At 39.7% G+C, this 72089-nt stretch overlaps 1 protein-coding gene and 1 pseudogene across 9 annotated transcripts; one reads left to right on the top strand and one right to left on the bottom strand.

The window, feature by feature from the left end:
* Positions 1-20956: 20956 nt before the first annotated feature.
* SSX2IP (SSX family member 2 interacting protein) lies at positions 20957-60062 on the bottom strand. Of its 9 annotated transcripts, XM_061186398.1 has the most exons (15): positions 59952-60062; positions 52900-52995; positions 42199-42330; positions 41437-41606; positions 40758-40970; positions 39735-39845; positions 37997-38132; positions 35584-35659; positions 35325-35514; positions 32106-32256; positions 30058-30194; positions 29534-29707; positions 25991-26105; positions 25348-25513; positions 20957-21577 (listed from the first exon to the last, which is right to left on the bottom strand). In XM_061186398.1, exons 3-15 carry the CDS (start codon positions 42239-42241, stop codon positions 21403-21405), a joined length of 1857 nt encoding a protein of 618 aa, XP_061042381.1. In that variant the 5' UTR covers positions 42242-42330; positions 52900-52995; positions 59952-60062; the 3' UTR covers positions 20957-21402. The 9 variants fall into 9 exon arrangements, with proteins under 9 accessions (XP_061042381.1, XP_061042380.1, XP_061042383.1 ...); XM_061186397.1 differs by lacking the exon at positions 52900-52995; XM_061186400.1 differs by lacking the exon at positions 52900-52995 and having other exon boundaries at positions 29534-29704.
* An 8996-nt stretch (positions 60063-69058) lies between these two features.
* Positions 69059-69631, top strand: LOC133088444 (large ribosomal subunit protein uL11-like; annotated as a pseudogene).
* Positions 69632-72089: the final 2458 nt, after the last annotated feature.

Here is a 72089-nt window from a genome sequence, read left to right as displayed (position 1 = left end):
TGGTTTAAATGTATTAATAGTAGCAGCCAAAAGGAGCTGGGTAGTGTGATTCCTGGAATGCTATATGTTTGAAGGTTTGGCTTAAACTATGCCCAACAGGAAGGGGTGTGCAGAAAAAAAGGCTGAAGATATTTGGAAGAGGATGAGTCCAGAGGAGATGGTGATGGGATGGAAGGCAGGAGCAGAAGCCCTAACCCTGGAGATGAGAGAAGCACCTCTTCCTCTGCTTCCACAGCTCACCTGGATTCTACTCCTCGCGAGTCTTCCCTTCTGAAGTCGTAGGCCCTTAACATCCACTCGGGCCACATAGATCTGATTGTGTACCCTTCTCTTTAAGTATTGTTGTCATTGTTTATAAAATCTAAACGCCTGAGCTAGCTAGTGAAGCCCAGCTCTCCTTTTCACTATTCCCTGCTCCCCACTCCCCCATCATGCTCTGGCCCCCGAGTGCTCTCAGAGTGTGGTCCTGGACCAGCAATGCGAATACCACCTGGGAACTTGTTAGACGTGCAAGACCTCAGGCCCAACCCCAGATTTAGTGAAGCAGAAACTCTGGGAGAGGAGCCCAGCAATCTGCCTATTATCCAGGCTTCCTGGGGATTCCGATGGAAGCTCAAGTGTGAGAACCATTGGTCTAGTTTTACTGGTAGTCCTCTAAGCCACACTGTGTGTTGGATATCTCCCTGCCTTTACACATGCTCTTCTCTCTGCCCAGAAGTCTCCTCTTCCTCCCACGCCTCTTTTAAAAGCCATCGCAAGAATCACCACCCCCCTCTGTAAATCATTTCCTGACCAGTCCTCCCCCCACCCCAAGCCCCTATCCACAGCGGCAACTGCCTCTCTCCCCTGCGCTTCCATGGAAACTGGTGAAAACTCCTATCATTCAAGTGCCATGCTTTGCTGGGGCTCATGGTTTGCGTCTGCCTCCCTAAAAGCCAGCAAGCTCTCCAAGGCTGTGTTTGTCCTGGCACAGTGCTGGGGCTCGGAAAGTGTTCATTGTGTCGAAATGTTACTCATAAGCAAAGTACAGAGAGAGGAGAAAAAAAGGGAAAGTGAAGAGCATGCAGGAGAGCGACACACACAGAATGACACCAGCTGATGTCTGAGTTCCATCTGTGCGCTGGGTGCTGTACCACATGCTGCCCAGGCGCCAGCGTTTAATCCTCCCAACCCTGCGGGTGTTATTGAACTCATGTCACAGAGAAGGAAACTAACGCACAGAGATGTCACATAGGATGCCCGGGATGCCCCAGCTGGGACCCAGCAGAGCCGAGATTCACACACAGCTGGTTCTACTCTAGAGTCCACTTTTTTTTTTTTTTAACTTTTTATTTTATATTGGAGTATAGCTGATTAACAATGCTGTGATAGTTTCAGGTGCACAGCAAAGCGACTCAGCCATACATATACATGTTCTGGAATCTACTCTGAACCCTGCAGTCTGAGGGAGGAGGTAGCTTAGTTTGGAGCCATTGTCAGTGTTCACTAGTTCAACAAACATTTCTTCAGTGCCCCTGCCAGACTGGGATAGAAGTAGGAGGCAGAAGAGGGCACAGATGCGACAGTCGCTTATCATTCGGTCCTTGAGAAGCTCACCTTTTAGTGGAGAAGAGGGATCTGTGAGCCAATAATATATTTCACTTCAGGACAGTGAGTGGATTATTCCCAGTGCTGCACAGATCCCACAGCAGGCAGGATGGATTTGCTCTGCCAGGGGTTGAGAGATAAGCATAAACTCACCAGCAGAGGAGTGAGGGAGGGGGAAAGGCAAGATTCAAGGCAGAAGGAATTGCAGAAATGATGTAAAGAAGGCAAGCATATCCTGGCAAGTCTGCTGAAGAAGAGCTGCCGCGCGGGGCTGGATTGAACAGCACGTGCGGAATGAACAGTCTGCACTGATGCACTGCACATGCCTTCCCAGTGTGCCGCCTGTTCTGCAGAACTGCAAATAAAGCCACATTTCCAGAATGCCTTGAAGGTATGGTTCTGGATGTGATTCTGCCAGTCAGATGCACTTGCAAAACCTACCAGTGTGCGGTATGCAGCGGCAGAACGGTTACGCAAATTATCACTGTGGTCACCTGGGGAAAAAAGTATCTATGGAAACCAGAATGTTGGAAGGCCAAGTGGCTATGGTAATAAACCTTTATGGTGAGAGTGAAGAATTTAAACATGGGGGGTTGGCTGGCTCCTTGAGTCCCTCTGGAGCATAAAGAAAGAAAAAGATAAGCATGGGGTTACCTGCAGCATCCCCTATCCGGTACCAAATTCTAGGTCAGCTAGGATTAGGTTCAGCAGCAAGGGACAGAGACTCAAAATGACAATGGCTTAACCACGTTAGAAGTTTATTTCTGGCAGAAAATTCCAGAGGTTTGTAGTCAGGGCTCTGGCAGTCCTGCTCCATGGCACCATCCAACTTGCTGCTCTTCCTCCCCTGGGGCGTGTCCCTCATCTTCATGGTTCAAGATGGAATCCATCACTTCTGAGTTCCAGGCTGTAGGGTGGAGAAGGGAGCGAAAGAAATGGAGCCAAGGATGCTCACCAGCGCCCCCTGAAAAAGTTTTTGGAAATTCTCTCATGATACTTTTGCTAACATTCCGCTATCCAGAACTTGTCACTCGGCCACATCAAACCTCACAAAAGACTTGAAAATATAATTAACAATTATTATTTTAATCAGGAAGGAGGGGAGAATGTAAATCAGCGGATTATCTATAGTCTCTCCCGCAGGATGCCTGGTGGAGAGGGTCCCAGGAGGACACTAGGGTGGATGGGAGTCAGATGGGAAGGACCTGATCTGACATGGCAAGTATTAACACTTTGGACTTTATCCTACTGACAATGAGGAACTACCAGGTAGGTTTAAGCAGGAGAGAGATGGAAACAGAACTGTGTTTTACAGAGATCTTCCTGACATCTATGTGGACAGGTTCTGGTGGGGTGATACTGTGACCCAGAAACCAGTTAGAAAGCAGTTGCCCTGGTCCCGGTGAGAGGGGCTGAGGGCCTGGACAGGGGAATGGAGCAAAGAGGATGGAAGAGCGAGGCGCGGTAGGGCAGGAGAGGACAGACCTCGGTGACCATGGGGAGACTGCAGTGAAGGAAGAAGATGGAGTTTAGGATGATGCCGAGGTTTTGGCTCGAGCAGTTTGGTAAATGACAGCGCAGCTGACCAAAGTAAAGAAAGGAGTAAAGCAAGTGAGGGAGGGTGCTGCTGGTGGGGAGAATGCGGTCCATTTGATTGGGGATCTGCTGAGTTTAAGACGCCTGTTGGATGGGAGACAAAAATATGTGTCTGGAGCTCTGGAGAGAAGTCAGGGGCTGTAGAGTGTGTGTCTAAGTGACAGCTGCAGACACAGATCTGGGAGAACTTGACCAGAAAAGAATCGGGGAACCAAGTCAAGGATGAAGCTTGGGGAAGTGCCAAGGTTGTATGAATTCTCTGCAAAGTCCATTCTGATGGAAGGTTCTTTGGGAATTGCAGCTCAAGAAATTCGAAGCTGCAAATGAATTCCTTTCCCAGACATCCAGACCTGGGTCAAATCTCTGGGTCTCAAGACAAGGTAAAAGCGCTAAAGGCTTTTCATTTCCCTGGCTGACATACTTTTAACTTTTCAGTTTGAAAAAAAAAAGTCATATTCAAGGTTGAGGCTTCCATTACTACTCTGTAATACAGTACAGCCTGTGCCCAGAAAACCTCCTGCCCCCTCATTATCCAGGGAGCTGCCTTGTAGTTATCCCACCAGGCCTGGGGCTGGACAATGTCAGCAGGTTGAGATATATGTCATAAACACTGACAGATCAGGGAATCTTCTCTGACAAACCGCTTCCAACTTCTGGGTGATTTAATGCCTTTCTGATTGCTTTCAAGAAATAGGAGGTTGATTCTTGGTCCCAGGATCTGCTGCAATTATAGGACAGTTTAAAAAAATCTGTTTGTATACAGCACCCCTTTCATCTCAATTGATTTTTGTTGTCCTTCCCCTTCTCCTCTGCCTCCATCCCTTTTTTCTTTCCTTGCCCTCCCCATCTCCCTCCCTCCCATCGTCTCCTCCTCCCCTATTTCATTTTAAGGCGTTGGCTAGTATAACCCATCTTTGGAGCATTGGTTTCTTGAAATTCAACAATTATAATTTGGAAAATACTTTAGGCCAAAGAATATGATATCAAAGTGCTCAGTTCTTTGGGTGGTCACTAGCAGAGAGTCTTCAACTGACAAGAATCCAAGTAAAAAGGACCTTCAATTATCTAGAAAGTATATAAATCCAAACTCAACACAAACAACAAAAACAATCTAAAATTAAAATAAATGGTGGTATGCTTACCCAAATTGCAAAGTTTGGGTGCAGGATTAGTATAGGATCCTATGATTAGTATAAATTCAGGATTAGTATAAATTTGGCCAAATAGCTAATATTTCTCACCTCAATGTACTGTATTGTTCACTAATAGTCATCATGATGGCCCTAAAACAGTGTAAGAACAACCCCCATCAAACAAAGGTTAAATTACCGTCCTTGTGCTCTTGGAACTAAGACAGGAAAATGGGCAAAAAATGAAAAGTTAAGGAAAATATGGTAAAATATTTTATTATGCAAAATTAATTTTTAAAAGACACTCCTTTATTCTGAGATCATGTCCTTTTTGTTGTTGTCAATGTGTCCTTTCTTTGATAAAAAACAGTAGTGCCAGTAGAAGACAGGTTCTTTTTGAATGACCTTACTTGGCAAAATTAAAAGTTGGCATGCTTCTCCATCCCTAAATTTATTTTGGAATTTTATTTGTCTGTGCGATGTAAAAGTCTAGGAATCCCTGGAGTAATGCATTTCCCACAAGCTTGGAAACACACTGGGATTTCTGTCAATTCCCTGAGGGTTGGGTGGGTCTGCTTTCCTATCCTTTATTTCCCTGCCCAGATCATATTGGCTGGTGGTGAAGCAGGTGCTTATTCAATAATAATTTATTGGAAATGGTTGATGCACAGGGAATCAAAGGCTTAAACAGGGCTCTTACTTGTTTCCTCCATTTATTACCAAAATGTTAAACATTTTGATTTACTTTTAAAATTGTGATTTTTAACACATGTATTTTTAATAAATCTATTACACATACAAAAGTCAAACTACCCCTGCGTGGCAACACTGCAGCGGACCCTCTCAGGCTTTGTATGTCTGCCCCTCACAAACATCCCAGAAATGGATGTTGGGTGCCATGTGTTCAGGTTAGAGCACCAAACCCCTTTGCTGCTTTTCAAACACTGGGAAGGAAAGGAGGAGCCTTGTAATGGCTAAGCTACATAACTCCCAAAGACAATAAAGACTCAGGATTGGTTAGAACAAGATTTTAAATAAGAACTTGGGTTCTCTGGCCTCCAAAAATCAAAGAAAATTTTCAAAATCACTTTTCAAGAATCACAAAGAAAAACATACCCGTTCGTATAAGTTCTTAATCCACAGATAACACTATCATCGTGATTCTATTGCTATTTCCCAGAAGCCAGCAGCGAACATTTTCCGATTAATCTGCTCTTGAAACTGGTAAAATCGTAGGCAGTAGCCAAGTCCATCATAGTCATTAATCACCGAGACACAAACCGTCAGGTCTGTTACTAGGAGACCAGAGCGCTGCTTGGTAAAGCTGGGAGATGGTGATGATGATGATCTCTCCAGTAAGATGGGGAGACTCAGAGATGCCCCTGAGAGTTAGTTCATTTATTGTAGAGGTGAGGACAACCTTAAGAGAGAAAATGGGTTTAAAAATAGTAACAACTCCCCCTGCACCCTTATTTTCATTGTAGAACATTCAGGAAATAAGAATCGTTTTAATTCTACCACCTAAAAATTACCACCGTTAACATTTTGATTAATATTCTTCCAGGGGTGGATGGATGCATGCATTAAAGTATGGATGGATGGACTGATGGTCGGATGGACAAACACACTAATATCCACAACAGTATACTTATTATATGTATATGAATGCATTTAAGAACCTATCGCTAGTAGCTCTTTACGGAGAAGGGAGTTGGTAAGACTGTGGTGAAGGGAGACTGATTTTTTAGGATACACACATGGGTTACTTGGATTTTTCACAACTACATATTACTATGTGTGTATTACTTCCCTTTTTGTTAAAGTTTGTTTTTGTTTTTGTTTTAGTGTGAAAAACAATGCAATCACTCTTGGGGGACGTGGCATCTTGTCATGCACTCCCCTGGGTGTGCCCTGGTGCGCAGAGGTGACCCAGGGTGGCCTCTGGGCGAGGCTCGAGCGCCCGGGAGGGGAATCGGGCGCAGGAGCCTGGCGGGGACGGGTAGGAGGCAGCCCGGGCCGGGATCTGCCCCGAGGGCCACCCACAGCTGTGGGCATCGCACCCAGGCCGGGCGAGGCTGCCCGCTGCGCTCTCTGCGTGGAGACGGCGGGGCCGTGCGCGCGCCGGGCTGGACGGCGTAGAGCCGCGGTGCTCGGCGGGTGAGGCGCGGGTGCGCTGTGCTGCATCCGGATCCCGCTTCACTGTGCACTGGCGCTTCCTGTTCGCCCGCGGCCCGGGAGCGCTCTCTCCTCACCCAGCGGGGAAGCACTCAGGGAAACGCGAAGGGCGAGGACGCGGCGGGCCGGCACCAGGGCGCCCTCTGGCGGGGGCGAGGGGCGGGGCGCGCGGGCGCGGGGCGAGGCGGCGGAGGGGCCTCAGACTCCTCAAGCGTGGAGCGAGTCAGAGCGGGCCCGCCCTGGTTTTCTGAGACCAGTGTTTGGTTTGGGTTTTGATTTTCATTTCCCACCTTCTTGTCTCTCCATCCATATTTCCCTCCACTTGTGTTGTTTTGTTTTTTGTGTTTTGCAATACCACTTATTTTTTTCTCCTCTCCAAAGTCATGCTTATTCATTGTAAACAATTTTGAAAAACATTTAAATATCGTAAAGATGAAAATAAATAAAACATCTTTAATCCCATCATTTTAGAAATAAGCACATGATTAAAGTACTTCTTTTCTTCTAGTGCCTTTTTCTATACACGATATTATGTATAAGATAAGCCAAGAGGCAGCCAGGCCTGGTTTCTGAGGGCTGGAGGCCCTTACTCTGCCGTTTGGCCTTTCTGTCTTCTCTTTCACGAGCCCGTTTCAACATTAGGGCTGACTCCTCAAATAGCATTGCCCAGTTTGTTGAAATTACCTGACCTCAGTTTGTTCATCTCCGGTAGGGAAGAGTAATATTTGCTTGGAGGTTAGGCTTCCGTGATTGCTGTGGGACTCAAATGAATCTCGAAGCTGCATTTGCAAATTTTCTAACCTTGGAAATGCTATACCTCCTTATGTTTGATCCCCCTCCATCGGTGTTGAAGCCGCCCCCGCTAGCAGGATGGGGAGCTTGATGGGGGACATGACTCGGCATTGAACTAGTGTGTGGCTGACCAGTTTGTCAGCTCCGTCTCAGGCCCCCAGTCCTGCCCCCTCCCTGAGCACTAAACTTTAGCCTAGTCACAAGGATTGTGCCCAAGCCAGATGAGTTCACTATCAACTTTTACCCTCACCTTCATCTGATATGAAAACTGGAAGAATGCCTTTTGCTAACACAGATGGTTAATGGTCATGAGACTCCCGGGGGGAGGAAAGGATATTATTCAATATCTTCGCCTCCCAACAACTAGACAATCCCTCCACCATGTAGTGGCAGAGGCTTGGAGAGACTGAACAACTGGCGCAAAGGCACACAGCTTGACCGTGACAGGACTGGACTGCAGCCCATAGGCTTCTAACCCACCTGTCCGTGCATCATCTCCAATAGAAGAAGAGAGGGAAGAAGTGTCTCCTTGGAATTGTTCCAGGGCGTGCCTCTCCCCATGCAGGAGATACGGAGAAAGGGATAGAGGTTCTCAGACTCTGCTCTAAATGTTCAGGAGTGGGAGGATGAGCCCCTTATTCTTTATGCATTTAGAATCTTTTTCTTTTTAATACTGCTCTTCATGTTCCATAACAGAGCTGAACATGCATCCTAAATGGCTTCTAAAGCCCTTTGAAAATTTTATATACTGGAACTTCAAAATAAACAACTTAATAGTTTGCTTTGATGTTAAATGAGTCACTCGAAATTAACATTCTATTTTTCAGAACTGGTGGGATGATTATCTCTGTCAGGGAGTGTTTGTGGAGATGCTCTGACCTGAACCATCATAAATATTGAATGGCCAGTTTGACGCTAAATACTTTCCAGTCTACAGACTGCAGCTTTCTTGATCAGTTTCAGAGACTAAGCCCTGAGCTGGGTTAGGACATGGAAGCAATCTGTAAGACCTGAATATTTACACTTGATCCCACAGAAGAGATCATCTAATTTTGACCTGCCTGAGCAACCAGTAAGAATTTTTCTATTAAGCCACATAATTTATGTCTTGCCTCATTCTTATTTATGTACATCGTGGCTGTTCCTACAGTACACACTCAAACATACGGGAATCCCATCCCTCCTGTTAGCATGATTGATCGTGTTATCCTAAAGGGCAGTCTGACTGGACCACCAGGGCACCTGTAATCTGCCACCTTCCCCCACACCCATGTTTCTCCTGGGGTGCACATGGACGGGGGGAGACAGGCCTTCCAAACTTGAAAACAAGAACCGGAAATGTTTCGAGGTGACTGTTGGGGAACAGAATAAGGTGAAAATGCAATGCCCTGGGAGCAAAAATAGACATGAGAGTTCTTTTGTTATCCTGTTGGGGATTTTATTTTTGCTTGTTTATTTCATTAACTCACCTCAAGTGAGAGTTTTCACCTTAGGAGTCATGTCTGTGAAACAGAAAATGGAAGTTCGTTCCCAGGTGCAGGGGAGGATAAACGGCTTTCTTACTCCCCTGTCAAGGGCTCCATTGTGTTCAGGGGTGCATCATGCAGGCTGTGGCTCCTGTCCGATGACCACGGGTTCAAGGACCAGTTGGGACACCCAGCCACTGGAAATGGAGCTCAAGCCACCCTGCAGGGTCCCTGGGGGCAGCCCTTCCGCTGCTGGCTTCTGGGAGCAGCCCCTCTCCTGAGCTCCTTCTCTAGCTGTGGTTAGTGACAGTTGGGAGGGCAAACTCTGCCCGCACAAAGACATCATGGAGTACACGACCCACCAAACTGAGCCAATACTACTTCCCCCTATTTCCCCAGATATGAAATGGAGCCAATTACATAACAATAATTCTTCTGAAAATTCACTTAGCTTTGGGGAGGTGGAGATATGATTTCTGCACAGAAGATTGAGGAGACAGCCCTCCTCTCCCCTCTGCATGTAGGCAGAGCAAAAGGTAGAGTTTGAAGGCAGAAGTGCCAAGGCTGCTTCTGTCACTCTTGGCATCAGTATTACCGCCCCCATTCTTGTCACTTTACTTTGCCACAGTGCATTAGGAAAGGTCTCCCAGCAGGGCGACACTCACAGGCAGCTTCCAGAAAGTAAATCCCAATATATCCTGGCTTTGGGGACCTCATTTCTGACCCCTTTCCAGGGTCAGGCAGCAATGGATCAGGCAGAACATTTTCTGAGGAACTCTAGGAGAAAATGTAGGCAGAAGAAGAGCTTTGGATAACTCCTTCCAAACCTCAATGGAAAGAATATTTTGTAACCTAGAGGCAGAAGTGATAAACTTCAACCTGTCTGCTGAGAACCATCGAGTTCTGGAGCAAACCTGACCAATACCGGCAGCCCATTGGTAGCCTGAGATCAAGGGCTTTTGGGGGTTAGAGTTTCTTGCATCTCCGTCACCACAGTCTCTGCAGCGGTGGGCTCTGGGCTCCCACGGGATGGATTACCACAGTGGGTTTCCTCTTGAAAGCCATCTTGCTGCCCAACAGGAATGGTGTCATCCACATACACAGCACACACCCTTTGTGCTAGCAGTTAGCCTACACCCTTCTATTACTCTCAAGAAACCTAAGGAAATGCAAGTACATGGGAATGATAGTAAAGATAAGCTTAAATTTGCTCCAAATAACATTTTTAAAAGGAATTCATTTGCAAGCACTTATACTCTATTGTAACTAATTTCTTGCCACATAGCTGTGGATGAGAACCACTGACCTGTCCCTGGGATTGGGTTTCTGCTCAGATGCCTTGGGGACTGGAGTCTGCCCATAGGCCTGGGGTCCTGACCACATCCATAGGCCTTGCCAACTCCTTCTCCCTGTGGGGTGGACCCCTTGCTCTGTATTTCCAGCTACAGGTTGGCATCTTGTTCTGTTGGGGCACATTGCTAACACTTTTTCAACGCTTACATGAGTTGCCAAATTGTTTTGCCTAAGTCACTTCCAGTTGGGTTTCCATCATTTATAGACAGGATCAGACATGACTTTGCCATGATGGAACTGCTGGTTACACCCCTTGAGGACCAGTCTAGCAGCTGGGATGGTGACCCCAAACCTGGCCAAGCCCACTACTGTCTCCCTGAAAAGAATATTTTGAGGCATGTAAAAATTAAATGAAATTCAATTTCAGTGACCATAACCTAAGTTTTATACTAACACCACCATTTTTATTCATTTATCCACCATCTATGACTGCTTCCATGCTAACATGGCAGAGTCAAGGAGATGTGATGGGCCGTATGTGATGCTCTCGTCTCTTTGCATGGCTGCTCAGTCATAACTGGGCACAGCAGACTGCAGTCACACCTCGTCCACATTTCAAGTGGCACAGGTTACACCATACAGTGACATTTTAAATTCTTTGTATTACCTGTGTACACTCATCACGACAAATTGAGACAAGAGGAGTGAACTTTGAATGTTGTATTCTTAACAGAATTTTGCTATCAAATTAGATATCAAAGCATGGTTTTAGACTCGTAGACATAGAAAACAGACTTGTGGTTGCCAAGGGGGAGGGGGGATGGAGGATGGATGGATTGGGAGCTTGGGATTAGCAGATGCAAACTGTTATATATAGAATGGATAAACAACAAGGTCCTACTGTATAGCACAGGGAACTATATTCAATATCCTGTGATAAACCATCATGGAAAAGAATATAAAAAATAACGCATATATGTGTATTACTGAGTCACTTAGCTGTACAGCAGAAATTAACACAACACTGTAAATCAACTATACTTCAATTTTAAAAAATATTTTTTTAAAAAGCATTGTTTTATTATGCAAGGATATGAGCTGTACTGAAGGAATACAATGTATGTTAACGTTATTAGATAAACGTTCATCACAGGAAAGCAGCGGTCAGAAATTATTTTAAGTTTAAAATGGAATCTCTTATTATAGCAGAATTTCTCCACAAAAATAAAAAATGAAAACGAGTCTGCAAGCAAACTAAGTTTCCAAGGAGTTCATTTGTTATCCAAGCAAGAACTGTTTACCAATGATGAGTTAATCAGATAGTATTTGATTACTGCAGCTGAAGACATGTGTCCAGACAAAATGAATTTGTTTAAGATCATTCGGTTTTGGCAAGAAGTTACTTAAAGAACTGAGGACATTATGAGAAACATCGACAGTAAATTTTAAAAACCAAGGCAAGTGATCTTCCGTGACTCTTGATGAGTCAACAGATGTTACCAATACTGCACAGTTGTTATTTGAGGGGTCAACAGCAAGTTTGGAGTGATGGAAGAATTAGCCTCTGAATACTTGGCCTGGAACAATTACAGGTGAGGACATTTTCAAAGACATTGAGAAAACACGAATTCAGTACAATTCGAAGTGGAATCTGCTAAGACAAGTGATGGTAATGTGTGAAGCAGCAGGTACTTTGCAGAAAGATGTAAATCTATTTGAATTTATTACACAATGACACAAGAGCTGTTTGTTATAGAACCAGTGGTCCCAGTGGTAAATTTCCTTCATTCACATGGACTTAACCCTTGTCAATTCTGTGAATTTTTGTCAACAATAGGAACTGACTATCCCAACTTTCTTTGGCCACACAGCCGTTTGGTGGCTTAGCAGGGATAAGTTTCATTGTGATTATTTGAGCACAGGACCAAGACTGAAACTTTTCAAAGCAGGAGGAACCACCTTCATCCACTGTTATTGAATACTGAATGGCTTTGTAAATTCACTTTTGCTGAAGACTTGATGTTTCTTAATGAATTCAACCTCTTTGCCTGAACTTCCTTAAAATTCTCTCCTTCCTAGGGATGGTTGATAACCAAACTCCTGGTTCTTCTCCTTACACACGTGCCTTTTAGATACCAGTGATATCCAAGTCTCTACCTTCTGCCTTTCATTCTTTCTCCTTTTTGACCTCATCTGTGACTATATGTTTTCTCAGAACTCAGTATCTAGCCCAGACCTCTTTGTTGATTTCCAAACCCATATTTCCAGTTGCCTACTGGACACATGAACTTGGATGCTTCAGACACCTTAAATTCAGCATGCCCAGAACAATTCATTATCCCTGCATCAGGGATCCCCAAGACTACTCTTAGGCTTGATGATTCACTAGGACTCGCAAGTTGAGAAAAGCTGTTATACTCAGGGCTATGATTTTTTACAGCAAAAGGATACAGATTAAAATCAGGAGAGGGAAAAGGCACATGGGCAAAATCCAAAGGCACAGGAGAAATCAAGCACAAGCTTCCAGGTATCCTCTCCCAGTGGAGTCACATTGATGTGTGACAACACCTGTGAAGTGTTGCCGACCAGGGAAGCTCACCCAGGCTTTGGCATCCAGGGGTTTTATTGGGAGTCAGTCACATAGGCGTGGAGCACCCATGTGAATGACCTCAGCTACTCAGATGCCAGTCCCATGGGGCAAAAGCAGGCATTCACCATGAGTCACATTGTGAGAATGAACTTATGTGGTCACACTGTACAGCACGGCCCAAGGCTTCAGGCATATAAAAACATTCTTATTGGGCACACTATTCCAAGGCCTCAGAGGTTATTTCCCAGGAGCCAGCCAAGGGCCAACCCTAAAGACAGAACTTTCTTGGGAGTAATGTACAGGTAGCCCAGGGCTACTGAGTTAACTCTTTCCCACATGACCTCCCAAGGCTGTTCTCCCTTACACTCTATCATCTGCCATTACCTGAGTGGGAAATCAGCCTAGAGTGCTTTGTTTAACTCCAACATCCAATCAGATCTACCTGTAAATCCATCCCCTTTCTCAATCACTTCTCGCTTGGGTTACTGCAAACTGGCTTCATCTCCACTTTGCTTTCCTTCCAGCAATTCTCCATATTGCTTCCATCTGGAAATTAAGATCGTGATAAATTCTATGATGGAGGTATGCACAATCAAGGCATTTGTAATAAATGCTATAATAGAGGAATGCTCACGGCGCTGTGACAAGGAGAGAGGAGGAACAGTCTGCTTGTGTCACGTTCCTGCTTGATTTATTCAATAGCATCACCAAGCCTTTAGGATAAATTCAGAATCCCTTGTATCCAAGACCCTCTTAACCTGGCCCCTGCCTACTCTCCCACTGGTCTCCTATACCCTTTACTCTGTGCAAACAGAACCACTTGTAGTTTCAATAAACGTTCTGTGGTTTCACACCCTTGACCTTAACTGTTCTGTTTCCTTTACCTGGAATGTCTACTCTTCAATATTTAGCTCAAACAGCCTCTCTGATCTCCTACCTCCCAGTCAAAGATGCTGCCCCCCTTCTCTGATTTTCTGAGCACTCTGACACCTCTATTGTCCCACTGCCTTCAATAGTTCACTCACTTGTTTCCCCTGGTAGATTGTTAGTTTCTGACAACAATGACCAAGTCACCTTCAATGTTACAGCCCCAGCACATAGCACTGCAATCCTACTAGGAACTCAATAAACATTTGCTGAGAGAATGAAAGAAAGTTCAATTCTGAAAGCAGAGAGGTGACTGCCTGCTTATAGAATCAGGGAAAGCTTTATAGACATAACATTTAAGTTACTATTAAAGGAAAATAGATGTTATCAGATTGAGAAAAAATGCCATTAAATAATTATAATATGATTCCTATGCTCAACTATAGCTCCACCATACATTAGCTGTGTGGCATTGGGCAAATTGCTCTCTCCTTGCTTCAGTTTCCTCATCTGTCAAGTGGGTATAACTATAGCTCCTACCTATAAAGTTGTTGGGAGAAATAAAAGAAATTGCTCACTATGGCTTTAGTGTGGTGTCTGGAACACAGCAACGGCTGTTTGAAATGTGGTGTCTACCCACAAAAAGCAGTTTGATTGTGTCACGGATGTGTAGGTTGAGGGAAGTTGGCATGGAATTTTGAGAGGCTCTCCAGCAGCCTGAGTTATAAATGAGTCGACAGAAGGCTGCTCTTTTCTATCAGCTCTGCTCTCACACAACAAATGCACTCCTAAGACCACCATGTGCAAAATCACACAGTAAATAACACAGGGTGTTTGGAGAAAATAGGATTATGGGCACAACACTCAAAACCTTCATCAGTGACTCAGAAAAAAATAAAATCCTAATACAACCAGCAGCAGAGTTTTATACATGTTAAATGGTTAAGAAACAAACACCACAACAAATACGGCACTTGACCTTGGAAAAGACTGGAAGTTTGCTTATGGAAGGGGTGTCGGAAGGTTGTAGCTTGTGAGTTATTGTAAAGTGGCAGCAGGAAGTTGTCTGAAATGGAAGGGGAAGTTGTAATGCCAGATAGCGGTGGGTGTTGTTTGTAACACACGTGGTAAACTGAAGTTGCTGGTGGATATTTGAGGTGTCTATGCGTTTTATGTGTCCCTACCCAGCTCGGTTCAGCTGGGGGTAGTTTTCCATATCCATCTGGTGTTTCTCACAGACAGAATCACGCATTAGCAAACGCGAATTTTGCACCATGCTTAAACCGTCCCCTAATGTATCAATCACACTGGGACAAATTTGATGTTTTGCGTTGCACTTCTAAACCAAGTGTTTTAGGAGAACTGACTGTACATTAAGATAGACTACAACTTGACTCCATCTTTTATTGATAGAAACCATACCTGAGGCATGAATTAAAGGGAGTAGTTCTGAAGGGATTAGGGTTCAACAGTTGAAACTCAAGTCAGAGTTCTGGTTGCTTGGAGGAGCCTTCAGCCACAAGTAAGGTGACCGTTCATCCCACTTTACACCTCTGGTATGGGCCTCATTACGAACAGCTCCCCTTTCACTACTGAAAACTTCTCAGTTTGGACAATAATTTCTAGATTTTAAATTAAAAGCATGAATTGAATTTGTCATTTCCTCAGATCTTTGCCTTTGATAAAAATGAGCAATCCTGTGTCAGAAATAAAGGATCAAAGCTGAATTTTCTAATTCCAGTTAAAATTTTCCATGGTTTCTTTAAGATCAAAATAGTTTCTTAGAACTAACATAGGACATGGTTTTGTATGGCTAGTTGTTGACGGATTTCTATTTTTCTTTAGGACGTTAAGCCTAGAAGAAATAACTCTTTGGGAAAGTTTGATTTCACTAAATTCAAATAATCTATAGAGATTTTCACTATTTAATTCCTTTTCCTTAAAAAGGAATGAAACCACCAAAAATAATCTATCAATTAGTTACTTTTCAAGGTAAAAGCGACTGATAAAGAAAAAGGCTAAAAGTTTAATTGATCCTCCATAAAAGCATTGCACTCCTGGGCAACTCTTTCAGAACTGTTTCATTGAACCTTTTCACTGATATAAAATCAGGAAAAAAGGCTATTCTGAAAGAGTTAGAGTTACAGGTATTCGGGGTAAATTAATTATGATGTTGTAATCAAGTAACGACCACACTTAGGGGCTGGAGAGGAATAGGTGCAGACACTTGTTAGGGTTGAGAACCAGCAGTGCCTGACCCCATCCCTAGCTGGACACCAGGTATATTAGAGAACTTGGTCCAGAGAACCGGAATGGAGGGCAGGTTCTAGGGTCTCAGTCTGAGGGCTTTAGGGAACGTGCAGAAGCCTGCTTTTTTCTAATCAGTACACTGGGCTGGGGCGTGGTTTGCTTTAACGGAGCACTGTAACCAGGAAACTGTTTTGACAGACCAGAAACAAGAAAACTAAATATCTAAATGCAGACACAGCAGGGAAACTAGAAAATCTCCAGCTGCCCTGCAAGCAGCTGTTCTTTCTAAATTGAGTAAAAATATTCATACACGTTACTTAATTCTACTACTTTAACATTCATTTTTCATGGTGATATCTGCAAAAGATTACTGGACCATTGGACAAAACAATGTTTTTGGTCACCGTGACTGTAGTCACAGAGGGACATGGTGCACACAGTACGAGAGAACGAAAGACACGGCAGAAAAAGCAGGCTGTCTAGGTATATCTTGGCATTACTCAGTAGCCTTTCGTTAGAGTATTATTTGCTATTAAATTAGCTATCTCAATTAGATCCTTAATGCCCTAAACTTGAAAAGGTAGAGAGATTCAGTTCTGAATAGGACTGCCATGGTCACCATTAACAAAAACAAGGGTGAGCCTCGTATGCCGATCAAACAATCAATACCTTTGGTGTAGAAGATGACAGGGTGACAGATTATGGGTTAAGAATTGAACAATTTCACTTAGAAAGCCATACCAAAAGGCACTATAGCAGACTGGAATAAGTTGAAATTTAGGGATGAGAAGATCTGGGTTTTTCAGTTCTGATTTTGTCACTTATAGTTACGTGAGCTCGCATTTGTCCCTTGACATCTGAGTCTGTTACCAACTCTCTAAAAATAGGAAGGTTAATATTCTTTTTTGCAGGGTTGTTGAATCAAAAGAAAATGTGTGTTCAGTATACTATATTTTAGTAAACATGTAAAATTACCATTTAAACATTAAAAAACTTCATATTATGAAAAGGTTAGAGAAGGCAAGAGAAGTCTTAAAATACATTCCTTCCAAAAATTAAGATGATTTGAAGCTTTAATAATCAGTAATAAATCCCTTGCACAGAGTAATATGTTTTGCTGGTTGTTTTTTTTAAAGTAAGTAACACATCAAGCACGTTATGTAGCAGAGCTATCAGTGCTCACCAAATAGCCTCATTTTCTGCGTCTCCCAGTCTTGTTTGTTGTTAGGTTGAGGCTGTAGGTCTAGGTTGTGGACAAAGCAATGTGCGTGTCTCTTTCAGATCTGGTTCTTAATATCCACCATCACCTGCCAGTCTGCTCTTTCCCCGATCTGACAACACTGCGGGCCATGGAGCAGACCGCCCAATCCACATTGGTCATGTCATGAGCAAGAATTCAATTTTTGTATTGAACCACGCAAGTTTGGTGTTTTTCACTGTAGAATGGCCTACTCTATTCCAATTCTCTGTGTGAGGAACCAAGCTAGATAGGGCTGGAAATCAACCAAAAAAAAAAAGCTCCTAACCCTCCTAAGAAGAGTTTCAGGATTTTGACCTGAAATTTAGTCCATTCATGCCAATGAAGTGATGTGCTACTTGTTTCATTAGTATTTCATCTCTCTCATTAATAAATATTATGTGCTCATTATGGGTTAAGCATCATATGAGGTATAAGTATTTCTGAATCTAAAATATAAGAGATCTACCAGGATCTTTATGTATCACTGGCATTACAGTACCTCCTAAGACCTCTGAAATCAGGTACTTGTAAATGTTAAAAAAAAACAAAAAAACAAAAAAACCAACCAGTCAAGTGTTTTTATATAAATCATTTAATCAGTCCATTCCACTTTAATCTACATCCAACCTGAAAAAAACATATTTAGAGAAATGACTAGAATAACCTATCTCATTATCCTTATCTACATGGCCCAAATCTTTGTAAATTCTTTTTCTATTAGATAATAATACATGTTCTTGTGGGCAGAAATTCTTTTTTAAAATTATTTATTTATTTATTTATGACTGTGTTGGGTGTTCGTTTCTGTGCGAGGGCTTTCTCTAGTTGCGGCAAGTGGGGGCCACTCTTCATCGCGGCGCGCGGGCCTCTCACTATCGTGGCCTCTCTTGTTGTGGAGCACAGGCTCCAGACGTGCAGGCTCAGTAATTGTGGCTCACGGGCCTAGTTGCTCCGCGGCATGTGGGATCTTGCCAGATCAGGGCTCGAACCCGTGTCCCCTGCATTGGCAGGCAGGTTCTCAACCACTGCACCACCAGGGAAGCCCTGTGGGCAGAAATTCTTAATGCTGCTTTGCAGGTATTTTGATTGTAGAAAACAAAAACAAAACCCAACACCCAACAAAAACAAAACAGTAATATATTAATTACATAGTTCTTCCCATAGGAAATAATGCAAAGACTCTTTAACTAGAAGCTTGCCACGTCACTGTTAGGAGATGGATACGTGGTCCTGGAGCAGAACAATGAGTCCAAGTTTTATCACCAGACCGAATGTCTGAACAGCATCTCCCATTGTTTATGACAATTTAGGTTTATATAGCTGGTCTTCCACTCAACCCAGAGATTCTCGGTGGCAGGGAGCATGCTTAGCTGTCTTTCTCTCCCCAGTAACTAGAAGGTAGTAATAAGTCCTGACACACAGCAGCTACTTTATATGCTTATGAAAAGAATGAAAAAAATTAAGGACAAACATAGGAAGAAGTATATTTACTAGACTTCCAAGACCCATACTTAATTTAAATCCAATCTAGAAATAAGAACATGATTTACATCAGGCAACAGGTGTTCAAGACTTTTACAACAGGGCAATCACAGAAGGGGTTTGCTAGCTCACAGCGTTCTGCGTGTACACACTGCAAAACCTCTCCTGGCATTCTGGGCGTTTTCAAATGCTCCACCAGGACAGGTCAAAACTGGATTCTAGGGCGCTCTCCTTCTCACCATGCACCATGGAATATGTTTCCCCACAAAAAGTGTTACCACAGGCCTATGAACAAGTCTGGTCATCAAAGGTACGAAAAATGCAACTCTAAGTACGACAGTATTTTAATTATACCATGAGGAAAACAATTTGCCGTGGATTGTTCCGTGAATCTAAACATTTAATACATTGTTTCTACAAGAAAGTACCTATTTATTAAGTTTAATTTTAATCTTAATTTTCTGGTAGGATTGTTCTTCTATTAAGTTTCTCATCATAAATTGAAGATATAAAAATTTAAGAGTAGGAAATAAAATCTCTTAAATTTTCTTTGCCACTTTTATGCTTTGAAAATTCAAAATGGATAAAAACAAATAAGGCACAGAATGTTTCAGATCTGCATCCTGATGAACAAGAAGACACTGAAGATGGTCAGGAGGACTTTCAAGCAAAAGTGAACATGGTGCTCTCACCTGGTCATGGCTAAATGCAAGACTGCAGCACGGCTGTATTACTAGTACACGGCAAACACCTAGAGAGGGAAGGGAAATAAAATCTAGGAGTCTTATGTGTGGAGTCAGGAGTTATCCAGCATGGAAACTGTTTCAACATTCTGGGAAGTTTAGCGTGACTAGGAATCATCATTGGAGCTGGAATGTAAAGCAAACTCTACGCTGTTAAGTAAAACATACAACTACTGGCAGATCTTTTATCAAAAGCACAATGATCCTGGCTTTCATCTTCCTGTTTCTTTCACACCTTAGATTTCACAGTAAGTCTCAAGGGAATTTTTCTTTCCAATATGAGAATTCAACCAACTTTAAAATGAAAAAAACAAAAAACTGATGCTGCTTTGTAGAAATTCATCATTGTGGAATGCAATATTCCTAAAATAAGAGATTACTCTAAAAATTAGAACACTGTTTCTAGCCAAGTATATCATGGAAACCCCTGAAAAAAAAACCCCAATTCTTGACAAATATATCACTGCCTATTTAGAAAATGTGATTGCTTTTCTTTGATCACGTTATTGCTCAATAGCAAAAGAACGATATCACAGCTGTTTCTTCCTTTGGAGTATGGTACTACTTCTGAAATTCTGCATCATTTCTAATATTTTTAAATGGTAAAGAAGGGGCATGCACCAAGCTGAATGTGGTGACTAATTTGCTTTTGCTCAAGAGCCAGCTTTTTGAGACTATAAATGTGGTACTTTCTCATGAGTACTTGCACTAATGTCTTACAAGATACTCAATAATATGCTATTAACCCTGAAAAAATGGCTGCTGCTACGCAACTCCAAAGAGTTATATATATAGTGAGTGGATGACAAAAGTACTTTTTAACATGACAAATTTAAATTGAACAGCCACAACCAGGCGAGTGAATACAAATGGTTAAACTGCTAGAAAATGGGAAGGCAGATGGGCCTAAACTACAATACCTATAGCAAAGACTGGATATGTGTAGGCTTCTACATGCAGAGACCAATTGAGTTTGGTACTTAAAGCTTTCTGATGAAAATTCTAAGAAAGTGCTTGGGCCCACACTTACATTATTCTTACTATCAATAATAATAACAATAACAACCATGAAGAAACATGCAGTCAGTCCTGAAAATGAAATGGCAAGTTTGTCCAGAGTATCATATCTGGACTATAAAATCTGATGTTTTATGCTATCAGATTTCCTTATCAGTAAATATCTCATTGAAAAATTATTAATGAATTATTGGCAACTATACAAAGCCTTTGCTGGTATAGGTGTTACGGTATGGGTACCCATCTGGTAGAGAAAATATCACCATCCAAACATCTTAAATACCTTAATATCTTCTATCATCCAAATATCCTAAGCCAATATTCTTAAATTGTTTCATCCAAAGGTACTCTTGTCTTACCTCTATTACGCTAAAATCAATAATCCTTTGAAAAATTGTAATATCCTACATATTAAAAAAACCTAATGCTGTAGAAATCTCCAAAATGTAACATTAGCAATGTTAATGATCTAAAGAACTTGGCTTCATGGAATAGCTTTTCAGTATTTATTGCTCAGATGGGTTCAAAAAATTCTTAAACATAATGTAGCAATGGCTCTAATACATCTGTAAACAGAATATCACTAATAAAAATTTTATTGGCATGAAATACTATAATTATGGATGTGTAAAATCTTTAAATCTTAAAGCCTCTTAACATAATCATGTATATCTATGTACAAAACATACATAAATTTTACTTTATTTAAAACATATGAAAGAGGGTATTTCAAATCACACTAAACATAATAAATATATAACTTGCTTTGTTAAAAAGCTATAGTATACATTCAAGGAAAGGCTAAACTTCCAATGCCAACTATATATGAGACAAAATTAAACATTTACAATAATCAGTTTCCTAAAAGTGCTATTTTTAATACCTATAAGAGGAAACTCATTCTAGTGCTTTGTTTCCATCCAAACGTTTATACATTCCTTTATTCACAGAACCAGGTGCTTCTGTTACTAAAAATACATATCCAAAGCTTTTATATCCTTTTAAATAGATTTAACATTTTAGCTCTTTGGGGGAAGAACAGGGAAGTCCAAACAAACAACACAGACCATTTAAAATTATTAGAGATGATTGACTTTATAACACACCCTGTTTCAACTCAGATGTGAAATTTGATGAACATGTTAATGAAAAAAAAAAATCCCAGTTCACATGTCTAAGGTAAGTCATCCTTCTCTACGTGAGAATTTGCGTAGGTCGAGGAGCATCCACTATAGCAACCTTCCTGTGAATCAGGCCTTGATGCCACGCTCCACTTCTGATGTGTACATTCTCTTCCAACCTGATTTGGCTTAGATTCTTCAGGGGTTGTATTTAGTACACTGATGGAACTGTTGGGGAAAGAAAAGGGAGATCTTCATCATCATCTCCTCCTCCTTTCATACCTTAGATATGCCTGAATGTTAAAATCTGATTACTCCCTTGTCTCATGCTAAGTAAATTTTGAGGACACACTGGTCAAGAACACAAAAGTGTTTCAACATGGTCACTTTTATCTATCCATCTATTTATTTTATTTATCTGTTCAGTCTACTGTGAAGGATGCTACCCAACTAGAGCCTAAGGTAGATAGAGAACATGTGAGTTTTGAAAGCTAATGTTCCCCATACCCCTGTCTCTCTGTCACTAGTTTCTAATCTCTTTATAGTTTCTTTCTTCACTCATTCATTTGTTCATGCATGCTTTCATCCTCCATCCGTTCACTCATGCAGATATTTAATGAGTGCCTACAAAGTGGTTAGGAGTCCAGACCCTGAACAGATGGTTTATGCTCATATCCCAGCTGGACCACTTACTACGTCACTTCGGGCAAGTTAACCCTCCCTGTTCTTCAGCTTCCTCAGTTGTAAAATGGAAATAATAATGAACCTACACCTCACAGGGTTGGGGTGGGAACTAAATGAGTTAACACACACTAAGCACTTAACGATGATGCTCAATTAACTTCAAGTGTCGGACAATAACAATCGAAGTGTCTGAACACAGACACAGTCCCTAGCTTCAGAGATACAGTCTGAGGTACGCTCTGCAACCAGCCTCAAAACGAGGAAATTTAGTTAAATGATTATTTGCAAATCATGGGATTGAACCAATGAACAATACATTTTTATCAACTGAATATCTTACGTAATTTTTTTCACAAAACTTCTTTTGCCTAAATGTTCATTTTTTGGTGTGACTTTGGTTAACTAACTCAACCTTATAATGTGGCAATCCTAAAAAAAATTAAGTTGCTTTAATTCTAAAACGCTAAACCAAAAACATAATTGACAATTTTACTTACACTTACTTGCTTAAAAAAAAAAAGGAACTTGCTTATAATTCAGATTCAGAATCCCTGCCGTCTCAGATGAGATGAGATCAATGATGATCTAAGTTCTCTACGTAACTTAGTACAAGAGGTACTTTGCAGTGAATCCAGGCACAGCCCGTATGTAACATTCCTCTCTACAGTGAAGGAGCAATGAGGATGTTGCTGTAGAAATTAGCTACAAATACTCCTAATTATTTTGTCATAATCTTATTACGAACCCAGATCCAAGGTGCTTTAGGAGCAGGAATCCAAATATACCAAATAATTAAAAATTTCAAGAACGATGTCAAGCTGCACAGCTTCTCTCCTGACAACTAGTTACATGACTCTTTTGTTTTACCCTCAGTGGCCAGTATCTGTGAACAGCTTAATGAAATTTCTTTAAGCTCCAAAATTCTGTTTCTATGCCACTGACATTGTTCAGTGTAGCTCTTGAACACAAGAAACAGAAAAGCATTTTTATAATCCACTTATGTTTACATACATTTTTATTTTTATAGCCTGTTACTGAAGGTTTACAATGGACCAAGTACTGTTTTAAGTGCTTTACATATATTGGTACTGAATCTCACAGTACCCTATGGTGTAGGTACTAAATGTTGGACTTTTTATTAAACACAAAACAAAGTCTTCAAGGAATATTTATGTTAAAAACTAAAAATAATTATGTAACAAAGTAAAAATTTTAAATACATAAAAATAATTGCGGCAACTAAGCTATGTTCTCTTTTAGGTACAGAATGCATTACAAGCATACTTCATTTTATGGCATTTCAACTTATTGCACTTTGCAGATACTGTATTTTTTTTTACAAACAGAGGGTTATGGCAACCCTGGGTTGTCAGACGAATTAGCATTTTTTAGTGATGAAGTATTTTTTAATTAAGGTACGCACATTGTTTTTTTAGACATAATGCTATTGCACACTTCATAGACTACAGTACAGTGCACACATAACTTTTATATGCACTGGGAAACCAACAAGTTTGAGTATCTCGCTTTGCTGCGATACTCGCTTTATTGCAGTGGTCTGGAACTGAATCTGCAACATCTCCGAGGGCTGCCTGTATTTGTAAATGGTGAGCAGAATGTCTGTCTAAATCTGTACACAGAGTTCTGATTGGTCAAATTTGGGGGCTTCAATAACATTCTATGTAAGAAAATACTCTGAGCTTATATTATCTTTTGATAGTAAATTAAACAAACTTTAACTTCCCGTATTTCACACATCAACCTATTGGCTCTAACTGCAAAACACAGCCTAAATCCAAGCACAGTTCTGTCTTCATGTAATGACCCTAGGGTGCAAATTACCACATCTCTCACCTCAACTCCACTGATGTTTCTTAACTGGCTCTCCTGGCTTGTGCTCCTACAATCTGTTTCTCATATAATAAAATGAAGTAATCTTTTTAAAACTTGGATTTTAAAAAAATCATTATCTCACTTAAAAGGTCTCCAATGCTTTTCCATTGCCCTTAGAACAATATCCGACTTGCAAGTACAGACTAACATAGTTGACAAATGAAATCGCAAGTGCATGTGGGAGCACAAGCAGGGCGGGGCTGGGTATAAACAATATCAGTCATGAGTTGATAACTGCTGAACCTGGGTGACGGGTACGCAGCGTCCCTGACCTCATTCCCTCTACCTGTGTATACATGTGAACTTTTACATAATGCTACCTCCCACCCTCACACCTCCGGGTCGTGCTCACTAACTACACTCGCCATCCACAAACACGACCGTGTCCCGCCTCACGGTTCCTACACTTGCCTGGAGGACTCTTCCCCCAGCCCCCTTTTTGCCCCCCAGTGTTTACTTAGAGTCCTAATCCTTTTAAAGGCCAGCTACAAATGAGAGTGCCTTGTCCTTTTTTAAAACTTCATATTTTTGTTTAAAAATTTATCTATTTAACAATTCTTGGTCCAAGGGCTAGCTGGCGTCTTCAGCACTTAGCTGCACACCAGTCTCTCTCTCACTACAACAGGCCAACTGTGCTGCAGCCCTGGCTCCCGCTTTCTAAGGCGCCTGGGAAGGCCCTCGTGCCACTGTCTCCTACGTTAATGAAGAGGAGAGCGGTCACCACCACACTTGGCGACATGTCCCTTTGCTCTTTGTTACTCCTCTCTATCTCTCTAGGAATGTTCTATCTGCTTAGTTCAAAATTAATCTTGGAATACGCTCTGAGGTAGAGTACTGATATTATACCTTAGAAAATGATGTAACAACTTAAGACAGAGGAAAATACCACAATGCATCAGTCAAAAGCAGTATCTGGCTCTCCTGGGGGTGGGGAGCAACTTTGTCTACCCTGTCATCCTTGGGCACAGATCCTCTTCACCAGTCAAGGGGAGGGGGCTTTTCTCGGGTCTTTGTCCTTCCACACCAATAAAATGGGCATACCACAAGAAACTCTAAAATAGGTACTCTACAGAAACTATCAAAACAATATCCTTCTATTCAATACAATTAAATTATTAATTAACTCCTGAAATAAGATTGTATTTTAAATTGTATTTTACATGTGAAGTAAAAAGAATCAGATTATATGACTTAGCTCCCAGAAGACAGAGACCAGAGCTACCTTGTTCACTACTGTATTCCCAGCACCTAACAGGTGTCTATAGGATACCCAATAAATATTTGTACAATGAATGAGTCAATCTACTCAATTCCTCTCCAGAGTCTCTACTGGTGCTCGTCCTAGACACGCCAACTTTTCCTTTGCAACGCAACTCTAGCACTTTAACAAACATGTGAGAAGATCACCTATAGACCAGTACCTATGTTCAGATACACAGGAACGCGTCTGGCAAAAGTCTGAAGTAGAAGGAGAAGCAGGAAGAGACTTAGTAAGTTTAGACGTGCAAACTGGAGACCCACTAGGTGCACCGTGAGGCTTCTTCTGCCGTGGCCTCGAGTGTACTGTAGGGTTGTCCCGATCAGAACCTGTTTAAAAAAGAAAAAGAGAAAAAAAAAGAAGGAAAAAAGGCACTACATATGGAAAAGCATTAAATATAGTGAAGGTAATTAACTAGGGTCCCAGACTAGATTCATTTGCAGTTCTAAGTGAGGTGTGAGAGAACAAATTAATCTAAATATCCACTGTGGCCCTATGAGTCTAGTCTAGCTAATCCGGTGATCTTTGTTATGCACTGTCCACAAACATTTAGAAGGATCTAGTTTAAAAAATATTTCTAGATTGTGAATTTTCAGTACTTGACATTATTACACTCACAGCAAAAGTTGCTCTGGGTATGCAAAGTCCTCCTGTCATTTCTATTTCGACTACAGTAAATAAAACATCAAAGTTAATTTTTAGTTCCAATTAGAGAGTCCTTACTGGTGACTGCTAAAGTTATATATTAATAATTATCTACTTTATTTACATGCGTTTTCAGATTAAAGAGTTTATGAAGTACTCACTTCCTGAGAAGGCACTGAGAAGTTTCACATTTTCTGAGTTCTGGTGGTCAAAGGTAGTCATATTTAGAAACTGTTGCTTTAACCAACTGGCTCTTTCTTCTTCAAATGCCTTTCTCTACCATAACAAGCAAACCAAAGAAATACCGATCAATACTTCAACATTCACACAATTGCCATTTCACACGATTTCTCTAGCTATTTGTGTCTGCTCTCTGATTATCTCTATATATTTAGTCAAAGGAATTAACCCTAGAAGACTAAGAAAAATTTCATTTAAGAAAATTATGTTTAAAAAATAAAAATTCACCTGTTTCTCCTGACAAGCCAACTACTATTTTCACATCAATTCTGAATAAATTCAAGTGTATAACACAAAATAATAAGCATGTTAGCATAACTTTAAACATATGGAATATGAGCATAACTTTTGAACACACAAAACATGGTAAATATAAGATTACAAACAACAGAAAAATTGACATTTACCCCATTGTAAACTAATCACTTGAAAAAAAAAGGAGATATGACTTCATCAAGCACTGCTCTCATCCTCCAACCATCTCCCAGTACTAGCAGCCGTCACCACTAGACCACAGAGGGCCTATGTCAAACCTCCTCCTTCTGAATAGCTAATTAGCAATCCTAAATTCTCCCTCTCCCCTCGGGTCTCTCGTACTTCCTTCCCATCCTTCACTGGCCCCACTGTCCTCAGTAACCAGAGGCAGACAGAGCCTCAGGCAGAGAATGGGGAGTGGTATGCAAAGCAGCAAGAGTATCTCTTGGAGTAGCGTCAGGGGTGGTGGGGGGATACGGGCTCAGAAACACACGTGATCCCATAAGACAGGAGGAAATGCTGGTGCAAACTGTTTTTGCTCCTGAGGAAGATAGCTATTGATGACACAGACTTTCATAATTACAGAGGAAGGTCATGTCAGCTACTTAAGATAGCATATAGTCTTTCATTCATAAATATTAATACAAAATCATGGATCACCAGACATTTGAAGAAAACTAACAGCATAAAAGAAAAACGGCCAGGATAAATAAAGAGAACTGGCCAAGGGAAACAATTCAAGATAAACTTTTTTTTCAAATAACACAAATTATCAGACAGATTTATGAATATTTGTAAAATATAATGGTATACCAAAAAAAGCAAACAATAAGGACATTAGAAAACTTAAAAGATAAATTCTGAAATAAAAACTCAGTGGATGAAGTGAATAATAAAACTGACCTTTGCTGAATACCAGGTTGGTGATGCCCAAGATAAGAGTGAGAAAATATTCCTGAATTCAGAACATAAAGTCAATCTATAGATGTAGTCAGAAGGCAAAACATTTGTCTAACAGAATTTCCAGAATGCAAGAGAAGAAGGAAAAAATACAGAATTGAAGAAAGTATCCCTAAACTGAAGAAATATAGTGTCTTCAGGCTGAAAGGAGCTACCCAGACGTATCCTGGTAAAATTGCAGAACTCTTAAGAACATAAAATTCCAAAAGCTTACAGAGAGGGGGAAAAACAAAACACAGGTATCTACAAAGTAATACAGGTTATATTACAGCCAGGCTTCTCATGAGCAAAACAAAACACTGGAAGAAATGGAATAACTCAAAAGTTTTGAGGGGAAAATTTAGAAAACTAAATTCTATATCCAGCCAAACCAATCAACTAAGAATGTATTTTTTGGATATTCCAGAATTCAGAATATTTTTCACTCACACACTACTTATGAAAAACTTACTCAAGAAAGTAATACAGCAAATTGGAAAAGGAACTGAAGAAAGAGAATAACATGAGATATAAGTTGAATCTGATTCAGGAAATCATAAAGGAAGCTACAAAGAAAGTCAAAGTATTTACTACACAGTGATACATGGAAGATTTTCTTCCATGTGGCAAAATCTTAATAACAGAATATTTTTTAATGTGTCCAAAAAAATTACTTGGCTACAGAATGAATAACATTTACATAATCACTATGTTACCAACGTTCTTTCTGGTTTTTAATTCTTAAGTCTCAATCTTAGACAAAGTATTTACACCTGAATTGTATTAAAAGACAGAATATAAACGTGATAATACTTGACAATGAAAACTAATATCACAGACAAAAACTGGGGAGTCGAAGGGTAAGAGCAGTGCAACAAGGGTAGCTACAAGGATGTCCTCATCTTTCGTCTCAGGGATAAACCTATACTGTCTGAAGTTGAGCAAACCTGAAATGGAAGCATTAAACAAATTTACTTAAAGCAAAAAAGTCAACCAGGAGAAATAATTCTTTAAAAAGTAGCTTAAAAAACTAGAAATATTATGAAGAAATCATATGTAAATGAGAAACAGTGTAGATGGGAGGTATGATAAAGACACGAAACTCCTTATCTTTCATAGTGGGGGATCGATAGGCTTATATCAAGAAAAAAGGTTGAACTTTATTTCAAGTTAAAATAGTACTTCCCAGAAGAATCACAAACTTTTAACAGTGGTTACTTCTGAGGAATGAAACTGGCAATAAGAATGAAGGATACTGTCTTACCTTGTAGCTTTTTGTATGGATTGAGTTTCTTTTTTTAAACCATTTTCAGACATTACTTCTCTAATTTTTGAAAAGGAAATATGCAGGTAATACACTGCTAAATAAAAAAGAGACCTGTCGAAGTGTATACACACACAGTTCAAACTGTTAATGCCTTCATCCCTGGGTAAGGGGATGGAGAGAGAGAGGGAGAACTTTATTTTTACTGTATTCTACCCCTAACCCCCTTTTTTTAAAACAAAAGACATGTTCTTGGTTGCACTCTCTTCTGACTCTACACCTACTGACAGTGGAGACATGACAGATGCCCAAAAGAAATCTCTTGTGTGAAGCGAAACCCTTAACAGTAGAAAGCCACCCAACGGACTTTCCTGGCAGCGCAGCAGTTAAGAATCCGCCTGCCAATGCAGGGGACACGGGTTCGATCCCTGGTCCAGAAAGATCCCACACACCGCAGAGCAACTAAGCCCATGCACCACAACTACTGAGCCTGTGCTCTAGAGACCATGAGCCACAACTACTGAGCCCACACACCTCAACTACTGAAGCCTGTGCCCCTAGAGTCCATGCTCTGCGACAAGAGAAGCCACTGCAACGAGAAGTCCATGCACCGCAATGAAGAGTAGCCCCTGCTCGCCACAACTAGAGAAAGCCTGCATGCAGCAACGAGGACCCAATGCAGCCAAAAAAATAACATAAAACAAAACAAAACAAAATAAAACAAAATAAAGAAAGCCACCCAAAAGGGATGATAAATGCTTATAGTTTTTTCAATTAAAAAATTCTTTTTCAATACAAAAAATTTTCAATTCCCAAATCTGGTAAAGGCAAAATGATATCCTTCTATTATAGCTTCCATTTCAAGCTATTTGTGAAATCACTGGTAAAATACTTGAGAAAAAAAATGGATAGCAAAGAAACAAGAAAAAACAGAACTTAGATGCATTCTACTGACCTCTCCAGGACCTTCAAACGCTCTACAAAGAAAGCCAATTGCTTAAAATACCTCCAATCCTAAGCGAATAGCTGCTTCTGTAAAGCTTCGTCTTTCTTTCTCGAAATTCTTCTTTTGCTCTTTAAATAGGGACCATTCTTCTTTGAGGCGTTCCTTTTCTTCCAACAAGTAACAGTCTCGTAGCAGTGAAGTGGTGTCATCATCACACGCAGTAGCGAGCTGCTGCTATTAAATTTTAAAACATAGTAAGTTCCAGAGGGTCCCTGTAACACTCCAACAAGTTGAAATGAACACAAGGGAAAAGCAGGTCAAACTTTAGTGGAAGGAGAGAAATGATAAAGAATCAGAAAGTCAACTGAAATGAGGAGTCTCATTTCCCAATGCTTCTAACTGGCAAAGCCCTTACTAAGGAGTGCTACGTGGTCTATCTCCGGGCAAGCACAGAACTTAGTTTAGATTGAAAAATGGCAAATGCTACAGATCTTATAAAATAAAGGAGTAAAAATATAGTAAGATTAAGTAAAATTCTGACCCTTCACAGGGGAGAACAGCTTTAAAAGGTGCCTCGCATTTACCTGTAAAAGTTGCTGCTGTGTTTTAATCATTTCTTTACACTGTTGAATTTCTAACTCAAGTTTTTCAGTTTCTTGTTCATGGTCTTGTCGTGAGATTACATCTTCATCATTAAAACCTTCTAGGTGTACCTTTGAAACTAACACAAAACCAGTCATTTGACATAAACCTTACAGTCATCAGTTTAGTTTATGGTGTTTCGGGACATATATTTAAAAATCAAGGCTCTCAGAACTTTTCCCTTTCTGGAATCTTGTAGGTTTTCTAAAAGGTAGGTATTTCCTTTGCCCTTTAAAAATTCCATAAGCTGTAATAAAATAAAATAAAATGTATATTATTTTAACACTAAAAAATTTTAAAAAGCACAAAGCAGCTCTAAGGAGTTCATGGCAACTATAAATTCATGCTATTTCTGGACTAAATGATATCGTTACTTACAGAGCTCTACTGTCAACATTTAATCTGTAATTCATATTTATTCACGATTATGTCCTGATTAAAAATGTACAACCTCTATTCACAGAAAAATTAACATTCATAAACTATGTTCTTTTGACACTTCCTCAAAGATCAGTGCAGTGTTACAAATCTTGCTGTTATTAAATTCAACAAATATGAAGTCCAAAAATACTTGCTATTTACTAATAGACAATGATGACTGAAATCAATAAAATCTCATGTAAAGTAATTTTGATACTATAATTTTGCTGATTGCTCTTTACTTTTGGAGACAATTAGCACTGAGTGTGTCATTTTTGACCATTTAGAATAAATTTTCTTTAAATAGACTTCATTTACTTAGCAGAAATCTTAATTTTCTTGATTTAAAAGCATGCGAATCTTAACAAATATAAAATAAGGATATATTCATCCACATATATCTATTTATACTATCTATAATGACAAGAAGTGGTATCTAAAATAATAGACTGTTAAGTGAAAAAAGCACAGTGTAGGAATAAAACATGTAATATTCAATTTTTGGTTTGTATACACTTAAAATAAATATTTTGTGAGCACACAGAGAAAGGTCTAGAAAGGTATGCACCAAACTATTAGGTGTTACACATAGGGAATAGAGACCTGAATATTCTACTTTATATATTGGGTTGGCCAAAAAGTTCGTTCGGTTTTTAAGTAAAAATAAAAGACATTTTTCATTTCCACCAAGAACAATATATTCATTAACCGAATGAACTTTCTGGCCAACCCCATACCTCCTAATTGATATTTTGCATCAAATGTCTATTATTTTGTTTTTTTTAAAGAATTTTCTTTTTTTTTTAAATTAGTTATCTATTCTATACATATCAGTGTATACAGTCAATCCCAATCTCCCAATTCATCCCACCACCATCGTCCGCCCCCTGCCTTCCCCCCTTGGTGTCCATATGTTCGTTCTCTACATCTGTGTCTCTATTTCTGCCTTGCAAACCAGTTCATCTGTACCATTTTTCTAGATTCCACATATATGCGTTAATATACAATATTTGTTTTTCTCTTTCTGACTTACTTCACTCTGTATGACAGTCTCTAGGTCCATCCACATGTCTACAAGTGACCCAAGAACCTTACTGAACAATGTATTCATTAACCGAACGAACTTTTTGGCCAACCCAACACTTCCTAATTGATACTTTGCAACAAGTGTCTATTATTTTGAAAATAATTTAGAAATGAATTATTAGCAACCTAGGAATAGGCAAGTATCTAGGAATAATAAGCAAAAGGTTCCTATTTATACTATATTATGATTACTATTTTCCTGGTTTCCATGATACAGTAAGAGACTCAGTTCACTTTATTCAATTGTCTTCTGCACTCAGAGCAGACGGACATACGATGTCCTCTTTTCGGAGAGATTCACAAGCATTTTTTCTCAGTGAGCTTCAAACCGCATGTCTGGAAGTAGGCAGAGTCTTGCTTTTCAAACCACCAGACTGAGCTAAGGACTTCAGTCTGAGCCCGTAACTTGGCTTTCCAGGTGACTGACTGGAGTCAGCTTACTGAGTGAAACAGCTCAATCTACCTGTATTCAGGCAGTACTTACCTTGGTTATCAAGTTTTTCTACATGACTTTTCAAAATTCTCCACTGTTTTCTGATGCTGTTGGTAAGCTGCTCTCTCACAGTTTCACAGGAAAGGTCCCACATACTCTCTCTACTCAGTTCCCCAGCATCTTCTTCAATATCAGAGATAACCTACAAGTGGCCAGAGATGAGAGGGAAAGACCAGAATCTTAAAATGGCTTTAGACACTCAGGCAGTAGTCATCAGACTGATGGTCAGAGACACATATCAAAATCATTTCTGTGCTGTATCTGAAGCATAAATGACCCAGTCCTTAACATAAATGTCTTGAGAAAAAGCAATTAATACTGAAGATAGAAATTCCTCAACTCAGGTCTCTTCAAAGCTGAATTTGAAGCCCAATATAGTCAGTGACAAAAGTCATGGAACTGTGTGAGGAGGAGGAACCTGTCTCATGCTGTGTTAGGTGCTTTCACACGTTAATTAGTCCTCAAATCATGTTACCACGTGGGGAAACTGAGGCTTAGAGAAGCAGAATAACTTTCCTGATGTCACACAGCTCCAGTCCAACTGGCCTCCAATTTTTGGTTGCTTTGACAAATAAACCTGTGAAATAATCTCCAAAGTAAAAGCAACTGTTAATCCTATTTTTCTCATATAATTTTTTTTATAAAACTGGAGATATTTTTCTCTGTATTCTACCAAGACATTAAATCACAGGAAAATGTAGCAACCTTTACTGATATGATCAAATAAAGTCAAAGCAGGATAAAGAACATAGGGAAGCAATACTAAATGTATACAAGTCATAATAACCTGCATCTACATAAAATGGTCCTAATTTGTTATTAACATCCAGGATAGTAGATACATATACTTAACTAATTTGAACAATATATCTTGCTGGGGAAAAAAAAAGAAGAAAAGAGACGATGAAAAGAAAGAAGGGCTGATTAGACTGTCCCCACACGTACTGATAGATGCAGCAGGAGTGAGGGAGTGACTGAGTCTGAAGAGGTCAGCAGTAGTCTGAGGTCTGCAATGGGTTGGTAGAGGTCTAGGTCTCCCAGGGGGCGTAGGTGGGGAAAAACCCAGGGTGTGGCTCACTGTGACTCTGGTTCTTGCCAATCAACACTCTGGAGCTACCTGACAGTAATTCTTCCAAGGAGCTGCACCTTCTCTGCTATACATTTCAAGGCACACCAGAATACTACAAATTCATTATTAAAATTAACTGCTGCACATTAATAATTGCCAGATTGAGTGAAACTCTAAAACCACAAAAAAATTAAAAATTCATTTAACTTGAATTTTGGGTATATATTTTGGCTACAATTAAGCAAAATAATAAATGAAAATTTGGATGCTACCTAGGCATTCCAAGGTTATGTCTTACTCTTCTTGCTATAATGGGCCAAAATCTTTCCTTACAAGTAAGGAATGGGTGAATTACTTAAATTTTAAGAGAAAACGTATCTAGAAGAAAAGGATCTTTTAAAAAACAGGAAATACACTTAAGATATTATTGTTTCTCCAAACTTCAACATTTGAATTATGAGAAATTATACAGGATACTATCATCTGAAAAAGATCTCCTTGATTTACTACCTACTTTTGCTGACTAAAAGCTGGTAATGAAACATTAGTAAAGGCTGGGTCCAAAACTGAAGAAACCACAGGAGTTACAGAAACTATGCTAACCCTGGCAAGGTATTCGTGAGTGTTAAGAACTGACCCAAAGTGATAGACTTTGAGAGAAAAGGTTAGTTAACTGAATATAAGATGTCAAGCAGACCCCAAATTGGAGAGTCTGAAAAGAACATTCAGGTTCTTTTTTTAAAGAAGAAAAAAAAAGGCAGGAGATGAGCTTATCAGTTGGACTGATTTGTGAAACCACAAAATAATCCTCAAATATAGGTTAATAAACCATGTTTGGTGACTACCTGGTAATTACTACTTTTCATCAACATTGTTATTTTCAGATTTTAGCTACTAATGTGAACTTGCTTGAATCCAGAATTTAAATTTATATGTAAAGAACTAAGTTTAAAAACCTTTTCACCATTCTGTGACTTTTTTTTCTGACCTCTACATGTTATGCCCTCATCAAATGATTTCCCCAAGCTTTCTACCTCAAAAAACACCTACTAAGGGCCAATTCAAATGTGACTTCCTCTGTGATGCCTTTCTTGATTGCCATAATTGTTTTATTTTACACATTGTACCACCCTATTATAGCTGTTAATGTTTATAATAATTACTTCTCTATATGCCTGTCTCTCTCAAAAAAGGTTCTTGTGGGATGCAATGGTCTCAATGTTTGTGTTCTCTCAAAATTCTTATGTTGAAATCCTAACCTCCAATGTGATGGCATTCGGAGGTGGGTGATCTTAGGGAAGTGATTAGGTCATGAGGGTGGAGCCCTCATAAATGGGGCCCCAGTGAGCTCTCTCACCTTTTCCCACCATGTGAGGATGAAAGAAGACAGCAATCCAACCAGGAAAAGGACCCTCACAGACACCAACCCTGCTGGCATCCTGATTTTAGATTTCCAGCCTCCAGAATTGCGAGAAATAAATTTTTGTTTGTTTATAAGCCAACCAGTCTATGGTACTTTGCTTTAGCGGCCTGAACTAAGGCAAAGGAAACAGTCAAAATCTTTCCAGCTTTTTCTCTCCAGGGACTAGAACACATAATGAACATTCAATAAATTTATGGACTAAGTGATTCTTTGGTTCCCAAAGTTAATAAAAGTTTCACTCTCTGAAAAGTAGAGCCTGCTAAAGTTACTCAACATTTAAGCTACTTAAAGGATATTTGGCACAGTGGTTAAAAGCATGAGCTCTGGAGTGAGACAGACTTGGATTCAAATCCTAGTTCTGTCATGCGTGATACTGAGATAGCTTTTGTGCCTCAATTTCCTCACCTATAAAATAGGGATAATCATAGTACCCAAAGCATCAATTATTATAAGATTAAAATGAGACAATGCTTATAAAGTGCTTTTCATGGTGCTTGGCACAGATTAAGTCCCCAGAAAATCACCTCCATCATTTCCTAGGGCATGTCTGGAAACTTACAGGGACATTTTCTTGGTTGTCAGAGTGACTGGGGGTAGCACAGCAGTGAGTGTCCTGTGCAAAATATCAACAGCGTCCCCATTGAGAATACCTATGTATTGTTTTAATTGTTCTAATCAGCGATCTGAAGACTGTATTAGAGAGGAAAGAGCCACTTACAGTTCCTGTACTATCATCTGCTCTTTCTCTAGGTTTCTGCTTTTGGGGAGAAAGAAGAGAAATCATTTCCTTTTTCATTTGCTGAAGAACCTTCTTAAGTTCAGCATTTTCCATTAGGATTTGTTTCTGACGATATTCATAATCACTCAAGAGAATTTTATACATTTCATCTTCGTTCCTGAGAAAGAAACTGTCAGTATGAAAATGCAGTATAGAAAGGGAGGTCTGATTAAATGTGTCAGTTTCATTCGTGCCTTACCTGGCTTCAGTTTTACCCGTCCTCCAGGAGCCTCTTTTTCCATCAGCTCTCCCCACGTAATTTAAAACTTCCATAGCTACAAACATGAACACACAGAACAAAACCAATTCTTACCATACATGTTTAAGTGTTTAAAACCCTAACGGTCTATATGCATTAGGGACGTAAGTCAACCTGGTACACAAATTAGGATTTGGGCTCAAACAGCCCAGATTTTAAGTTCCAGTTCCATCACTCATAAGCCTGAGATCTTGGCAAGTTACTTAACTGCTAAGCCTGTTTCTTCATCAGTCGGGTGGGAATAATGAAAGTATCTATCAAAGAGTTGTGAAGAGTGAAAGAAATGTTAAAGTACTTAACACAGTAAGCACTTAATAAGTGTTCATTTAATTATCATTATTAATTTTATCATCGGGGTTGGCAAACTATGGCCTGTGGGCAGCTGCCTGATTTTGTAAATAAAGTTTTTTTAGAACATAGCCACACCATTTGTTCATCTCTTTTCTATAGCTACTTTTGCACTACAGTGGCAGAGTGACAAAAGACCACAGAACCTACAAACCTCAAAATATTTACTATTTGGATCACTACAGAAAAAGTCTGCCATGCCCTGTATCATGACCACGACCATCGTCATCATCAAAGGAGACAAGGCTCCTGACAGTATTAATGTCTCTTCTGCCCCAGGAAGAGATGAAAGCAGTTGGCATAAGAAGGAAAAAAGATGAGAATAAGTTATTATAATTTTACAGCTGATAAAAATCATTATAGAACTGTCACTTCCAGTTGGGTCTGGACCAGGAAAAGAGCCAGACGACCATAATATGAGGGCTCTGCTATAGAGTTAAATATTTAATAAACTTCTCTAACTGTTACATTTTATACTTCTAGCATTTCATCCTCTTTAATTTTGCTATTCCCTTTATGAATGAACACAAGGTTAACCAATCTTAAAAACCAGTAAGTGTCCAAGTTTAAGATTTATAATCTCAGAATACTTAGATTTCTAACCTTGTCTTAACTGCTAATTATCACACTTAAATTTTTCAATAATTTTAAAATAAAATGTTCAAATAACTGCAACAGCGCTGCTGTACAGAATGACAGTGACACGGCGAACACTGAACTGCTTGCTGGTAACAGGCTTAGCCCACCATGTGACAGCTTGAAACATCTGCTCATCAGCTGTTGTATGCAAGTCCAAGTTCAGAATAATGGATAATGTAGGTTAGATGACAACCTATAGCCCACTGGGAAACCACTCTTTAATAAATCAATGCACATATTTCCTGTTCCCTGAATCTTGGCAGGCCAGCAAAACTTTATCTGTGTAGCTCTACTTTTGTGTGTGTGTAGTTCTATTTTTCTTTTTATTGAATTATAGTTAATTTACAGTGTTGTGCTAGTTTCTACTGTACAGCTAAATGACTCAGTTATTACATATATATACATTCTTTATTTATATTCTTTCCCACTATGGTTTATCCCAGGAGATTGGATAGAGTTCCCTTTGCTATACAGCAGGACCTTGTTGTTTATCCATTCTAAATGTAATAGTTTGCATCTACTAACCCCAAACTCCCAGTCCACCCCTCCTCCTTCCTCCCCTCCCCCGTGGCAACCATAAGTCTGTTCTCTATGTCTGTGAGTCTGTTTCTGTTTTGTAGATAGGTTCATTTGCGCCATATTTTAGATTCCACATATAAGTGATACCATATGGTGTTTGTCTTTCTCCTTCTGACTTACTTCACTTAGTATGATAATCTCTAGTTGGATTCATGTTGCTGCAAATGGCATTATTTCGTTCTTTTCTATGGCTGAGTAGTGTAGTTCTACTTTTTAATCTACACTATTTACTTGAAATTATGCACAAACTTGAATGAAATAAGTTGTAAACTGTTTCAAAAGAATAATAGAAAAAAGTATACTTTAACAAACAAAACTTTCACAGTCAGCTGTACTTCAAAAATGCACAGCTAAACTAATTTAAAAGAACTCAAACTGACATGAATGACTTGGCCTGATGAACCATTTTATGAAGTTAACTCAAAAATCACACTTTTGGTACTCAGAAACTGATCCTGATTTTTAATATAATCAGTTCTTTGCTATGAAAGGTTAGAGTGTCCTCTGGCTTAGCTTTTCTCTGTGGATTAATCCTACATCTGTCATGTTAAAAAATATATATGCAATTCTTATATGCAACTAATGGAGCAAAGCAAAATTACTATTTTTCAACTAACCAGTTGTCTCAATTTCTAGTTTACATGGATATATACCATCTAAAATCAATTGTATAAAGCATGAAAAGGACACTTCATGAATTATTGAGCTCAATCCCTCTACATTTATTTCTTAGTGTAATACTAGCTTATTTATTCCCTTTGCTTTATCTTAGCCAGCTGCTCCTTACCTATTTTTTTATCCTTCTTGTTCATAACAAGTTGATGTAGACGTTCCTTTAGTTTATTATATTCACGCTCTTTTCTCTTCATATCATGATTATATTGAGTAGCTCGACTTGCAATAATATTTTGTAATTTCTGCACCTAAAAAAAGCATTTTCTATTAAGTGAGTCCCTTTAGGACTGGTAAACCCAGTTAAAATTTACAAATTCAATAGAGAAAAGAAGTCCTAGAATTCAGCTCCTCATATAATAGTTTAAGAATTCTAGGATTATTCCTCCTTCTCTGTAACCACTGGAAATCACTCTTTAAAATATCATTAAATGAAGCACATAAAGTTTTTACGTTTTAATTATGAAATTTCCAGAGCTGCTAACTCTCTAAATTATCGTCTACACCTTTCACCCTACATACAGATTCTGATCATTTAGAAACCACAAACTCTTATGGAAGTATTAATGTGATTAAAGCTTCATTTGAAGCAAGCAGATTTCATCTGATCATTTGTAATGACTTCCTTTTACTAATGACTTGAATCACTTTATCCTTTATCAATCTGTGACAAGGCCAATAAGTCATGACACGTGGCAGTAGATAAACAGGTTCATTTTTCTCTGATCAAAAACAGTTCTCAAATTAGAGTGAGACAAACAGCAGAGAGAATCCAGTTCAGACATTTGCTGAGTACATATTATATGCCAAGCACTACTGGTCAATGTTTATATCTACTAAGACTTCTCAGGCAGCCCTGGAAAGGAAGTAGGTTCTATATTGACATTCTTTATCTCTGCTAGAGATGATCATGTTCAAGTTAATCCTCACTGAGGAAGAATTATAGTCAAACCATTTCAAGTATAATCAACGGATTAAGTCAAAATTTTCTGTGAAATAACTCAAGGAAAAGTATAAGTAACCTTGTGGTTTAGTTAAGATACTTCTTACCCACTTACTAAATATACTACTAAATAATCAAATATGGTAAAACAAATCTGTCTAAATCACTACAAGGTCCTTAAAGAAATACGCTCCCTTAAAAGTCTACTTATAGTGAAAGCAACATATACAACACTGAAAATGTTATGGTTTTATAGTTATCACATGATCAGAAATCAAACTGCAGAGCAATAAAAACATAATGATTTCTTCTTACATAAATTGAAAGATAATTTCAAATGCATTAACTCTATAGGTCCAAATACTAAGTAATCACTAAAGCAAAAATGAGAATAGAATTATGATGTCTTCAGCCTAAAAATGAGATCTTTAATCTGAATTGCTTTTTTTAAACAGTAACTTGAGTGTCCATTTACTCAAGTAATTGCCTGATTGGATGAACAATGTTGACATTTAAGACAGTGCAAGAAGAGGCATTCCAGATATAAGTAAGTAAAGGTATAGCAGAGATAAAAGATCTGCATTTAAAGCGCCCTTGTGTCTGACAAAAAGTTAACAGTGCATGTGAGTCCACGACAGATGGTATAGGACGCTGGGATGTCACGAGCTATGGACTAACCTACTAGGGCAAATGGATGCACTTGCGGGAGAGGGTGGTGGGGAGGGCTCCTGGCCTCTCAGTTAAATACGATACAACACTATACACACAGCTCCTCCAGACCAATGTGACACAGGGTGAACAAATGGTTCTTTCTTGTTCTAAAGTCAAGTGACCATTATGGTCACCTCAAATTCCAAAAAAAAAAAAAAAAAATTCACTTAAACTTTATCTGCAATAACTGACAACTCACCTCATCTTTCTCATTTTTCAGTAGCTGATGCAAATTCCTGTTCTTGCATTGTAACTGTCTGTCTCTTTCCTGAAGACCAATCATTTCTCTCCTGGAGGTTTCCAGTTGTTCCTAAAACATTCATATGCAATTTTGACTAAAATTAACATAGGATTCACAGCAACTGAATCCTTAAAAGATTAGTAAAAACAAGTTACATAAACTAGTGTTTGTTACCTAAAATTGAAGTTTAGCAGCTCACAAAATGTTTATTTAAAACAATTACTATAAAGCTTGATACTATAGTGTTACAAAATTTACCTAAATTTGAATACCAAATTTTATTTAATTTAAATACCAATTTTTAATGTATATACAAAAGACCTTCAAAGTGGATCCCTTGAAAGACTCTTCACCTATTTCAGTGATGTTGCCACTGAACATTTTCATAATTTCTTTTTAATACTTTTTAACACTTCTACAGCACACTCTGAGAAAGGGCCAAAAATGATTTGGAGCTAAGTATGAAGAAGACAGGTGACCAAGCAAAGTAGAACACTTCAGGTCAAAAAGGGTGGGACTACAGCATGACACCAGTTCTGCCTTGTAAGCAGTCAACTCTCTCAAGATTTTTCCTAGAGGGCATAGATGCCCTCAAGAATATTCTTGAAATTTACTGATGCAATCTCTCACAGTAAGACTATTTTAAGTTAAGCATCTACTTGATTAAGCAAGACTGGATAGGGTGGGAGAATCCTTATTTTATTTTCCTCAGATATAAGTATTTCCTAATCTAACTTTCTACAGTTTCAGCAAGACACTAAACAGTTCATAAAATCAGCGCCTTCGATATAGATAGTATTAGGAAGCAGCACAACTGATTTGTACAAATTACATTCAGTTTTACTTTCCAGTTTAAAAAAATCCTAAAACTTAAAAATAAAAAAACCCTAAAATTTGTTTGCTAAATAAATCCAATGAAAATTTATAGTTTCAAACTACATAACAATGGTATTGAAATACAGATTGAGATGTAATTTCTACCTTAAGTTTTGCATAGCAGTTCTGCAGATGGTCCATATCGCTTCCCAGTTTCAGATTCTGTGTTTCCACATTTTCCTGAGCTAGAAGGTTCTTCCGCTGAAGTACAAGTAGCTCATTCATACAATTTAAAACAGCAACTATATTTAATTCTCTCTTTGTCTCTTTACCTTTGGATTCTTCATATAATGAAGGAAAACCGAAAGTAGTCAATTCCTAGTAGGAGAAAATGTTTTCCTAAAAGTTGGTTACCGGACAACTTAATAAATAAACAAAAGACAGAAATCTTTTCTGAGAAAGAAAACTATCCTGAGATAGTTAAGAAAGTAGCACCTATGCCAAAGGACAAAGAATTAAGAGAACTGGGCTCTTTTAGCCTCTGCTCTACAATCACCTGTGATCTGGAGAAGGCACTTAGGTTTCTGCATCAGTAAAATAAGGGTAAGACTCCCCGTGGAGGAGCCCCTGGGGTGATGGGGGATCCAACCTGCTCCAGACAAAAACGTTTACCTAGTGTATCTAGACTAGATGGTCACCATGGTTCTCTGCAAATCTAATATGAGTCCCGGGCCAATATGTAACATACTTGTGCTTGACAAGTTTTTCTCATACCTTTGATATGTTCTATTATATAACATGATTTATGTTATTTATTGCTTCTTACAAAAACAAAACATGTTACCTGATCAAGATATGAAATACTTTGTTCAATATTCTCTTCTGTGCAGAAGGCACTAAAAAAACTGTGCACATTTTTTGATAAAGGTATTGAAGAGCATAGCACTTGCTGTGAGTATAAACTTGATGGAGACATCTTTGTTTCTGAGGTATATTGAGAGATGTATTTGCTTTCTGAAAGAATCAGTAAAAGGCATTTATGTAAATAATTTGTAAAAATGCATGCAAAGCTAATAACATAATCTCCATTACCAAAGATTTTGAATTATAGAAATATTTTTAAGTTTTTTCAAATTAGGACAAAGCTGGTTTTTGTATGAAAACTATATAATTTTTTCCAAAAAGATACAACTAATAAAGTGGTGCTCTTAGAAAAGGCATGTTAAGCTACAATATACTATCTTAATTTACAATACTTTAGATTTATAAAACTAATAGATAAAACCCACTTGTCTGTGCACTCAAAGTTTATGTGATTAAAGGAATAAATCAGAGAAATGTACCGAAGTAGCCAATGAATTTATTTCAAATGCAGAAAAGTCTCCTCCTCAAGTAATCAGCTATTCAGCCAAAGCACTTAACCCCACTGATTAGGCACAATACTTAGCTCTCCCTGATAATTTTACTGAAGATGAAAATTATATATTTTACAACTATTTATGTCTCTCTCTAGTTACATCTTCAATATTTTTGGTAATTACAGTGTCATCGAAAATTAACCTTTATAATTACTGCTTTTGCTTACAACTATTCTAAACTCAGTTACCTGAAGACAGACCTGGATCTGTAACAGTCATCCAATCTCCCATAGCAATCGCCAGAGCCAGGATACCTGAGGAACCAGTTCAGCAGTGAAACATTCAGCCCAGCTGCTGTCACTCTTCTATGTAGGCATCTCCTTAGAAAACAAATCACAGAATAACAGCATCTAATTAAAAACATGAAAGCAAATATAAAGCCAATGTGTAAAAATTAGTTGTATGTACTTCAAAACAGATGGATTCTGCATTATTTACTCTCCTGTACTCTCATACAGAACATGGTAGAGCTTAATAATAATAATTGTGTGTGTGTGTGCAAGAATCAAGGTAAATGGCTTCTCAAGTTATACTAAGGTATTCGCATTACTTCACATACAAAGTACATGGTACATGATCTGACTCATAATACAAGGTACAGAATTGTACTAAGTAATAGATATTTCCAAACTATACCCTTTAAAGTACAATTCCTACTTACATAGATGAAAAGATGAAAAATTTCTTGGCCAGCATTCCCATTTTTTGTTGTTTTTACTAACTATACTAACAAAACTTTTAATTACAATTCCTAGTGTTGGCATAGACGTAGTGAAATGAATACTCCCATACACTGCTCTCCAGAAAAATTAGATCAATTTATACTACTACCAAGCAATTTGGCCATATGTACCAAAAGTCTTAATAATGAAAATATATTTTGATCCAGAAATTCCACTTTTAAAACTTTATCCTAATAAAATAACAATTTTCACAAAGATTCACCTACATATTGTTCTTTACAATACCAAAAAAAAAAAACCCCAGAAATAACATATATGTTCCACAGTAGGAGATTGGTTACATAAATAATACATTTATATGCTGGAATACTGTGTAACCTTTAAACACAGCCATGTAGAATTAGGGTGCCTAACAAATACACAAAAGGCAAGAAATGCATATGAATAAAGTAGACTAAGAAACACATAACCGTTTTAGTCTATCACTGATATCTCTACTTTTTTCAGAGATAATGGAAGTAGTAACTATTTCTCCACCATAAAAAAAATTCAAATGAAATTATAAACAGCAACTGGAAATTGATTTCAAGGTCAGGGATAGGAAGAGGAGAGGTGAAGACTGCAGGCAAACTGGAGAACACATGTCAACACTTTGGACAGCTGCTTCCCAGCCACAATAAATTGTGGCCAAAAGAGAAAGCAATTCCCATGCTGATACATCTTTCCATTTTTTAAGAAATGCTGAAATTCTGGATTTCTATGTGAAATCTCCCAATTTTTAAATATTAGAAGCTAATTAAAAAGAGTAACTACGCAAGTTACCCAGTGGAAGGGGGAACAGCTGCAAGGGGGAGATCAGCGCACCACCTACGCTTTGATCTGAGAGGTGGCTACTTAGGTACACACGACAGGACGATTCATGAAGCTGTACACTTAGGACCTGCGCACTTGACTGAACGGCAGTTATACCTCAAACCCACTACTGTTTAATAAGCCAAATAAAATGCGTCTTTAGGCCAGATCTGGACTGCAGATCAAGAGTTTACCACCTCTAAATATTTAAGACTGTGGAGAAATATTCACAATATAATGTTAAAGTGACATGAAATTTTTCATTCATTCAATAAAATTTTAATTGTGCTACTATGTGCCAGGCACGCTTTTCTAGGCATAGGAGAAGCCCTGCTCTCAAGAAGTCCACATTCAGGTAGGGAAGAAATAGGTAAGAAGTAAGCAATAAATTACAGTAACATCACACTCAGAGTGATGAGAATAAAGAAAATAAAACACAGTAACGAGAGTATTAGGGTGAGGGGGTGGTACCTAGATCCGTCAAGGAAGGCTGCGTTGAGATGCTGATATTTGAACTGAGACCTAAATGATACGGAATCAACTACAAGACGGTCAACGACCAGAGGAGTCCAGGTGGAGGAAACAGCATGTACAAAAACCCAAGATGGAAAGAACTTGGTACATATTAAAAATATACAAGTGGCCAGTACGCCTGAAGCACAGTAAGCAAAAATAGATGTATAAAGCTGGATTTTCTCTAAATTGCAATGAAAAGCTCTTAAACCAGTTTAGGCAGGAAAGCAACGTGAGCTCTTTTTAGGCTTTAAAAAAGATCATTATGGCCACTCTATCTACCCTGTGAGATTATAGGTGGGCGATAGTGGGCGCTGACGAAATCAGGCTACTGCAACAGTTCAGGCAAGAAGACCAGTGTTGCACTACGTCTCCGACAGTGGAAGCAGAGACACGTGGATAAATTAGGGATGTGTCCTGGAGATAGAATCTTCAGGACTTGCAGATGGATTGAAACAAGGACAAAAGAGAGATGACAAATAATTCCTAGATTACATAGCAACATAAAATATATACTCGTGCAAATGACTGTATGTGTCATATAATACATTATGCTGTCACACACACATACACACAGAAGGTTATCTAGTTTGGCACTGATCTTTTGCTATTTTGCTACTCATGTGCCTTGAGAAAAGCACCTTGAACTCTTTGGCACTTTCCAGTGACCTTAAATGGGTACCTTCAGCAACAGGAAGAGCAGGATGAAGGCTGAATCTGCATCCAGAAAGACAAATGATCTTACTTTTGGTTTTCAGAGATATTAGCTATAAGCAAAACAGGACCCAAGGGACAATAAATCCAACTATTCTAACCCGGCTCTGCCTTGGGTAAGTTACTTAACCTTTCTAAGCCCTAGTTTCCTCACTGGTAAATTGCCATTATCCCCTAAGGATTAAGTGAGATAATGCACATGAAGTATTTAGCACACTGCCTGGCATATGGGACACATGTAATTAATATCAGTTGTTATCATCATCACCTAGACACAGATCTGACTGTTTGGCATAAATGACAGGATTCTAAAACCTGTAACAAAATGCACTGTTGCTCTTAATAAGGGTTGAACATAAATCCTTAGAAGACCTGAGACAGACATCACTAGAAAATACAACAGTGTGCCTAAGTGCCTTTTCTCCTCATACAGAAAGATTATTAAATACCAATATGTGTCTACTACATATCCATACTTTAAAACTGTAATTTAAGTCAGTTACTCTTAGTCTGTGAATTTAGTTCTCCAGTGTCTACAGGTTTCACCACTAAGTTGTTCCCTGTCCTGTAAAAAACAAAAACAAAAAAACCTTGCAAAATATTCAGGTCTAGTTAAATGTTCAAAGTGAAAACCAAAACTCCATTCTGAAGTGTTATGAAACAAAACTTAGGAAGACTGTATGATTTCACACCATTTAAAAAGTTTCTATGTATCTCTTCTGTTCAATGAGGCAGCAAATTACACACAATGAGGCTTGTGATAAAAGAAGTTACCCAACCAGTCTTTCCAAGAACAGAGACTTAAGACTCATCAATATGCATCCCAAAACCAAGAGACTAATTTAAGCAAAGTATTCTATTCCAGCTCAATCATAGCTAAAATTTCATTGATGAAGGTTACAAATTATTATTGTTATATTAAAATAAGTCAATATTAATTTCAAAAGCAAAATAAGAAAGATAACAGAAGTATCTCTGCTTTGCATAAATCTAATACCATCACAAGTCCCTTTCAACTTGAAAGCTTTAAAAGCAGCCACGGAGGACTGCATTAAAGCTTGGTGCTGGAACACAGAATTAAGTTCCATATTTTATATAAAAATTATTATTATTACATATTAATCATGTCATAGCAAACCATTATATAGTGGACATGATTATCCACGACAAGTCATGTAAAAAACAAGGTTGGTTATGCTAGCACTGTTACTATAGGTTCATCACAGAAGAAGAAAGGAAAACAGTTAACAGTTATTTGTGCTTTGGTTCAAGTAATCTGTAACCCCCAGTTCTCTCTATATACCATTAATTAGAGTAGCTGCCCAAATTCCCAAAATCATGAGTGAACTTTATGAGCAAAACCTGAAGATTAAAGAATTTAAACAACTTGTAAAAGTCATTTCATTCGTCCAAGATCGAAGGCGAACAATCTTGAAATAAAGAAAAAAAATCTATAAAGTAATCCATAAGTAAGAATTTTATCTCCTATTCAACACATCAGAAAGACATAGTTTTGTTCCCTCCTAGTGGATAACACGTATATAAGCATATAATAAACTTCCCTGTTCCAAGTATTTCTCTCAAGTACATTCCAGTACATCTTCATAACAGAAAATCGTACTAATTTCAGTAAAATTGCAATTACTTCAGTAAAAATGTTATCTCACTATTTCTGAAGAACTACTTTGGCGTGCCTCTATGTTGCTATAGGCCCCAAGTACAACGTCACATACTTGAGTGTAAAATAAGCAAGGGTACTCTCGTCTTTTCTGAGTAAAATGATTACGCTGAACTTAAGAATTACCGAGTAGCATTTTCTAAGGTTAGGATTTTGACAGAAAATTGGGAAGCAGTGTGACATTTGAACATAATTATACTGTTTCTGAAAGAAAATGAAGATTTTAGTAAGTTTCAAAAAAAAAAAAAATCTATCACTCTTCATGTCAAAGTATTTTCTTTCATATGTATTTATCTATATTACAGACAGGAAACTTGAGCTCAGGGAAGTCAACAGGATTGCCTGAGGTCACACTTCTAATTGGTTGTGAAGCCTGGACACAAATCTCAGTCTTCAAAACCGTGCTTCTTTTCTCTCTACCATTCAACCTTTCAACACCGTACACACAATCAATTAATCTATGTTAAAAGTAGAATATAATAAAAGATTTCCATCAAGGTTCTTTAAAAGACTGAGTTCCTATAATTCATTCTAAATGATTCCACTCAGAACACACAATTCTTAAAGGACCTTACCTACTACTTAAATTGAGGTACACTTGTAAACTTCTCTGCTATGCCACAAACAATAGCTTTTTTCTCATTTATGAATACTTTGCTTTAAAAAGGCATAAACACAACTCCCAGAAATGAGATCACTTCCACAGAAAGTTTAATGAGGGTGGAATTAACTCACTTTACCATTTATTCCTAGAATAAATATTAAGACAACATCAAAACTAAGTTTACGGATCTTTAGCAAGAACATTTGTGATTCAGGTTAATTATATATGTTTTTTTCCAACAGAAAAGTTCCTTGCCTGGTTCTTCTTCTTCCTTCTACCCCAAAGACTCAGGGTTGCTCAATATATATTAACCGCTTATAGAATTTTGGGGCAGGCAGCCTTTAGGATGGCCCCCAGTTATTCCTGTACACACCTTTAGGTTATTCTGCTCCTTGAGTGTGGGCTGCATTTCGTGACTAGCTTCTAACAAACAGAATAAAGCAGAAGGGACTGGATTTCACTTCCAAATTAGGTTATAAAATGGGCATGCCTTGCATTTGGGGTCATTTCTCACTTGCTGTATCTTAGATCCCTCTTTCCAGGGAAAGCAAGCTGTCAGAGCTGTCATGTTGTGAGCAGCCCCATGAAAGGGTGATGTGGCAAGGAACCAATGTCTCCAGCCAACAGCCAGTGAGGACCTGAGGCCGGCCAGGAGCCAGGCGAGTGAGTCTGGAAGTAGATCCTCCCCAGTCAAGCCTTGAGATGCCTGCAGTCTTGGTCAACACCTACAGGCAGCCTAGTGAGAGACCCTGAGCCACAGGCACCCAGCTAAGTGGCACCCAGATTCCCAATGGACAGAAATTGGGAGATAAAGGCCAGTTGTTTTAAGCTGCTAAACTCTGGAGTAATTTGTTATGCAGCAATAGATAACATAAGTTTTTATATATATTTACATATATATATTACATTTCTGAGTCCCTTCCATAATTACATGTTTCTTGCTGAAACGTAACTAAAGTGATACCATGCACTACAAAAGCAACTCATCAGGTATATGACAATGATATCATGCAGTATTACAACAAATCACTCCATATCCTTATAGCTGGATGTCTCCCAAACTAGTTTATGAACTTCGACAGGGTGGGGAATGTATTCATCTTTGTATTCAACAGTTCCTGAAACACAGCAGGTGCTCAGCAGATGTTTATAAAATGAACTGAGTCCCACATACGGCACACTCACTCCAGCCTGTGTGCTCCACATGTGCTTTCTTCTTTCACCTGCCCCTAAACTAACTCTTCTTCAAAGCACAGCTCACCCACCATCATCCCCTCCACACAGGCCATTAAACTCTATTCTCTAGGTCCTCCTAGTTTATTTCATCTTTCCTAGTTAGACACTTTAGTCACATTCTCCATTTCTATACCCGCCACCCATCTTAATAGACAGAATAATCAACAAATACCCAAGTAAATAACTGATGATAAATTAGCATATTCATTCCAGCAAGCAAAAGTGGATAAATGAAACAGCAATGGAAGAGATGCACAAGATGTGAGTCCTTTAGAGAAAAGTACTACTCTTCATCATCCCCCAAATCTCTCCTAATACTTCTACCCACGGAAAGAGAGCTTGGCAGAAACTAAGTGATGTCTTGATTACAAGATTTCCTTCATACAGTACACTATTTTAAGTGTTCTTTTCAAGTTCGCTTGAAGTTCAAACTTGAGAAGGCACAATTGCCTACCTAATCAGAATCCTAAAACAAACTTCAATCAAGTATCAGAAAATAATAGTTTTTTCATTATACAGGAAGGTAGTAACATGATACCATCTGGACTTCTAAATATTACACAGGATTTTTCACAAATAACCAACTAAAGTCTTTGCTAAAATCTCACAAAGTTAGAGTTACCCAACTGTTGGGTTAAGAAAATAAAATTGTTAAAACTAAGTCTTTAAACATTAGTCCTTACAAATTCAGTCATAAAACTTAAGAATTTAGTTATCTGCATACTTTAATAGATGTTATTATTCTCAAAAACCAAATACATTATGATTACTTAAAAAATTACCACCTTCTACTATAATTCTGTTCCAAAGGAGACTATAGCTTTCAATTCCACTACAAACACCTCTGCCATCTAATACAAAACCATTCGTCTATGCATATCAGTACAGATAAATACTAAATTCAACCTCTTAGAACCTACTTTTTACAAATTTAAAATCTAAATGATTTCATCTGAGTGGCAAAATAGTATAGATTTTTTTCCACAGAAATAAATTCTTCTTCATAAATTAAATTTTAATATATATCTGAATGGCTGAAACTGAAAATCTGGTATCCCTTTAATCATCTGTCCCCTTGCTGAGTTTGTGGCTCTGAGGAGGATTTACAGTTGGGGAGCACAGTGCAAACCACGTGAGCCTCCCAGGCCTGGGTCAGACAGGTCGTATCCTGACCGAGCTGGTCATATCCTCTCCAAGCTGGTCTCCTCACCTGGAAAACAGGGTGATGCTATCTACTCTGTAGGGTGGTTATGGGTATTTAATGGGGTAAGGGGTGAAAAACTAAGTACAGAATACCTAGGGGGCTGATCTAACAAACACATGCCAGGTGCTATTCTAAATGCTTTACATACTTCATGAAGGCAACCTTCACAACAACCCTACGTGTTATCACATTATTTCCTTTTCAGAGATAAGGGAACTGAGGCACACAAAGGTTAGGTAATTTGCCCAAGGTCACGCAGCTGGCAAGTGGCAGAGCCAGGGGATGTTCCCCACCCCACACTCCAGAGTCCATTCTCTTAACTGTCATGTGTTGCTGCTTCATGGATGAGAGGCCCAGGAACAGTATCTCCTACCACCACTCATGAGATCGTATCTCCCAACTGGGCAAAGACTGCACAAAATAGTGTGAAGACACAAATTGCGGCAAAATATTTCATGCGTTTCCCTTTGGGCTGAGGGATACAATCTCAGTGAAGTAGACCTGCATGTATAGCATGAAAAAAAAAAGTCATGAAAAACAAGAATAGTTTGATCACCACTTTTTGCTAAATCAAACTATCTAAATATATTTAGGAGAAAGGTGTGGAAAGGTTACAAACTGTTCCCAAGGACATTCCTGGGGAATGGGACGGTTGGGCGTAGTGAGAGGTGGGCCAGGGTTTTCACTTCTTCTACAGCACACCTTTATACCGCTGGAATGTTCTAGGGCATTTATTATTTTGTAAAACTTTTAGAGGCAGTGGATTCAGGCACAGTTACTAAGACAATGGGTATGGATGCACTGCCACCTCCATCCCAGACAGTAGCACCATGCCCTTTAGTGGAAATATCAGTGTAGACAAATAATAAATGCGCCCCCCCCCCCCATCGATCAATTACACTTCTAGCACCTAGCCCGCCCCCGCCTTGTGTTCACACATACAAGTGGGCAAGGGTGCTGCAGCCTTCACACTGACCCCGGCCATGTCAGAGCACGTCTGTGGGGAGCCAGCCCATCAGGAAGGCTTCCCCCGCACTGATGCGAAGAGTGAAGACACAGAGTACTGGCTGGCCTGGCAAAGGTGGACTCTTCCTCCAGCTCAGTTACAATCTAAACGCAGTGGGAAGAAAGAAGAGGGAGGCTGACTTTGATTTATAACTATTAAGATTCTTTTCAAAAAAGAATGCTCTCAATCTAGCAACCTTCTGTGACTCAAGCAACTACTAAAGTGTGTTTCTCTGCTTCAAGAGAGCAGCTGGTGAAGTGAGACAGTATGTTCTTAGAGCCTACGCCACACCGTCCAGCATTTCATTACACAGTGACTTCTCACTGCTCATGTTTTCATCTGTTCTGGTCTTGGCTCTCCAATTAAACTCATTTTTTCAGGGCACTGCCACCTCAGGGAAGCTGCACAAGGCTCTGAAAGAGCCCCAGACAAGAGCCAGGGACCACGGTGCCCACAGCCACTTCCATCATACGCTGAGCAACCTTGAGCAGGCCCTGATTTCTTTCGTTTTCAGTTTCCACATCTGTAAAATCAGGAGGTCGAGCTACATGATCTTTACAGAATCTTCAGTTCTATTAACTACGATTTTTACATTTCCCATGGGACCTAATATGAGAATTGAATACAGCTATTTATATTAAAATTTTCTTCACATTTTTATAGCAGAATGTACACACACTGTCTTCACAACCACGTTTATCAAATGAGATTCTACCTAATTTTAAGAATAATTAAGCATAAAAGATTTACTTGAAACAAGTAAATTTAAAGCATTTTACATGTATTAACTGATTCAATATCACAATAACACAAATAATCATTTCCCCCCACTACAGATGAGGAAACTGAGGCCCAGAGAGCTTTCTTGCCCAAGGTCACATAGCTAGAATATGACAAAGTCAAGAATCAAACCATAAGAGTCCAGCACATTTAACTACACACCCTACTATCTTTACTGTAGGAGAGGAAGGAATACACAATACGTGAGCTGCTTTTTCAAACCCAACACACACACAGGTTCTTGCTTCTCTACCACCTCACCTTGAGGCTAAAGTATAATCCAATAGTATTATTCCAATTGAGTAACTGGAATGTGAACTGTATTAAAGCAGACAAAATATTAAATGTTACAGAAATTCAAAAAATTTTTTGAAAAATCTAGTCAATATATACAGCCCAAATTGCCAGGCTTTCCCCAAACTGCCATCCCTTCTCTTTGTGCTTCCAGAACACTTTGCATTAACTCTGTAGTACAGATCTAACTGTAATGAAACTTCTCTCCCACCACCTAAGCTGCGTTCCTGGTCAGCAAGCCTGTCAGCATATTGTTTGTACCCTGCTTTGGTGTGAGGTATCATAACTGACCCACGGTCAGTATGGAACCCAATAAAGTGTGCTGAATGAATGTCAACTAAGTTCAATGATGTATTGGTGTGAGGTATTCTACTGTAATATTATGACAGACAAGAATCAACACTTTAGCCATGCTGTGACTTAGAAAGGCTTTCAAATGAGTCTTGAGTGATGCCAGCTTAGAGAAGCAGGAAGGCAATTAGATGTATGAATCAAGAGCATGATAATTTAGAGGCAGTATACCAACTTCAAATTCTTCCAGGGCAGAGGTAGGAACAGCAGCAATCATTCTTAAAAGAGGATTAAGAAAAAAAAAACAAAAAAGCACATTAATCTAACCTTGTAAAGTTGAAAGTCAGCTAAGAAGTCCAAATAAAATTTAAAAAACAACCGTCATTTATTGGTATTTCATTCTCAAAATTAGGTAAAAGGTAATGACATTTACTAAAGGCAATGGAAATAACAAAGAAACTAAATATAATTCATGAATCTGTTCTGTGATAATGTAATCATGTATCTGTAACAGTTTTTTCAATGATTTAGCCCAAATTCAATCACTGGTTATAGGCCTCAACAATAGCACCTGAGAACTTGTTAAAAATGCAAATTTTCAAGTCCCATTTCAGACCTACAGATTCAGAAACTTGGTGTGGGACCAAGAAATCACACACACACACACACACACACACACACACACACACACACAGTTCCTTAAATATTTCAAGCAATTCTAAATTCTACCCAGTCTGGCTGTGAGGCATCAAGAGCCCTGGGGTTCTAGGCCTGACTACAGCCAACCCAGAGGTTAAGTTGTTTTGGGTCACAGAATGCAAAGCCTCTGAGCCACCCACTTAAAAGTACAAAAACAGGCAGTTTTGGCCACAGTTTCAGAGGATCTGTGAAGCCACCCACAGATTTGCCAAGGATCAAGGACAAGGAATTAAGAACTTCTGTTCTAGCTAATTATGTGAAGCTGGTAGGAGAGAAGAACTGCTGCTCTGAGCCTTTACTACCTGCCAGATGTATTCACCAGCCACGTCACTCACCTTACAACAGCCCTAGGAAGGAGTAGATATAACACTACTTTATTGATGGAAAAATATGAAGCTCAGGGAGGTTAGATACCTTACCCAGTTGCAAACCTGGAAGATAGAAAGGAAAACCCAGTTGTTTTACCTGCAAGGTAAGAATAAAGATTAGTTACAGCCATACCTTGGAGATACTGTGGTTTGGTTCCAGATCACCGCAATAGAGCAAGTCACACAAATTTTTTGGTTTCCCACTGCATATAAAAGTTATGTTTACATTACACTGTAGTTTATTACATGTACAATAACATTATGTCTGGAAAAACAATGTACATGCCTTACTTAAAAAATACTTCACTGCTAAAAAATGTTAACCATCATCTGACAACACAGGGTTGCCCAAAACCTTCTATTTATAAAAAACAGAATAAAGTGAAGCTTAATAAAAAGAGGTATGTCTGTATTTGATTCCAAAGCCTAACAAGCCCTGGCTTCCTCTTGATACTCAAAAAGTGCCTGGAGGGACTTCCCTGGTGGCACAGTGGTTAAGAATCCGCCTGCCAATGCAGGGGACACGGGTTGATCCCTGGTCCAGGAAGATCCCACGTGCCGCGGAGCAACTAAGCCCGCATGCCACAACTGCTGAGCCTGTGCTCTAGAGCCCCCAAGCCACAACTACTGATCCTACAAGCCACAACTACTGAGCCCACATGCCACAACTACTGAAGCCCGCGTGCCTAGAGCTTGAGCTCCGCAACAAGAGAAGCCACCACAATTAGAAGCCCGCTCACCACAATAAAGAGTAGCTCCCGCTTGCCGCAACTAGAGAAACTAGAGAAAGCCCACGTGCAGCAATGAAGACCCAACGCAGCCAGAAATAAATAACTAAGTAAATAAATAAATAAATTTTTTTCAAAGTGCCTGGAGCAAATGATATAAATTCTCTGAGCCCATCTCCTCATTATAAAATAACACAGCTGATGACAGACTGTATTTATTGATGATTTCTAAAATGTCTTCTTGCTTTTACATGCTAGATCCTACATAGGAGGAGATTTCTAAAACTTGGATACAGAATACAAGCATACCACATTTTACTGTACTTTGTTTTACTGTGCTTTGCAGATATTGTGTTTACAAATTGAAGGTTTGTGGCAACTCTGCAACAAAAAAGTCTATCTGCACCATTTTTCACAACAGTATTTGCTCACTTCATGTCTCTGTCCACATTCTGGTAATTCCTACAATATGTCAAACTTTTTCATTATTATTTTATTTGTTATGGTGAACTGCAGTCAGTGATCCTTGATGTTACTACTGCAAAAAGATTAGGATTCGCTGAAGACTCAGATAATAGTTACCATTTTTTAGCAATAAACTTTTTTTTAAAATTAATCTATATTTATTTTTGGCTGTGTTGGGTCTTCGTTTCTGTGCGAGGGCTTTCTCTAGTTGCGGCAAGCGGGGGCCACTCCTCATGGCAGTGCGCGGGCCTCTCACTATCGCGGCCTCTCTTGTTGCGGAGCACAGGCTCCAGACGCGCAGGCTCAGTCGTTGTGGCTCATGGGCCCAGTTGCTCCACGGCATGTAGGATCTTCCCAGACCAGGGCTCGAACCCGTGTCCCCTGCACTGGCAGGCGGATTCTCAACCGCTGCACCACCAGGGAAGCCAATAAACTATTTTTTAATTAAGGTATATACATTGTTTTTTAGCCATAATGCTACTGCATACTTAACAGACTATAATATAGTGTAAACATAACTTTTATATGCACTGGGAAACCAAAAAATTCATGTGACTCACTTCATTGCAATATTCATAAAACTGTGGTGGTCTGGAACCAAGCCCACTATTTCTCCGAGGGCACCTGTAGAAAGAATCATGCTGAAGGTGCCATCTTTTAGATAAGGAAGCACAAACAACCAGATTAAAATCAACTGGCAAAAGACTGACAAACTCAAGACTGTGTCCTTTATAACCTAAACTACTTTATAACCTAAACAATACTAACTCTCAGGTAAAAAGTACAGTCATCCCTCAGTTTCCAAAACGGATTGGTTCCAGGAGCCCCCGTGAATACCAAAATCTGAGGAGGCTCAAGTCCCTTATATAAAATGACAGTACAGTACAATGAATACAGTCAGCCCTCCTTATCCACAGGTTTCACAGCCAAGGATTCAACCAATCTGGGTTCAATTCAATTGACTGAATTAAATCCACGGTTGGTTGAATCCGTGGATATGGAGGGCGGAGTGTATATGCAATGGCGGGTTACAAATATCTACTAACCACTCATTAAACTCAATTCTTTTAGAACGATATTATTCTAGAAATCTCCTCCCACATTATGTTTCCAAAATAGGTCCCATTTTCAGCAGGTCTGGCACAAAAATATTATGGCACAGAGCAATTAATGGTCAGGGGTTGGCTGGCTAACTTAGCCAGTGACAATGAGGACAATGAAGGACAGATATGAAATACTTCAGAAGTTGGCCTGACAAACATGGTGACAAGTATACAAAAGGGAGGCATTTACTCTCTCATGTAAAAATCTGTCTTTGGTACTAGACAGATAACAGTGTCACACAGGTAAAGAGAACAGAGGACTAAGGTTACCAGTGGGTTTGGTTAAGTGAGTGGAGATATAAACCTCCATGTAGAACTCACTGGGCTTATATATGCCCTTATGAGACATTCAAATGGAGATAAACTCTAGGGCCTGGAGATCAAGACATCAGGGCAGATTTAGGAGTCATCAGCATACATGTGATAGCTGAATCTATACAGAAAAAAAGGGGCAGCAGAAAGAACCCTAAAGAACATCAACATTAACAGGTGAGTGCAGGTGACCTAGATGTAGGAGATAAAAATCCAGGGGTGGGGGGAGTTTTAGGAAAGCCAAGGAAAATAGTTTTAAAGAGGAGGAAGTGATGAACAGCAACAAATGCCATAAAAAGGGCAAGAGCTAAACAGAATATTACATTGGATTCGGTAATTAGTGACTTTATGACAAAGCTGAAGGGTAAAAATGGAAATCGGATTTCAGAAACGTGATCAGCAAATAAGAAAAGGAGATAATAAACAAAGGTCACTTGTTCGAGAAGCTGAGTTTAACAGAATATATTTAGCTTCTCTGAATGTAGAGGCTTTACCTGACACTCAGGGACAGATCCATGAGTGACTCTTAAAAAAAAAAAAAAAAAATCCTGTCTTTAAGTTAGTTCTTATTCAATTACAGCATTTTTATGTCAAATAGAAATATTAAGTGCTCAAAAGATATAAAGTGTTTTTCCATGCACCGTTCTGGATATTAACATGTTTTCTTATTTAATCCTTGCAAACCTATGAAGTAGGTATTACTATTCCTAATTTACAAATGAGACAACTAAGGCACAGAGAAGATACGGTACTTGCTGAGGTCTCATAGCTAGCAGTATGGTAGTCAAGCCCAAAATTTCACACAAAAGAGTAAGAGGGAGGGTGGGCAATGTGTGAAGTGAGGGTTAATAGACGAGAACTGTAAATGTTATAGTTAAGACTGTACTGACTGTTTAACCGGCCGAAGTTTAATATCTATTCAAGAACTTATTTTCAATTTGAAAGAATTTGTGTCTTCTCTCATCTCAGAATCCTACATTGCTAAGACCTGACATTTTTATGCCTCTTATGACACTCAGATTCAGCACTGCATTACAACTGTGTCATTTCTCCTACTGAACTGCAAGTTACTTAAAAATGGGAGTGTATCTTATTTGTCTTTGTATCTCTATACCCTCAATCTTAAAAGTAGAAGATACTAGACTTACTGCAGTAACCATTTCGCAGTATACACAAATATCAAATTATGTTGTACACCTGAAACTAATACACCGTTACATGTCAATTATACCACAATTAAAAAAAGAAAGATTCTCAGTAAAGGTTGGTTGTATGAATAATCATTTTTACTTTTCTGAAGTTTCTGGGGGCTTCAATAACATATTTTTGAAGTCTTTAATCGCTGTGTAGGACTGTTCTGCCTCAGATATTACTTGGATTGTCTATGGACCACGCAATTTACTGATTTTGGTGGAAATACCCTTCTGAAGTAAAAATCAAATATAATTCCCCTGGATAAAACCTTTTAAAGATTCCTATCACCTACTAGTCAAAGGTCATAGCCCTGTTCTCCAACCTTAACCCTAACCCACTCTCCCTGGTTCCAACTACCAAACCACCTATACTTCTTCAATGGTCCATTGCAACATATGTGTTCACCGGGTGAACGTCTCCTCCTCCATCAAGACAACTGAAATTCTTTTTTTTAATCATTACTTTTTTAAAAAATAAATTTATTTATTTATTTTGGCTGTGTCGGGTCTTCATTGCTGCGCGTGGGTTTTCTCTAGTTGCAGTGAGCAGCGGCTACTCTTCCTTGCGGTGCGCGGGCTTCTCATTGCGATGGCTTCTCTTGTTGCGGAGCACGGGCTCTAGGCGCACGGGCTTCAGTAGCTGTGGCACACGGGCTCAGTAGTTGTGGCGCATGGGCTTAGTTGCTCCGCGGCATGTGGGATCCTCCCGGACCAGGGCTCAAACCCGTGTCCCCTGCATTGGCATGCGGATTCTTAACCACTGCACCACCAGGGAAGTCCTGAAATTCTTTTTTAAAGCCTTCTCATATTTGCAATTTTCATTTTCGCTCTCTCCCTTACTATACTGTAAATTTCCCAAAAACAAACTCCACAAGGCAACACTGATCTTTTTCATTCTCAGATCTGGCAAGTAGAGGCTCAGTAAGTGTTTAATAAATGTTTGTTAAAAGAGTAAATCACTGAAGCATAATTCAGTAAATCTGCAGGAACTATATAATACTGATCCATTATCAAAAGTAAAGATTTAGGTAGCTTTCCACTACTGATAATGAATGGTGCACTTTTCTATTCTGTCTCATCCCCAAAACTCGTGAATTCAAGATAACTTGTACCTTCATCACCAGCTAATCATGAGCACCATCACCAAACACACAAAAGAGACCCAAGGACTACCAAAACCTCTTTATGACCCAGTCAAACCAATAAGGCATGTTTACAACTATTGGTAAAAGATATGAAAAAACATCATTTAAAAGGCTTTGGAAGTGCTCCAATTTAAGTGTGTGAAATGAATTAAAATGACACAATTCTGGGGCAGCATCTTTTTCATCTTTTTATCTCTAGGTGCATACCACATTGAAGGCACTCAAATATATACTTTTAAAAAACCTGAGTCACAGCTAGCTTGGTCAAAGAGAAGCTATGTCAGGTTTCCAGACAGCCCAAGAATATAATGTGTCAGCCTTGAGGACTTAGGCACATCATCTGAACTGTTAACATTTTCTTTTTCTCATACACTGCCTCAGCATGTTTCGAACGCAATGTGCTTTAACAAGTCCTGTCACAAGGCGCAATGTGTTGGGAGGAGATCTTCACATTTCATCCCAGAATAACTAAGTCTTCACAGTTATCTTCAAGCTGCTTCACCCATGTTACTTAATCCTGGGCCTTTATTATCTTCATTGTACAGATGGGGGAAGGAAGGATATAAAATGACTTGGCTGAAGAGGTCCAGCAAGTCACCAAAAGAGCCTTCATTTTAACTATCAGTCCCTCATCCTCTCTTCACAGAACCATTTTGTTTGAGAAACTTTCACTGACAGCAGGCAGAAGACAGCGTCAAACTAGTTACTAGCTCTTACTTGTTTAATTTGAATGAATAACCTAAGCTCCCTAGACCTGTAGGTTATGATAGCTCTAGGACAGGAGATTTGATGGATTAAGTTTTGCTGACTGAATCCAAATTCGTAAATCTACCTCAAACTTCTAAATTTCGAGATAGCTTGACCTAAACTTTAAAGGCATTTTTTTTCCTCTGTCCAGATCTCCAATTTTTCCAAATTTTGCTCAGTCTCCTAAATGTGTCAAGTCATACCTACCTTTTCAGTTCAGGATCAAGGCTACCAGAATTTTCTCCTACTTAAACAGTAAACCAATCCCTCCTGAGCCATGAAGGATTGATTCCAAGGCACCCATCAATCACAGCCAACTCTAGATCTAGACTCTAATCTGAACTGTTAGGGGAGCCCAGCAATTTCGAATTCCAGGCAGCCCCTCTTACACCTCCGAACCACCCTTGGGAGGAGTGCCTCTTCTAATCGCCGCCCCATTATGGGGTCCAGAAAAGGGATATGTCAATAATCTCAGATTCAACAAAAACTATTATCCCCGCTGCAAGTAATGGTAACTTGGCAATCACAACTACGGACCTTGAAATGGGGTAATAACTTAAAGATCCCCACATTATACGTGCTGAGAACAAATTATTTAGCAGATTCCATTTCCTGGGCCCAAGTGACTTGCATAACTGGGCGATCAGCATAGGCTCGAAAGAGCAGGGAGCTCACAATTCAGTTTACTGTACTTTACCATAAAATTCTACACCAAAATATTCTCACACATGCCTGCCTGTAGATGATGTAAATTCTTCTCCTCGTCTTTTAACTAGACCGCTGGCGGGGTTCTCTTCCTCTGCAGTGGCCACGGGCCACCAGCAACTACTTCTAACGGCTGTCCCCTGCGGCTCGAGCTAACAATCCTCCAAGCCCGCGAGTCCCGCAGCCTCTGCTAAGCGGACACCTCAGCCCCAAACTGGCCATCCCCTCCTCCCCCACGTCCCCGCGTCGCTCGTCATCCCACGCCAGGCGCCACCCTCTCTCCATCCCCGATAGGATTTGGGGCTTAGCGCTGCGACCGCCAGCGGGAGCGGTCCCCGAGCTGGCACCTACCTCCCACCTCCTCCTCCAGGCGCGGCCGGGGGTCACCGCTCGCCTACCTCCTCCAACGGCCCCAACGGCCGCGCCGAGCCTCCCGCAGAGAAGCGGGGCGCCGCGCCAGGTGCCGGTGCTCACCTCCGCGCCCTCCCGCCCGCCCCCCGCCCCCTGCCCGCCTGCCCGCCTGCCCGCCTGCCCCAGGCCCCAGGCCCCAGGCCCCGCCGGCGCCGGCGCCCCTCCCCGGGCAAGCGCGTCACAATCCCCGGCGCGGGGCGAGGCTCTCACCGTCACGGCCCCCGGGTGCGGCGGAGACGCACCGCTCAGCGTCCTAAACCTGCTCGCGCAGCCCCGAGGGCCCGCACAGGCGCGGCGGCACGCAGTGCCCGGGCCGGCGGCCCCGCCTCCACCTCCAGCTCCCGCCTTCCCCGCCTCCGGCCGGGCTCCGCCTCTCCCCTCGCTGCAGCCTCCCGGGCTCTGCAGGTTTGCAAGGTTCCCACCCCGCCCCCGCGCCACTGGCGCCGCAGGCCAGCCTCCTCCCATTGGCTCCGCCAGTTGCTAGGCGATGAACAACAGCGGCCTGCATTGGTCCGGTGGGGGCCCCTGAGTCTCCTCCCCACCTCCAAAAAAACCCGGAGAAAAAGAAAACCTTATCCCTAGAGCCCGAGCGGGATGCTGGCGCAGCTGCGGCTGCGGCACCTGTTACGCCCTGTGATTCACCCTGCCGGGCCCTGCTCCCCACCCCCTCCTCACGACAGCGGAGCTCGGGGCCCAAAGCTTCGTGGGGCTGGGGGCGGGGGGAGGGGGGTCGTGGCTGCTTTAAAGCACGTGTTCCGAGCCCCGGTGAACCCCAACACCCACCCTAGGAGCAAAGGTGAAGTGCCCAGAAAAGCCACGTGCGCTTGCAAAAGTGGGGAAATAAACCAAACAACAGCCGGCACCCAGAATTAGGTCAGGCCTAGGGGAAGGGAGGTTCAAGCGCCGGGAGTCGAGAATGCCAAGGAGAAAGTTCATGTAAAATTAGGGCAAGAAATGGACCTAGGCGGAAGACAGCGGAAAGACTAAGAAAAGGCACTTGTGAACTAGACGTTTATGCAAAAAAGTCCCACACTCACTGATCAAAATATGCGCAAAGAAAACGTATGCCTGCTACACTCGTAGCCGGGGTCATGCAGGCTCCTCCCCTGTTCCACGGCAGCCTAAAATTCTCCAGGGAAGATGAGAGGCCAGAGAAAGGAAAGAGATCAGATGGAGAAATCGCAGGCATATGAGTTGAGTTATAAACACAAGATGTACTTGGTTAGATTTTTTTTAAGTGAAGCCAAGAAATTCACTCAAGAAAGGAAAACCAGGTTTGGTATTTTAAGGAAGCTCCTGAGAGCACTTTGAAACCAAAATAGTATGAGAGAAGGACAAGAAATATTAACGCTGAAGAACAAGGGAGAGAGGAGTGCCCCCTTCCAATTTACACACACATATCCCCATTCCTGAATGAAAGATCAAGGCGAGAAAATGAACATGCCATGGCGGCAACTTCAGAAACCAAGGTAATCCTCCTGTTTGCCTTTGGCCTAAGCGATCAGGAGGGCTGGATTGATGCTGTTAAGCATAGGTGAATGACAGCCGAATCGCCAGTTAGGGCCCTCATTGTAAGGACGCTATTAGCGCAGGCTGGTAGGGAGGAAAGCCAGTTATTACCAATAATTACCTTAATCGCTAACCCAGACAACTGATGGGAGTAAAGGGGGTTACCCCTGCTCCCGGGAGGGGTTTTGAAATTTCAACTGTCCACCCCCCAAAATCGCACACCTCTTCCCATCTTAAGAAGCAACTTAGTGTGACAGTTTGAAGTAACACTTCCAGGTTCATTTTGACCATTTTAACCTCCTCACAGTCAAAAAGCGAGAGCTCACTCTCCGATTAGCTAGAAGCTTTGAGATCGGTTGATTCGATACGCAGCGTCTGGCACTCCCTGTTGTGACCTAACCACTTACGGTGCAGGATTTTAAGAAGGCTTGGGTCAGGCAGAGGTGAGCTCCGGAAGTTCGGCTCCGCCCCCAGCCGCAAGGATGAATCAGAGCTGTCTGATTAAACCAGTGCTTTAGAATCTTTTGCTCTACTCCTAAAAATTTTTGAGGGCCCCAAAGAGCTTTTGTTTATGTGGGTTATATCTATTGATATTTACTAGAAATTAAAACTGAGAAATTTAAAAATATTTATTTTAAAATAATAATAATTACATCTTATTATAAATAGCAAATTTTTATGGAAAATAACTATATTTCCCCCTAACATAGTAAAAAGAATCATAGTACTTTAAAAATTTGCAAATATCTTTAGTGTCTGGCTTAATGGAAGGCAATTGGATCTTCAAATCTGCTGCATTTAATCTATTGCACTATTTCAGGTAGCCTTTGGAAAACACTGTACACTCAGAATGGGAGAAAAAAAGGCAAATAACATTTTAGTATTATAACAATAGTTTTGACCTTGCAAACTCCCTGAAAGGGTCTTGGGGATCACCTCCTAAAATCCTTGTGCCCCCCGCCCCTTTCTTCAATTAATACTTTGAGAGCCACTGGTCTAGATGGGCCTTGATACTTTGTCCCCCTTTATCAATGACTGGTTTAGGAGCTAAGCATGTGACCTAATTCTGGTGAGTACATAATGGGAAGTGGAGGGAAGGGGACTTCAGGGGAAGGGTTTTATCCCTGAGAGCCCCTAAGAAGTCTTTTCCTTACTTCTTGCCTTGGCCATCCTCCAGTAAGCAAGACATGTTTGGAGCTGTGGTGGCACATCCCGCAACAATGAGCAAGAAAAATACAGGAAAGGTAACCCAGAACCTAGAAGTCACTAAGTGGCTAAGTTACCCTACCCTGGCTCTGCATACCTCCACACTGCTCACATATGAGATAGCAAGTGGCCTATCACCTAAGCCATTTGGGGTCAGGTATTTGGTTACTTGCAGCCAAGAAGATCCTGACTAATGTACAGGACAAGATAAAGAATTTGGCTACAGCCTGAAAATAGTCTAAAGACGCTTTTTGGCCCAGAGGTAAAGGAATTGGGCTTAATAGAACTTTGCTATGGTAAAGGAAAAAAAGGGGAAAGACACAATCTAGAATGTTTTTTAATGCTTAACTGTGCCTACTTTCCCCCCCCTTCTAGCAAAATTAAGGGGATGTGACTATTAAGTGTTGCTGTTTTCCAAAGCACATCAAAACTTCCACCCTTGCTTCTCTGTAGTCTATATCACAGTGGTCAGAGTAATTCTTTAAAAATATAATTCATATCATGACGACTTTCTGTTTTGGTTCCCCTCAGCCAGTGTTAAAGCCAAATTTCTTTCCGTGGCTACAAGTTTCTTATGACCTGCCCTCCATCTCCTTACCTATCTGACCTCATATCCTACAACTCTCTCCATTAGCCACTGTTCTTCGTTCTTGCCAGGCACTTTCCTGCCTCAGGACCTTTGCACTATTCCCTCTGTTTGAATGTTCTTCCTCTTAAAATCTGTATTACTTATCTCTCCCCTTTCAAATCTAACCAAAGTCACCCTCTTGTGAGGCCCAACCTAACAACATTATTTAAAACTGGAACCCCCTCCAGCTTCCTAAATATCTCTTACCTTGCTCTTATGTAATCTTCAACCATAGTACAGTTTACTTTTTTTCATTTGTTATTTGTTTAGTCCATTTCCCTTTACTAGAATGTAAGCCCAACAGGGACAGAGATTTTGTCTGATTGTTCACTGATGTATGCCCAGTGCCTAAAACAGTGCCTGGTACTTAGTGATTGGTGCTCAATAATTATTTGTGAATAAATGAATATAACTTCAAATGGATGTTTTTCATTTCAAATAAATCACTTCGGCAGGCTATATACATGTTCCAATGATGCTGCTCAAAAGTATCACATTAGGAGACACTGAATTTTTGAAAGGAATTCTCTCTTTGCGAAAAAATCTGATTTTTGGAACGATCCAAAAGTTATTCAGAGCCAAATCTGATGAACACATTCTGGAGTCATGTTAAAATGCCAAAACCTGTGTTTTCCAACTAAGTTACTGCATTTGGGTGGATAGGGAAAGGTCAAAAAACAAGATGTGTTTGATTTTCTAAGACAGTAAAGTGACTGTGAACATAATTTCAAAGAGGAATTCTAAAAATACACACTAATAACAAGTTGAAGGAAAAGTATACATGTATTTTAAACTCTATATGTTTGTGTGTATTTGTGAATGAATCTCTTCCAACCTGTCTGCAGTCTTCCGTTCTTGCCCCTACTTTTTTTCAAAAATGAAGATCAGATCCTCTCTGCTGCCCTGCCCCCCATCTTCAATTAAGAATCTTTCATGGCCTCTCATTGTATTTAGCATGAAATTGAACTTCCTACCCAGTCATGCATGCATGATCTGGCCCCTATAACCCTCTTAGAACTCTTACTTTGGTTATGCAAAGTGCCAGCAGTAGTGGCCCCCTTTTTTCTCCTCTGGTCCTTTGAACCTGCCATTCACTCTGCTGCAAGGCTCTTCCAAGAAGGTTTCAAGACTCTGATTCTTTTTTGTCATTCAGATCCCACTTCCATATGTAAAGCAACCTTCCCATATCTGGTTTATTTGTCTACTTGTTTGCTTGCTTATGGCCTGTCTCCTCCCACTAGAATGTAAGCCCCATGAAGGCAGGGACCTTGTTGGTCATGTTTGCCTCTAGTCCCAGCCCCTTCATGCCTTCCCTGGAGGGTTGCTAACCATACTGTTAATAGTAAGATTGCTTTACATTTTATTAACTTTGGTAACATATGAATTTTTATAAGTATTATTATAATTTTAAAATATTTTAATTTTGCTGAACTAAACTGGCTCTGATTTTAATACATGTAGTAAGTTAATAATGCACCCCCTATTTACTCATATGTGTTCCTCAGAAACCAGTGTTTCAAATACCCCAGCAAACATTCAGGTCACACTGCTTCTAATACCATGTATATTCAAATCTGGATAATAATGGGCCACCTTATAAAGGCTTTCTGCTGTAATTCATACCATCTGGATTATTTCAATAGCAGCAACAATTTCTGGATCTAGTGAAGACCATTGCTTTTCAGGGCCTGTATGCTCTAACAGATGAGAAGAGGGGCTGTGTCACCTCTTCTTAATGGCCTCACTTTCATTAATTCTGTGTTCTGGCCAGGATTGTCTTTCCAGGGGTGCCAGGGTGGAGAAGCAAAGTCTTGCTGGATTCTGTACTAGGAACTTTCATATCCGTAGCCTCATTTTATTCACAAGATCAATTTAAGCCTGTTTGTAATTAACTACAAAATGGTATAGGACAAATTCCAAGGGCCATGAGACTTTACAGTCCTCGCTGAGGGCTGGAGTGGTCAGGGAGTACTCAGTGGAGGAGAGGGAACTGGAGTAGGGCCTTGGGGCAATCTTGACTCTGCAAGCCTAGCAGTAAGCAGAGACCAGACCACTAGGTCTGCTTCTGGGTCTAAAAGGTGGCCTTACACTTAGTTGGGCTTGGCTCCTCTAGCTGTCTGAGTGAATCTCTGCATAATGCTGCATTTCCAAAGATGATTTCATTTCTGGCCAGTCCCTTTGGATTTGGGCCAGTAGTGGTTCAGCTTGAAACAACAGTCCTGTGCCATTTATAAAGTGTTGGCTGAGTCTGCAGAAAAAGCAGACCACTGTCGTTCCCCCTTCCTCCCACCTCCACCCAGGTGAAGAGTCTCAGAAAATAAAACCATCCTTCCTCATTACCCGCCCTGCCGCCCTGCCCTACCCCACCTCCCATGCCCCACCACCATAAACAAACACACAGAACAGCGGCCAAAATGCTTGATCATCTTCTAGGTGGTTCGCTCTTAGTGCTTTAGATTTTGTCTGGTCTGCTGAATGTTTTGCTCTACGATTTCTTTAGAAAGTGTTTTTTGTTTGTTTGGTTGGTTGTTTTGGGGGTTTTTGTTTTTGTTTTTTCTGAACCTGATGACTTTTACCAAGCTAACTCTTAGGTTTCCAACTCTCCATTTGTCCCAAAATTGATGTATTAATTTAAAAATATTTCATATAAAACTTGATTATGCATAAGTCACTCCAACAGTTAATAAGGTGCTATCATAGAAAAGTGATCAGGTACCAACCAGAGTAGTTCTCAAATCCTGTATTTCCAAAAGAGAAGCATACCTCCTTTAGGAAATGCAATGAACATTCATGCAAAACATACACACATGCACACACGCACACACACAGAAACACTGCACAAAACTTACCTTGCTGACTACAGTGGCCTCTGAACCTTTCTCATACGGAACATTTTGGCTCTGTCTACTCTTCTAAGCTTGCAAATTTAAACCCCAAGCATTGAGCGGACAGCAAAAGACTCTCCAAGGAAGTAGGGGGACTATAAATGACTCAAAATGTTTTTTAGTTATACTGAAATCTATGTAAAAACCACAGAGCACAAAGATCCAGCATTAACTTGAAGAGTTGTGATATAATTCTGCACCAAAGCACCCTTTTATTTCACATAGTCTTAGTCTCCCTGCTCTTATTTGAAAATTTCCTTAACAGTTTAATGAATATTTATTGAATGATTACTGTGTGAGAGATTGAGAGGTTTTAAGCCCCTGCTCACAACAGGAACTCAGAGTTTCCCAGAAACACAGAATAATCCATTGACACTTGAGTCTGACTGCCTGGGCTGAAATACTGGCTGGGCCACCTGGGTCCATGTTGACATCACTGAACTCCCAAACCCACCTTTCTTCCTCTGGGCATTCTGTTTAGTAAACAATAAATGCTTCATGGTCTAAGTGACTTCTAGTTAGGTTGTTTGATAATTGCATCCAAAAGCATCCTGATAATACATTGAAAAAAGAACTTTCATGAAGTGACCTGATGGTGTGATATTTCATTTTATTGGCACAAATATACTCAAGTGCCACATGTGGAAACAGTCAAGTGAGCAAAAAAGTCAGTGAAAAATGAAGTATAGGAATTATTTACAGAGGACTGAATGGAATAATTAAATGAGAAGCAGGGAAAATGCGGGACTGTGTCTATGCTTTGAATTATAAATATGTATCTTAGATATTAACATTTTTCTAAATTATATTTTCTTTCATTACTAATTTAACTAGGCCAGAAAAATTAAGACACGTTGATAAATATAACTTTGCACAAAATGATTTGCTCTTTTGAAAATTTCAGACCACAGCACTATGTTTTCTGGCTAGTACTTGCTTTATGTTATAGGTATATTCCAGCAAAAGTCATGTGTAAATAATGCATTTAGAAATCAAGTCATAATCTGAATGTACTAGTGAAACTAGGTGTTTAAAACTACGATAAATCTATTTGCATGATGAATGAAGCCTTCGTAGAACAAATAATCTCATTATTTGTCCATTCTATAAGATTATATTTTAATATGTTGGATTTTCTTAAAAGAGTTTCACCTTTCCTTATTTAAAATCCAGACTTTTGGGTAACTATTTTAATGAAGAGTTTTCTGTAATATGAATCTCAATAGAGATGGCTGAGGTGTTGCAATCAACAAAACAGTTCTTATCTTTTTATTCTGCAACTGGCAATTCAATTTTATCTTAGTAATAGATTTCCATTTGATTTCATTATTTCTATTTCACTAGGCAAAGTTTCTCTTTCTGCATTCTCAGAGAAGAAGAAATCTGAAGGCTTGATTTCTGGTGGATTTTATTTCCTGCTTTGTAAACCTCTATCAATGATGTCATCAAATAATTGTTCAACTTGAAATATAGTGGAATACAATCCTCTATATACTGGGTAAAACACCCACATAAAAATTCAGAGTTGAAAAACTTAGATATCAATTAAAATACGGTATTGATTTAAAGTAACTGCTTAAGACTTAACAATCGTGTGTGAATCTGCCTGTCCCTTTAAAAAGAAAAGCAATTGCGTTCTGGTTGCTGAGCTCTCTTGGATTTATTTTATCTTAGCAGCTGTTCCTAAAGTCGATGTTATTCAAATGAGGGTTTTCAAGCTCTTTGTTGTGTTTTTCACAACTTATAGTATATGCTATCAAACATAAAACTCAAATTTAGAATGGGGTAGGGGTGGGGACGATTAGAAATACTGGAGAAATAAAATAATATTGAAAAAAACCTCTAATTTTCATTTAACAAAGATAGGACTGTTGAACATGATCTGCCTGAAGCCCCAGACAGTAGCAAGGCAAAACCCCTGAACCTCTAAGCACCAAAAGTGGTTGATATATTTAGTAATTAGTGTATGTGTAGGGGGAGGGAATGTCTTAAATGGAAATAATGGCACTTTCTGTGATTATAGAAGATGAGGAAAGAACACATCAAACATTTTTCTTGCCACTCCAAAGTAAGCATATTATAAATTTTGGCTAACATAGGCTACCGTTTGACCTAGAAAGAATAACTACAACTCATACACCTTCTGTTCCATTTATTTTTGTTGCTTTTTTCTTTTTTTTTTTCAAGAAGCAGCATAGCTTGATCATTAAACATGCAAGCTCTGGGCAAGGATCTTGGCTCTGCCCCATACTTGCTGTGGGTACTTATATTTTTCATTTAATTTACAAATTAAATGGGTTAGCTTTGCTAACAGCAAAGTATATATGGAATGTTAACTTATTTAGGAGTTAGTCATATATAACATTTTTAGTCATATGTAATCATTTCCTAGTATTAATGTTAATGATTTATTGAGTGATTATTATTTGTCCACCAGTGTTCTAAGTGCTTTACATATTAATTCATTTAATCCTCACAACAACCCTATGAGGTAGGTATCATTATTGCTTTTATTTCTAGACTAGGAATTAAGAAGGCAGAGGTTATTTTGCTCAAAAATACCCAGCTAGTAAATTGCAGAGTTAGGGTTTACAGAGCTCTTCTCTTAACCACCAGGTCATTCCCAGTCTATTTAGGACTGCCTTAATCTTTCTTGCTCTCCAATCATTTTTGTTCAAATGCCTGCCGATTAGTGAACAGAAATCTTCAAACCGTGATAACCACATTCTGCCCATGTACATGAAGACTCTGTAGTGCTACACAGCATGGATAGTTTTAAGGGGATCAATTCCACATTCTCAACTTTCATTTCTACACTTTCCTAAAACTTATCTGCCTGAGAACATGCTTGCAGCCTCTTTTCCATCCCTTTTTTACAATCGCCATTTTTCCGCTTAAAAAAAGAAAGTCATTCTTCTCACAAATTCCACATCGTAGCATGGTGCATTCACCCCAGGTGCACAAAGCATGGAAAATGAGAAGCCTGTGTTAGTGTTGAGAAAGGGAATGACTATGATGACTGGGGAACAAAAGTGTCACCTGCTAGCGCACTAAAAAATTTTTTAAATGGCTTTCATTCAGATTCGGCTTGAAGGAGGCCCAGGTGCAATTTTCTTCGGTCCTCTGAAACCCGGGTTTATCTGACACCAGCCACCTCACCATGTTGCCTAAGTTTGAGCCCAAGGAGATCAAATTTGTATACCTGAGGTGCACCAGTGGGGAAGTCTGTGCCACGTCTGCCCTGGCCCCCCAAGATTGGCCCCCTGGGTCTGTCTCCAAAAGCAGTTGGTGATAACATTTCAAAGGCAACTGGGGATTGGAAGGGTCTGAGGACTACAGTGAAACTGACCATTCAGAACACACAGGTCCAGATTGAGGTGGTACCTTGTGTCTCAGTCCTGATCATCGAAGCCTTCAAGGAACAACCAAAAGACAGAAAGAAGCAGAAAAACATTAAGCACAGTGGAACATCACTTTTGATGAGACCGTCAACATTGCCCAGCAGATGAGACACCAGTCTTTAGCTAGAGAATACTCTGGAACCATTAAAGAGATCCTGGGGACTGCCAGGTCTGTGGTCTCTGATGTGGATTGCCGTCATCCTCATGACATCATAGATGAATGACAACAACAGTGGTGCGGTGGAATGCCCAGCTAGCTAAGAACTGCAAAGGAACATAATTCAATAAAGGGTCATTTGACAACCAATGGGAAGAAAAAATAGTTTAAATGAGAGGTCATCACATGGTTTTTGGCATATAATTGAAAGGAGTTAAAGGAATTGAGTAACACGGCTACAGCAAAAACCTTACATTCCCATCTACTTATTTTGTGAACAAAATGCTTCAGCATTTCTAAGAAGCTTGTCAAACGCATGAATAGAATTGGGGTGGAACTCAATCTCACTCTATAATATTCATCCGCAAATCCACTGGAAAAGAAAAAGTCCCCTCCATTTTGTTAACAGATGCATTTTCAATAAAATCTTATTTTTATGTTTAAAAATGGTGGTCAATTTGTAATATAGCCACTGTTTGATGAAGAGTGTACTACTAATAATTTTAGTAATAACTCCATCCAGAGACATAACTCTTAGGACCTTAGAGTTACCAGAAAGTAAAATTAGGTAAGTATGTAGTTGAAAAGAATGATGTAATGATCAATACAAATTTTTCAAGCATGAAAATATGCAATAAGATAGCATTCTGTGGGAGAAATGGAAATATGGAAATGAAATGGAAATGAAAATATGAGTTCAAGAAGAAGAAGGAACAATGTAACTTTTCTGGCTGTTAAAGAAGAGCTAGGTCACACATATTTAAAATTAACAATGTTGGGTAAAAAAGTACTGTGGGATTTAGATTCCTTGGGGTAACTTTTAAAAAGTGAGCTAACAGCTTTATTTTAAAATATCATGAATTGCATGCAATACTCTGGAAATGATACTCTTTGCAAACTTATGTTGAAAAATTATAGGTGGCAACATAAAAATACGGGAAGGATGCAAGTTTTTCAGAATTCTTTCAGGGAGTTATGTGAGCAAAAAGTTTGAAGACCACTGATCTTGAAGCCCACAGAAGACCTCCCCAGGGTACTTAAAATCTGGCTCAAGTAATCGTTAACACTACCACTTTACACATTAAAAACACGGCTGCTGTGTAAAATAAAATGCCCTTGGTCACTGCCGTGTGCCCTGGATATTCAGCAAATGCTAACAAATGAGAACTGAATACATCACTTTGAGTTGACACAGGCACTTTTCCCTGTGCTATTCTAGCATCTCTACAGAGAGCTACTGTGTGTAGCTATGTCCGCACTGCGTGTGTTTCAGGAAAACAATAAAACAAAACACAGCTTTTAAGATAAACAAATGTGCCACAAGATTTTCCTGTGATTTCTCTGCAGTATAAGCCTAGTCTATGAGGTCCTTAGAATACAAGTTTTCCAAACCCAAATTTAGGACCCATGATCTGATAAGTGAAAGTATCCTTTGGAGGTTAACTGGGCAGCTTTCTGGAAATCAGAAATTTCTTGAAAATCCAGAAACTCAGGTCAAAATAAGTAAGTATTATCCACATCACATCTGCTGTCTCAACGTGAAAGTTTTATAACTTATTCTAATGCCAAACTTGGACTCTAGAAAACTTGGATTCTCATTTTATTCTGCTACCAATCCTTAATAAATCACCTCTCTGGGCCTCATTTTCTTCATCTGTAAAAGAAGAGGAATTGCTTACCTATCTTTTGTTTCCCTTCTGTGCAGAAGATTTTTTTTCATTCATTAATTCAACAAGCCTTTACTGAGCACCTGCCATGTACTAGATTCAAAGGTGAATGAGACAAAGTAAGTCCCTTCCCTCAAGGTGCTTCCAGGCTATGAGGACATTAAGACTGTTAACTTGTTTACAGATAATTACAACGTAGACTGATAAATGCTGTAATAGAGTAATGTGGAAGGCATGATGATGCCTCAGTGGATGGAAGCATCAAGTTAGTGAAGACTTCATGGAGGATGAAACACTGAAATGTATCTCTTTTTTTGGTCCATTTGATGCTTTAAAATTTTTTTAATTTTCATTACTTTTAAAGGTGTGGTAATAGATCCATATAATATAAAATTCAAAATGTATAAAAGGGCATGCTCTGAAAAGTTTCCCTGTACGCTCCCCTCACCAGGCCCAGTCTTCTTCTCAGAACAATCAGGACTACCAATTTCTTGTATATTCTTCCAAAGATTTGAATTACAGCTTAAAAGAATGAGTGCAAGATAATCAAGTGAAAAAGAGATGGAGCCCTGAGACAAAGGGAACAGCAAGAGCTTGTGGCGGAGTCGGGGCCCTTGAGGCTGATGGGCAGGACAGGGCAGCTCTTTGAGGGCCCTTCCCATGCTAAGGAGTTTGGATTTGATCATGAAGCATTAGGACAGCCATCAGTGGTTTTAGAGCAGAGATGGTGCCTGATTAAATGAACGATTTAAAAAGAGCACTCTAGCAGAAACGTGGAGGACGGATTGGAGAGAGGTGAGAGGGTGAGAGAGACCAGTTAGGAGGCAATCGTAATAATCCAGGGAAGAACTGATGAGAAACTAAGGCAGGACAGAATCAGTAAGGATTGGAAAGG

The sequence above is a fragment of the Eubalaena glacialis genome, chromosome 3 (assembly GCF_028564815.1).
Source record: "Eubalaena glacialis isolate mEubGla1 chromosome 3, mEubGla1.1.hap2.+ XY, whole genome shotgun sequence".
NCBI lineage: Eukaryota > Metazoa > Chordata > Mammalia > Artiodactyla > Balaenidae > Eubalaena > Eubalaena glacialis.
This window is presented reverse-complemented; position numbering and strand designations above follow the sequence as displayed.

What these genes read in the sequence shown, in the direction of transcription:
- SSX2IP (XM_061186398.1), bottom strand. Translation starts at nt 42,241, where the DNA reads ATGGGAGATTGGATGACTGTTACAGATCCAGGTCTGTCTTCAG. An exon ending in CACAGCAGCAACTTTTACAG is followed by an intron (nt 29,708 to 30,057) that starts GTAAATGCGAGG and finishes AAAATTTAATAG; the next exon opens with CAGCAGCTCGCTACTGCGTG. An exon ending in TCCTGTGTATCTGAACATAG is followed by an intron (nt 21,578 to 25,347) that starts GTACTGGTCTAT and finishes TTTCCCCAACAG; the next exon opens with TTCCATCAGTGTACTAAATA.